Genomic DNA, 72,089 nt, shown 5'->3' with positions numbered 1-72,089 from the left:
GAGAGAGACATAAAGAGAGGCTTGTAATACAGACATCCCTGAGCTGGCTCTAGTTTATACTGACACAACCTCATGTGGGCATATGGGTTATGATGTTAAATTAACCAGTAGAATACACACTGGGGAGGGTTTCTTTGTAGCTAAATTATTACAATCGTACTGCATTTCAAATGTTACTCTATTCCCTACATAGTGCACTACTTTTGACCTGGGCTCATAGGACTCTGGTCAAATGTAATGAAGTATGTGGGCCCTGGTCAAACGTAATGCACTATGTAGGGAATCGTGTGCTGCTAAACAGTCATGAGAATGTGAACTGAAGCACTTTGCTGTTCTACGAATAGGGTTGTTGAGGGAAATAACATGCTACTTTAGTTTACGAAGGCTTCAGGAAATTCACTTTAATCAGGTGTTGCAGAAAGTCCTGGAGGTTTTGTGTTTTGTCTTCTGTGGTATAGCTGTTCTTAGTAATAAGAGGGGAATCCAGTGTGAGATAATGATCATCACAGGTTTATTATTCACACAGGTATTATGATCACAAGTGTACTATATTCACACAGGTATTAGAGACGAACACACCTTGTTAATTAGATGTGACTGTTCTGGGAACAGACTGAAAAGGTGACTCACCTAAGACATGTCTGTTGACTGGCAGGTGCATACATGCACATACCTGTTCCTCTTCATGGCAGTTATTATTGGGGTCAGAGAGAGAGGAAACATCTCTGTCAAATATAGAGTTGGAGGGAGTTTTATTGATGATCAGGGTCGAGGTAAGGTTTATGAAGACCGCTAATGAGTTATTCAAGGGTGCTGCTGTAGGTGTGGTGTGTGTGGTCAGTGGTGTGTTTAGGAGTTGGGAATAAAACAAAAAATATATATATTTGACTAAGTTCAGTTGAAAGTTTTGTGGGTTGAGTCCCAAATAGCACCATAATCGTTATATCAGTTACAGTAGTTTGGTTATTTCCCACTAGAGGGAGACCAGCCTGGTCTCATAGACTAGATGTAACTTGGGAGACAGAGTGAATATATAACTCCACAGTCCACTCCTCTCATTGAGACAGCAACAGTATCGTTCTGGGTATCATTATGCACCCCCCTCAGGCAGGCGTTGTCATGACTGAGACACTCCTACTAGGCCATGACAGGGCGTGGCAAGGCCGTCACCAGGTAGGCATGACCAGCTGGGGCATGGCAGGGTGTCCTGCCAGGTAGACACACCCAAAAGCAGGATCTACCTGTGCTGCCTAGCACCCTGTCTAACACTAGTTATTGTGAGGTAACAACCAGTGGAGGCTCCTCAGAGGAGGAAGGGGAGGACCATCCTCCTCAGTGAAATGTAATAAAAATAAAAATAGTGATACACTAAAAAGTTTTCCTTTTTAGATAAAACTATACTAAATATATTCATATGTCGCCAAATAATTGATTAAAACTTTTGCAAGGAAGATCAATTGTAATTTCAACAGCACTCTCTGGGTCAGCACCATGATGTAGTCAGAGGACAGCTAGCTTCTGTCCTCCTCTGGATCCATTGACTTCAATACAAAACCTAGGTGGCTCGTAGGCCTCACCCCTTCCATAGACCTACATGGTAATTATGACCACTTCTGGAGGACGTCCTCCAACCAATCAAAGCTTTTTCAGTATGAACTGATATGTTGGCCATCCAATCATACGATTAGGATCAGAAAACAAACCTAGTGCGTTGTATTGGGGTTGTGCCACAGAGGATTATAAGGAGTTCTATGCGTTGAGAAGCTTGAGTTGGTGGCATTATTGGATAGAGATTGAAAGGTGATAGTTGAGTATTTTTTTTATATTATTCAATTCAAATTAGTTTCTTCAAGTTACAGGAGACGGAGGAGGTAGATTATACATTGTTTTCTTGGTTTTATAACTTTATTTTTGTGTCCAGTTAGTGCAATTTATTTCAATTTGCCCTGCTAACTTCAGTAGCAAGTACTGTTAGCAATAGCTAACTAGCTAGTTACCAGCTCGAGTGTTCACTTTTCACCACCAATGCTACCACAAATTGTGTTTAGTTTTTGTTGAACCCCTTTCATTCTCTGGGGTACACAGAAAAGGTGCGAATTAAAACCGAGGGTCGACCTCAACCTGAGATCTGTTTCATGAAGAAAGATGAAAAGGTGAGGGCGTTTAATACCAATTGGTATCAAAAGTATAGCTGGTTAACGGGGAGCTTTTCATGAATCCGCTTGTAGAGGTATCTCCAGATTGTCTAGGGAGGGAGGCCTACATCTGATGTGGGTAGTACCACCCACTCCCATTCATTTGCTGCGGACCCATAAACGGTCAGAAGAAGCCTGGGTTCCCACTGGGCATGGATCACTGATTGTCAACTTGATGAAATTCAAAGGACCGTAACCACCTGTCACGGTCGCACGCAAATCCCCCAAGCATCATTTGGTGTATGCTAATGGTGCGACGCTACCGTCTGTGGGATTATTACTGAACGGCTCTACGTCAGAATCCCCCCTAAACGTAACGATACCGTAGTGTAACAGTATAGACTTTACGTCCGTCCCCTCGCTCCGACCTGGGCGCGAACCAGGGACGCTCTGCACACGTCAACAGTCACCCTCGAAGCATCGTTACCCATTGCTCCACAAAACCGCGGCCCTTGCAGAACAAGGGGAACCACTACTTCAAGGTCTCAGAGCAAGTGACGTCACCGATTGAAACGCCACTAGCGCGCACCACCGCTAACTAGCTAGCAATTTCACATCGGCTACAGTAGCACCATGGATATTCGGTTGGCCCGGGATAGTCTGCCTCTTTTGGCAGGTGAGTAGAGCCATTCGTGACGGGGTTGGGGTGCGGCCGGATGAGTTTCCACCCCTCTCCTGATGCGCACCGCATTTAGTGGGGAACCTGGTGCTAAATCACTCGAAGATGACCTGATTCTGGGTCAGGGTTTCATTCGTAGCAGAGCAGCTCACTCACTCTGATCTATTGAAAGTCAGCCATCAGTCCAAGCTTTTGTCGGGACAGAAGGCGTCTTTCCTCCACCATCCTCCTTCTTTTATTACAGTTTACCATGTTCACACAGAAGGGCCAGGGACCAGAGGCCAGACACAGTGTGAGAGAGCCCAGGCAGGCAGGTAGGAGACGTAAGACATTGACATGGGGCTCTGGACAGGTAGTGGGCTAGGTGGTGGTCGCCCATCCACCAGGGGTCGTCCTCTGGTTGGAATGTAAGTCAGGTTGGGACACGCTGTGGAAGTCAAAGGGTCACCGGGTGCACAAGTGCACTCTGAGTCCGAGCAGGGGCGGCCGGACTCGGGGGCCATGGAGGTTGGAGAGGGGACTTAGTCTCTGAGTGGAAAAAAGCAGGTGTGTCACCAGGTGCACAGAGCCTGTTTTGGGTTACCAGGCACACAGAGCCTGTTTCGGGTTACCAGGCACACAGAGCCTGTTTCGGGTTACCAGGTGAGCGTGGTTCCTGACAGTGGAAATATAGACGTCTTAGTGTCCAGGGAGGGGTGCTTAAGTGTGGGTGCCCTGTTTTGCCTGGTGGGCAAGGTTATGGAGATGGCTGAGCCCCGGCCGAGACACGATGATGGGTGATGCCCAGTGAGAGGGGTGTTGACAGGGTAGGGAGAGTGGGTGTGGAGGCCTGGAGGTCTGTAGTTCCAGGAAGTAAGCTATACACTCTCAGGCCCAGGGAGAGGGCAAGCAGGCAGGCAGGGAGTGTAGGCCTAGAGGCCTGGAGTCAGAGGTCACCAGGGCAATGGGGACCTGCCTGGAGGCTAGGAAGGCCCCAGGGAGAAGGCCCAAGTGATTAGGTGTGTGAGTGACACTGTCCTTCAGGGGAGCAGAACAGTCAGGTAAAATCGTGTGAGAGGAAAATAGACAAACAAAAGGGTGGGCCATGTATAAGGCTAGTCAGTGGATGTTCTGAAAGTAGTTTGAGGGATGTAGGTCACATGACCAGGGAACTGTTGGAATAAAACCATGTGAGATGAAAATGGACAAAAAAAAGGTTGTGTATCATAGGAGGGTAGTCAGTGGACAATCTGAACCTTGTTTGAGGTCAGTAGGTCACATGTTCAAGGAGCTATTGAAATTCTAAATTTGACAAAATTCATCTAAAAACGTGTGAGATGAAAATGGACAAACTAAAGGGTGTGCAATGTGTAGGCCCACTGAGTGTACATTCTGAACCTTGTTTGAGGCAAGTAGTTCACATAACCAATGAGCTATTGAAAAGTTTAATTGTGAAAAAATGCATGTCAAATCGAGTTAGGTGAAAATGGCCAAACTAAAGGGAGTGCAATGTCTAGGCCCACCTACTGTACATTCTGCACTTTGTTTGAGGTCAGTAGGTCACATGACCAAGGAACTATGGAATTTTACAATATTGAGAACTGCATGTAAAATCGAGTGAGATGAAAATGGACAAACAAAAAGCTGTGCAATATCGAAGGGTAGTTAATGGCCTTTAAGAACCTTGGTTGAGGTCAGTTGGTCACACGGCCAAGGAGCTTTTGAATGGAACATGTTGAAAATTAATGTAAAATTGAGTAAGATGAAAAGGGACAAACAAAAGGGTGTGCAATATAGAAGGGTAGTTAGTGGACATTCTGAACCTTGGTTAAGGTCAGCAGGTCACATGACCAAGGAGCTATTGAAATTTGAAATTTGAAAAATGTATGTAAAATCACCTGAGATGAAAAGGGACATAGAAAAGGGTGTGAAATATAGCAGGGTAGTTAGTGGACATTCTGAACCTTGGTTGAGGTCAGCAGGTCACATGACCAAGGAGCTATTGAAATGGCCAAATTTGAAAAATGCATGTATAATCGAGTGAGATGAAAATGGACAAAATAAAGGGTGTGCAATATAGAAGGGTAGTTAGTGGCCATTCTGAACCTTGGTTGAGGTCAGTCAACATGACCAAGGAGCTATTGAATGAAAAATGTTTAAAATGCATGTAAAATAGCTTAAGATGAAAAGGGACAAACAAAAAGGTGTGCCATATAGAAGGGTAGTTCGTGGACATTCTGAACCTTGGTTAAGGTCAGCAGGTCACATGACCAAGGAGCTATTGAAATGTTAAATTTGAAAAATGTATGTAAAATCACCTGAGATGAAAAGGGACATAGAAAAGGGTGTGCAATATAGCAGGGTAGTTAGTGGACATTCTGAACCTTGGTTGTGGTCAGCAGGTCACATGACCAAGGAGCTATTGAAATGTACAATTTAAAAAATGTATGTAAAATCACCTGAGATGGAGATGGACAAACTAAAGGGTGTGCAATATAAAAGGGTAGTTAGTGGTGTCGTGTCTTTGGCATCATTAAAACTGAAGACTTATTCATCAAATAACACTCTGTAATTATTATTACGCGATTAAACTGATTAATCATGTAACTGTAATTAACTAGAAGGTCGGGGCACCAAAGAAAATATTCAGATTACAAAATTAGAATTTTCCTAATATAACTTTCAGATATTTTAATATCTGATCAATTAGTCTTCTAATGAATTAATTATTATTTACCTCACGTTAGTCTCATTCCAAACGTCGTAAATTATTGGTTATCTGCACGAACCCAGTCTTCACTATGAGTCATCCATACATCGATTGTCTTAAAATAATTTATTTACTAACTAAGTAATTCACCAGAAATGCATAACAAACAGTAGATATGGTTACAAGGAAATGATAGGAGAATGTGTCCTAGTGGGCTAAACCGGCATGGCAGCTTGTTAGACAAAAAGGGGAGTGGGGTGTCAGCTGAGGAGACACTACAGAGTTGAATATTATAACAATTTAAATGCTAATCCTTTGCACATGAACGCTCACTCATTCGGGAACATTTGCAATCAATATATATATTTACGCTCAGTGTGTCATTGAGATCTCTGTTGAAAAGTTTGTTTCTGTTGGAGAGTCTGTCCGCCCTCTCTCTCTCTCTCTGTCATCGTTAGAATGGATAGTTTAGAGTGACATTCATTCATGTCGTTATAGAATAGATGTTTCGGCGGTTGTCGGTCTTCGCGTTCAGTGATACCGAATTCCTAGCTGCAGACTAGTAATTAATATCAAAGACTTGTTCTTATTCTATCGGTATCGATAGTCTAAGAGTTTAACCACATGGTATGGTTAAAAGATTCAGCCATCTACTCAAACCATTGCTTATACTCAGGTTTATGGTCTCTACTCAAACCTTGGCCCTCTCGTGGTAAGCTGGTCTGCAACCTTTAGCCATCTCGTAATTGAGGTAAGCTCGGTCTCCTCTCAAACTTTGGCCCTCTCGTTATCGAGGTAAGCTGGTCTGGTGATAGAATACCTGGGTGGGGGTTTTATTCGGAAGAGCAGAAAAGGGCCTGTCCCATGACGCCAGACTATAACTGTGCTCATGGGTCATCCTCTGATTTAGTTAAACTCCAAAGGGAATTGGAGTTTCCTTCATTAAACAGTCCAAAATCACATTACACAATTTCACAAACAGTATCATCCTCACTCATTCATCTTATACAACAATTAGATGTTATCCTCATAACTGGGGCTATTGTATAAACAGCATTATGGTAATGTGGCCGTATTGTCTCCCATGAGTTTCACAAAATTGTACCGAACGGACCAGTTCGTAGCTGGATTCTTCACCGATCTTTTATACCTTCTCCAGAACATAAATGTCGTTCGGTTCTCCAGTTCTGTGATGTGGAAGAAATTCCTTTGTTCTCTCTATGAAACTCACTCTCTCTCTATACTGTGGCCATGAGGATTTAATCTCCTCCAGGTGCTGACAACAGCAGCCTGGTTGTAGGAGACAGAGAGAGATGGTGCCAAGGTAGGGGGATGGTGCTCGCGGTGTCCAAAGAGGGCAACGTCATGACAGTGGCCATTCTGAACCTTGGTTGAGGTCAGCAGGTCACATGACCAAGGAGCTATTGAAATGTAAAATTTAGAAAAATTTATGTAAAATTGAGTGAGATGAAAATGGACAAACTAAAGGGTGTGCAATGTGTAGGCCCACTGAGTGTACATTCTGAACCTTGTTTGAGGTCAGTAGGTCACATGACCAAGGAGCTATTGATATGTACAATTTTGACAAATTCATGTAAAATCACCTGACATGAAAATGGACAAACAAAAGGGTGTGCAATATAGAAGGGTCATTAGTGGCCATTCTGGACCTTGGTTGAAGTCAGTAGGTTACATGACCAAGGAGCTATTGAAATGTAACATTTTGAAAAATGAATGTAAAATCGTGTGAGATGAGAATGGACAAACTCAAGGTTGTGCAATATGGAAGGGTAGTCATTGGACATTCTAAAACTTGTTTGAGTCCAGCTATATATAAGGCTTGTCAGTGGATATTCTGACAGAAGTTTGACGGTTGTAGGTCACATGACCAAGGAGCTATTGAAATTTGAATGTTTGAAAACTGTAAAATCGTTTGAGATGAAAATGGACAAAGAGCCTATATATTTAGGCTATATACTTCTCATCATGAAGAACAAGTTCAAATATCATGACTAAAGAGGTCTTGTAGTCTAGCCATACATACATAAAGTGGAAATCTAGCATTTATGACCAGAGAGATATTGAAATTCGAAACAATAAAAACAGAAAAATTTATGTAAAATCACCTGAGTTGAAAATGGACAATTCAAGGGTGTGCAATTTAGTGACTGGATGTTCTGAAAGTAGTTTGAGGCTTGTAGGTCACATGGCCAAGGAGATATTGAAATGAGCAACATTGAAAAACATTGAAAATTAAAGTAAAATTGTGTGAGATGAAAATGGACCAAAAAAAGGATGTACTACATCATTTCAAGGGTGTGCAATTTAGTGACTGGATATTTTGAAAGTTGTTTGAGGGTTATAGGTCATAATACTAAGGAGCTGTTGATAAAAATTATCATAAAATCTCATGAGATGCAAATGGAAAAACAAAAGGGTGTGCAATGTGTAGGCCCACTGAGTGTACATTCAGAACCTTGTTTGAGGTCAGTAGGTCACATGACCAAGGAGCTATTGAATATAAACATGTTGAATATTCATGTATAATCGAGTGAGATTCAAAACGACAATCTTAAGGGTGTGCAATGTGTAGGCCCACTGTGTACATTCTGATCCTTGTTTTAGGCAAGTAGGTCACATGACAACGGAGCTATTGAAATTGAAATGTATAAATTATTTTAAAATCGAATGAGATGAAAATGGACAATCTAAATGTTGTTTAATGTGTAGGCCCTCTGAGTGTACATTCTGAACCTTGTTTGAGTCAAGTAGGTCACATGACCAAGGAGGTATTGAAATGAGAAAGTTTACATAATTAATGTAAAAATGTGTGAGATGTAATGAGACAAACCAAAGGGTGTGCAAAATAGAAGGGTAGTCAGTGGACATTCTGAACCTTGTTGTGTCATGTAGGTCACATGACCAAGGAGCTATTGAGGAGCTATTGACATTTTAAATGTAAAAAATGTATGTATAATCGAGTGAGATGATAATGGACAAACTAAAGGGTGTGCAGTTTGTATGCCCACTGGGTGTACATTCTGAACCTTGTTTGAGGCAAGTAGGTCACATGACCAAGGAGCTATTGAAATGTAAAAAGTGAAAAAATCATGTATAATTGAGTGAGATTAAAATGGACAAACTAAAGGGTGTGCAGTTTGTAGGCCCACTGGGTGTACATTCTGAACCTTGTTTGAGGCAAGTAGGTCACATGACCAAGGAGCTATTGAAATTTAAATATAAAAATGCATGTAAAATCGAGTGAGATGAAAATGGACAAACTAAAGGGTGTGCAATGTGCAGGCCCACTGTGTACATTCTGATCCTTGTTTTAGGCAAGTAGGTCACATGACAACGGAGCTATTGAAATTGAAATGTATAAATTATTTTAAAATCGAATGAGATGAAAATGGACAATCTAAATGTTGTTTAATGTGTAGGCCCTCTGAGTGTACATTCTGAACCTTGTTTGAGTCAAGTAGGTCACATGACCAAGGAGGTATTGAAATGAGAAAGTTTACATAATTAATGTAAAAATGTGTGAGATGTAATGAGACAAACCAAAGGGTGTGCAAAATAGAAGGGTAGTCAGTGGACATTCTGAACCTTGTTGTGTCATGTAGGTCACATGACCAAGGAGCTATTGAGGAGCTATTGACATTTTAAATGTAAAAAATGTATGTATAATCGAGTGAGATGATAATGGACAAACTAAAGGGTGTGCAGTTTGTATGCCCACTGGGTGTACATTCTGAACCTTGTTTGAGGCAAGTAGGTCACATGACCAAGGAGCTATTGAAATGTAAAAAGTGAAAAAATCATGTATAATTGAGTGAGATTAAAATGGACAAACTAAAGGGTGTGCAGTTTGTAGGCCCACTGGGTGTACATTCTGAACCTTGTTTGAGGCAAGTAGGTCACATGACCAAGGAGCTATTGAAATTTAAATATAAAAATGCATGTAAAATCGAGTGAGATGAAAATGGACAAACTAAAGGGTGTGCAATGTGCAGGCCCACTGTGTACATTCTGATCCTTGTTTTAGGCAAGTAGGTCACATGACAAGGGAGCTATTGAAATGGAAATGTATAAATTATTTTAAAATCGAATGAGATGAAAATGGACAATCTAAATGTTGTTTAATGTGTAGGCCCTCTGAGTGTAGATTCTGAACCTTGTCTGAGTCAAGTAGGTCACATGACCAAGGAGGTATTGAAATGAGAAAGTTTACATAATTAATGTAAAAATGTGTGAGATATAATGAGACAAACCAAAGGGTGTGCAAAATAGAAGGGTAGTCAGTGGACATTCTGAACCTTGTTGTGTCATGTAGGTCACATGACCAAGGAGCTATTGAGGAGCTATTGACATTTTAAATGTAAAAAATGTATGTATAATCGAGTGAGATGATAATGGACAAACTAAAGGGTGTGCAGTTTGTAGGCCCACTGGGTGTACATTCTGAACCTTGTTTGAGGCAAGTAGGTCACATGACCAAGGAGCTATTGAAATTTAAATATAAAAATGCATGTAAAATCAAGTGAGATGAAAATGGACAAACTAAAGGGTGTGCAATGTGTAGGCCCACTGAGTGTACATTCTGAACCTTGTTTGACTTCAGTAGGTCACATGACCAAGGAGCTATTGAAATGTAACATTTTGAAAAATTAATGTAAAATCGTGTGAGATGAGAATGGACAAACTCAAGGTTGTGCAATATGGAAGGGTAGTCATTGGACATTCTGAAACTTGTTTGAGTCCAGCTATATATAAGGCTTGTCAGTGGATATTCTGACAGAAGTTTGACGGTTGTAGGTCACATGACCAAGGAGCTATTGAAATTTGAATGTTTGAAAACTGTAAAATCGTTTGAGATGAAAATGGACAAAGAGCCTATATATTTAGGCTATATACTTCTCATCATGAAGAACAAGTTCAAATATCATGACTAAAGAGGTCTTGTAGTCTAGCCATACATACATAAAGTGGAAATCTAGCATTTATGACCAGAGAGTTATTGAAATTCGAAACAATAAAAACATAGAACAATGTATGTAAAATCACCTGAGTTGAAAATGGACAATTCAAGGGTGTGCAATTTAGTGACTGGATGTTCTGAAAGTAGTTTGAGGGTTGTAGGTCACATGGCCAAGGAGATATTGAAATGAGCAACATTGAAAAACATTGAAAATTAAAGTAAAATTGTGTGAGATGAAAATGGACCAAAAAAAGGATGTATTACATCATTTCAAGGGTGTGCAATTTAGTGACTGGATATTTTGAAAGTTGTTTGAGGGTTATAGGTCATAATACTAAGGAGCTGTTGATAAAAATCATCTTAAAATCTCATGAGATGCAAATGGACAAACAAAAGGGTGTGCAATGTGTAGGCCCACTGAGTGTACATTCTGTACCTTGTTTGATGCTAGTAGGTCACGTGACAAAGGAGCTTTTGAAATGTTTTATTTTGAATAATGTATGTAAAATCACCTGAGATGAAAGGGACATACAAAAGGGTGTGCAATATAGAAGGGTAGTTAGTGGACATTCTGAACCTTGTTTGAGGTCAGTAGATCATATGACCAAGGAGCTATTGAATATAACATGTTGAATATTCATGTATAATCGAGTGATATTCAAAACGACAATCTTAAGGGTGTGCAATGTGCAGGCCCACTGTGTACATTCTGATCCTTGTTTTAGGCAAGTAGGTCACATGACAAGGGAGCTATTGAAATGGAAATGTATAAATTATTTTAAAATCGAATGAGATGAAAATGGACAATCTAAATGTTGTTTAATGTGTAGGCCCTCTGAGTGTACATTCTGAACCTTGTCTGAGTCAAGTAGGTCACATGACCAAGGAGGTATTGAAATGAGAAAGTTTACATAATTAATGTAAAAATGTGTGAGATATAATGAGACAAACCAAAGGGTGTGCAAAATAGAAGGGTAGTCAGTGGACATTCTGAACCTTGTTGTGTCATGTAGGTCACATGACCAAGGAGCTATTGAGGAGCTATTGACATTTTAAATGTAAAAAATGTATGTATAATCGAGTGAGATGATAATGGACAAACTAAAGGGTGTGCAGTTTGTAGGCCCACTGGGTGTACATTCTGAACCTTGTTTGAGGCAAGTAGGTCACATGACCAAGGAGCTATTGAAATTTAAATATAAAAATGCATGTAAAATCAAGTGAGATGAAAATGGACAAACTAAAGGGTGTGCAATGTGTAGGCCCACTGAGTGTACATTCTGAACCTTGTTTGACTTCAGTAGGTCACATGACCAAGGAGCTATTGAAATGTAACATTTTGAAAAATTAATGTAAAATCGTGTGAGATGAGAATGGACAAACTCAAGGTTGTGCAATATGGAAGGGTAGTCATTGGACATTCTGAAACTTGTTTGAGTCCAGCTATATATAAGGCTTGTCAGTGGATATTCTGACAGAAGTTTGAGGGTTGTAGGTCACATGACCAAAGAGCTATTGAAATTTGAATGTTTGAAAACTGTAAAATCTCATGAGATGCAAATGGACAAACAAAAGGGTTTGCAATGTGTAGGCCCACTGAGTGTACATTCAGAACCTTGTTTGAGGCAAGTAGGTCACATGACCAGAGAGCTATTGAAATTTAAAAAGTGAAAAAATCATGTATAATTGAGTGAGATTAAAATGGACAAACTAAAGGGTGTGCAGTTTGTAGGCCCACTGGGTGTACATTCTGAACCTTGTTTGAGGCAAGTAGGTCACATGACCAAGGAGCTTTTGAAATGTTTTATTTTGAATAATGTATGTAAAATCACCTGAGATGAAAGGGACATACAAAAGGGTGTGCAATATAGACGGGTAGTTAGTGGACATTCTGAAACTTGTTTGAGTCCAGCTATATATAAGGCTTGTCAGTGGATATTCTGACAGAAGTTTGACGGTTGTAGGTCACATGACCAAGGAGCTATTGAAATTTGAATGTTTGAAAACTGTAAAATCGTTTGAGATGAAAATGGACAAAGAGCCTATATATTTAGGCTATATACTTCTCATCATGAAGAACAAGTTCAAATATCATGACTAAAGAGGTCTTGTAGTCTAGCCATACATACATAAAGTGGAAATCTAGCATTTATGACCAGAGAGTTATTGAAATTCGAAACAATAAAAACATAGAACAATGTATGTAAAATCACCTGAGTTGAAAATGGACAATTCAAGGGTGTGCAATTTAGTGACTGGATGTTCTGAAAGTAGTTTGAGGGTTGTAGGTCACATGGCCAAGGAGATATTGAAATGAGCAACATTGAAAAACATTGAAAATTAAAGTAAAATTGTGTGAGATGAAAATGGACCAAAAAAGGATGTATTACATCATTTCAAGGGTGTGCAATTTAGTGACTGGATATTTTGAAAGTTGTTTGAGGGTTATAGGTCATAATACTAAGGAGCTGTTGATAAAAATCATCTTAAAATCTCATGAGATGCAAATGGACAAACAAAAGGGTGTGCAATGTGTAGGCCCACTGAGTGTACATTCTGTACCTTGTTTGATGCTAGTAGGTCACGTGACAAAGGAGCTTTTGAAATGTTTTGTTTTGAATAATGTATGTAAAATCACCTGAGATGAAAGGGACATACAAAAGGGTGTGCAATATAGAAGGGTAGTTAGTGGACATTCTGAACCTTGTTTGAGGTCAGTAGATCATATGACCAAGGAGCTATTGAATATAACATGTTGAATATTCATGTATAATCGAGTGATATTCAAAACGACAATCTTAAGGGTGTGCAATGTGCAGGCCCACTGTGTACATTCTGATCCTTGTTTTAGGCAAGTAGGTCACATGACAAGGGAGCTATTGAAATGGAAATGTATAAATTATTTTAAAATCGAATGAGATGAAAATGGACAATCTAAATGTTGTTTAATGTGTAGGCCCTCTGAGTGTACATTCTGAACCTTGTCTGAGTCAAGTAGGTCACATGACCAAGGAGGTATTGAAATGAGAAAGTTTACATAATTAATGTAAAAATGTGTGAGATATAATGAGACAAACCAAAGGGTGTGCAAAATAGAAGGGTAGTCAGTGGACATTCTGAACCTTGTTGTGTCATGTAGGTCACATGACCAAGGAGCTATTGAGGAGCTATTGACATTTTAAATGTAAAAATGTATGTATAATCGAGTGAGATGATAATGGACAAACTAAAGGGTGTGCAGTTTGTAGGCCCACTGGGTGTACATTCTGAACCTTGTTTGAGGCAAGTAGGTCACATGACCAAGGAGCTATTGAAATTTAAATATAAAAATGCATGTAAAATCAAGTGAGATGAAAATGGACAAACTAAAGGGTGTGCAATGTGTAGGCCCACTGAGTGTACATTCTGAACCTTGTTTGACTTCAGTAGGTCACATGACCAAGGAGCTATTGAAATGTAACATTTTGAAAAATTAATGTAAAATCGTGTGAGATGAGAATGGACAAACTCAAGGTTGTGCAATATGGAAGGGTAGTCATTGGACATTCTGAAACTTGTTTGAGTCCAGCTATATATAAGGCTTGTCAGTGGATATTCTGACAGAAGTTTGAGGGTTGTAGGTCACATGACCAAAGAGCTATTGAAATTTGAATGTTTGAAAACTGTAAAATCTCATGAGATGCAAATGGACAAACAAAAGGGTTTGCAATGTGTAGGCCCACTGAGTGTACATTCAGAACCTTGTTTGAGGCAAGTAGGTCACATGACCAGAGAGCTATTGAAATTTAAAAAGTGAAAAAATCATGTATAATTGAATGAGATTAAAATGGACAAACTAAAGGGTGTGCAGTTTGTAGGCCCACTGGGTGTACATTCTGAACCTTGTTTGAGGCAAGTAGGTCACATGACCAAGGAGCTATTGAAATTTAAAAAGTGAAAAAATCATGTATAATTGAATGAGATTAAAATGGACAAACTAAAGGGTGTGCAGTTTGTAGGCCCACTGGGTGTACATTCTGAACCTTGTTTGAGGCAAGTAGGTCACATGACCAAGGAGCTATTGAAATTTAAATATAAAAATGCATGTAAAATCGAGTGAGATGAAAATGGATCAAAAAAAGGATGTACTACATCATTTCAAGGGTGTGCAATTTAGTGACTGGATATTTTGAAAGTTGTTTGAGGGTTATAGGTCATAATACTAAGGAGCTGTTGATAAAAATTATCATAAAATCTCATGAGATGCAAATGGAAAAACAAAAGGGTGTGCAATGTGTAGGCCCACTGAGTGTACATTCAGAACCTTGTTTGAGGTCAGTAGGTCACATGACCAAGGAGCTATTGAAATTTAAATATAAAAATGCATGTAAAATCAAGTGAGATGAAAATGGACAAACTAAAGGGTGTGCAATGTGTAGGCCCACTGAGTGTACATTCTGTACCTTGTTTGATGCTAGTAGGTCACGTGACAAATGAGCTTTTGAAATGTTTTATTTTGAATAATGTATGTAAAATCACCTGAGATGAAAGGGACATACAAAAGGGTGTGCAATATAGAAGGGTAGTTAGTGGACATTCTGAACCTTGTTTGAGGTCAGTAGATCATATGACCAAGGAGCTATTGAATATAACATGTTGAATATTCATGTATAATCGAGTGAGATTCAAAACGACAATCTTAAGGGTGTGCAATGTGCAGGCCCACTGTGTACATTCTGATCCTTGTTTTAGGCAAGTAGATCACATGACAAGGGAGCTATTGAAATGGAAATTTATAAATTATTTTAAAATCGAATGAGATGAAAATGGACAATCTAAATGTTGTTTAATGTGTAGGCCCTCTGAGTGTACATTCTGAACCTTGTTTGAGTCAAGTAGGTCACATGACCAAGGAGGTATTGAAATGAGAAAGTTTACATAATTAATGTAAAAATGTGTGAGATGTAATGAGACAAACCAAAGGGTGTGCAAAATAGAAGGGTAGTCAGTGGACATTCTGAACCTTGTTGTGTCATGTAGGTCACATGACCAAGGAGCTATTGAGGAGCTATTTGTTATGCAGATGAGTGAGGACCCAACAGCGATTCAACAGAAACAGTCTTTTAATGTCCAAACAGGGAAAACATAAATCCTCAATCGTTACAGGAGATGTCCAAACAGGGAAAACATAAATCCTCTATCTTTGCAGGAGAGTCCTCCTTCTAGTAGTAGAGGAGAATTGCAGGTCTAGCGGCAACAGACTGCAGGTCCCTCAGGGTAGGCGCGGGCCGTAGAGGACAAAGACACCTGCTCACACGTAGCATCTAATAAAGAGGCAGATTACGACAGGACGGGACAAGGGCAAAGCAAACAAGAATCCGACAAGGACAGAAGCAGAAACAGAGAGAGAAATAGAGACTTAATCAGAGGGCAAAAGAGGAGACAGGTGTGAGAGAGTAAACGAGGTCGTTAGGAGAATGGGGAACAGCTGGGAGCAGGAACGGAACGAAAGAGAGAGAGAAAGATAGTAACCTAATACGACCAGCAGGGGGAAACGAAGAGAAGAGAAAGCACAGGGACAAGATATAACATGACACTATTGACATTTTAAATGTAAAAAATGTATGTATAATCGAGTGAGATGATAATGGACAAACTAAAGGGTGTGCAGTTTGTATGCCCACTGGGTGTACATTCTGAACCTTGTTTGAGGCAAGTAGGTCACATGACCAAGGAGCTATTGAAATGTAAAAAGTGAAAAAATAATGTATAATTGAGTGAGATTAAAATGGACAAACTAAAGGGTGTGCAGTTTGTAGGCCCACTGGGTGTACATTCTGAACCTTGTTTGAGGCAAGTAGGTCACATGACCAAGGAGCTTTTGAAATGTTTTATTTTGAATAATGTATGTAAAATCACCTGAGATGAAAGGGACATACAAAAGGGTGTGCAAAATAGAAGGGTTCTTTAGACTATTTGAGTATCTGGAGCATCAGCATTTGTGGGTTCGATTACATGCTCAAAATGTCCAGAAACAAACTTTCATCTGAAACTCGTCAGTCTATTCTTGTTCTGAGAAATGAAGGCTACCCCATGCGAGAAATTGCCAAGAAACGGAAGATCTCGTACAACACTGTGTGCTACTCCCTTCACAGAACAGCTCAAACTGTATCTAACCAGAATAGAAAGAGGAGTGGGAGGCCCCGGTGCACAACTGAGCAACAGGATAAGTACATTAGATTGTCTAGTTAGTTGTGTTGTGTAGTGGCTTTGCTGGCATGCATCCCACATAGTTTGTTTATTTCCCCACAAAGATGTACGTGCTAAAATCACCACTGGTCATACGGGGATGATAGCTGGTCTGTTGTTCCCTAGCCTAGTTTCGTGGTCCCAAATAGAATCCTATTCCCTACATAGTGCACTACTTTTGACCACAGCCCTATAGGAAATAGGCTGTAATTTGGGACGCAGACAAAGTTTCTCTGATCTGCTGGATAAAGTGGACAGATCAGCAGTTGCGTTTCAAATGGAACCCTTTTCCCTACACTATAAATGGAACGTAGTGCCATTTCGGACAGACCAGTAGTTGAGGTTTTCTTTCAGTTTCCTCCTTCTTCCTGCTAATGTAATTGGACACCATTGTGGGAGGTTGTCCTCTCGTCACCCCTAGTTACAAGCTACAAGTCAGAAGGGTGGAGGCCCCGGGGTGGGAAGCTAAGGGTGGAGTTGGACCTGAGGGAAGGAAGGGAGAGAGGGAGGAGGGAGACACTCCCCAAATATCAGAGTAGTGCTACATTCCAGGATCTGCTGGGGCCGCACCCTGTGAATCCTGCGGCTCTGCCCTGGCAAATCTGTGTGTGTGTGTTTACCGTCGCATTTATTGTGTGTGTGTTCTCTTCAGCGGTGTGATGATATATGCTTCAGAATGACTGGAATAAAATGTTGTTGGGAAACAAATTGGATTTGCAGGCGCAGTGCCAGGATTCACACACCATCTCCTCGACCTCAACTGAAAACTCGTCAATCTCTCAGTTATAATTTTCGCAAACAACCATCTGGTTAGATAATATGTTCCAGACAGTTATTTGGACCAGGCTGCTGTGATGATTGTCATGCAGATTGCTGTAATTGTGTTAATACTTTTTCATAATGAAAGGACAACTTTTTTGCCGGACAACAACGATAGAATGTTAAAGAGCGTCTGCCCCAAAAAGCAACAAATCCCTTTGAAAATGGCTTATGTGGCATCTATATGAGTCAGAAACATTTTGACTGCAAAGTGTAAATAGGATAATTTTGGTCATAAGTTCAGCCTCGTCTGAAACAAAGTTTGGAACCTTAGTTCATCACAAGAGTAAATGAAGGTTGGGTTTGGATTAAAATTATGTCAAAAAATCATGCCCCCTTTTGCTAAGCTCCACGCTCAAATCGCCCATCCATCCACTTTGCTTCCCATCATTTAATGGGGCTCCGTTGTTTCATGGCCCCCAACGCATTCAAAGGACGGCAGATTGAAAAGCCCTAAACAGATTGACCATGCCTCCACAGCCAAAGTTCTATTTTTTGCATGCCATGCCGAAGGACCCTAGTACGCAGAATAGGTGGTTGGAGTTGGTCAGCCCCCAAGTCTGCACCAGTAACGGTAGCTTTGTGTGCAATGACCGGTGGTGGTGAGTATAATCAGAGATACTGGAATATAATGACCTCTCTGGCATAACTTAGGTAACGACGTTATCTACCTACATAACAAGCAATAACATTATCTATCTGTTGATAAAGCAGGCAGGCTTGCTAACGTTAGCTAGCGAGGCAGGCTAGCTAATGTTTTAGTTAACGTTAGCTACCTAGCTACCTCATTACAACTTAGTTAGGTCGTAGCTCATACAAGTTTATTGTGTATTGTCTAGATACTGCTGGTTATGTAACGTTATCATTTGATAATGCTAGCGAGGTAGTTCGTTGCTCATAAAGTGTATTCTGTATTGTCTAGGGCAAAACAAAATAATAGATGCAGCTATGGCGGCAGCCAACTCATGTCTGAGTCTGACTAACACTAGCCAAAAGCCCCAAACGAGGCCAAATCAGCGGGTGCAGTTCCCCTTTAATAATTGCGTGCTAACGACGGTAATATGAAAGTTTACATTTATACATTACCGCAATCATGACTAGGTCAGATGGTGGAAATAGAAGTACAGGCTCTGTGGTGGGCAATACCTTTCAGATATAAAGAAAAGTTGGTGAAATGTTAAAGTTGGCAGGTTCTCGTCTCTGTTTGAAAGGAATATTAGTTTGCTCTCTCTCTCTCTCTGCTCCCGCCAGTGTCATGCACCCTGATCAGCTCTTCATAAAGAGGTGGGAGTGAGGTCACCATTCTGCTTTCTCACTCCCTCTCAACTCCCCTGTCTGTGCCCCTCACTTAGCCTACCACACACATTGACACACAAACACACACACACACATATGAATTTAGATGCGCACACATATTCCTCACACACACTCCTCAAGGGCCTGGAGTGGTGGATGTGCATTCCTGGAGTCTGGGCTATGAGGTCTAAGTGGGCTAGGTGGTTAATTTTCAAGGATAACAACTACTTCAAGGTCTCAGAGCGAGTGACGTCACCGATTGAAACGCTATTAGCCCGCTAACTAGCTAGCCATTTCACATCGGTTACACTGTAATGACACATAATAATGAATTATAATAATTGATTGGAATAACTTTTCCACCTAGGTGCTCAAAGCACTTTACATAGTAAGGGGGAAACTCTCGTCATCCACCACCAATGTGTGGCACCCACTTGGGTGATTCATGGCAACCATTTGTGCCAGGACTCTCAGCACACATCACCACACATCATATTTGTACTCTCCCTCAGCAGGCTTCTGTTTGTCTGTATGTCAAGGTGTAGACTAGACTGTAACTCATGTATTATTGTTCTGTCTGATACACCTGTATGAATGAATTAAGTAAAGGTCAACCTGTTTATGTCTGTAGATAAAGGTTTTATTATGACTTCACTCTCTCTTTCTCACACATGCATACCGTACGAACGCATACACACAGACGTTATGTTATTTTATCCTCGTGGGGACCTAAAATTCTTTCAAATCCTAGTTTCCCTAACCCCTAACCTATACCATAACCTAACCTTAACCCTCCCGAGTGCTGCAGCAGTCTAAGGCACTGCATCGCAGCACAAGAGGTGTCACTACAGTCCCTGGTTCAAATCCAGGCTGTATCACATCTGGCCGTGATTGGGAGTCCCATAGGGTGGTGCCCAGTGTTGTCCGGGTTTTGCTGGGGTCGGCTGTCATTGTAAATACGAATTTGTTCTTAACTGACTTGCCTAAAGGTTAAACAAATTAACCTAACCCCTTAAGGTGTCTGCATGCCAGCTGGAACATTTTGGTAGAGTTCATATTATGACTTTTTGTTTGTTTTGGACTTAGGTGAGGTTTATTTCGGTTGTTCGGGCACACACATTTTTATCTGGAGTCAAGCCGAAGTTCGGAGCGGAAGTCTATGCCCTTTGTCTGTGATTGGTCAACAGTACGAATTCTTCAATAAAGTCTTTGTTGTCATTCAATGAGAGACAACTCATTTTCTTGCACATTTCTTCATAGAAAAAACACAACATTTTAGTTAGACGTAAAATTGCACGAATACGATCTCTTTGGCAAAAACATCAAAATGAATGCCTGATTTCTTTAGTTATCTTAGATTAATTGGGACCTTTGAGGAACTGTATACTGGCTACGGCATCTCAAAATGGTGTGGGAAATGTCCCCACGAGGGAGAATTTTCCTTGTTTTCCTATCTTTGTGGGGACTTTTGGGGATTTTAGGTCCCCACAAGGATAGAATAACCAACACACACACCTAACAAGGGAGCAATACTATACATGGCTGTCAGACTTCTTACCTGCAAAGAGATAAAATCACACCTCTGGTCTACACTTAAGCTTCTGTTTCCTTTCTGGTTGGTTTGGTCAATGACTCACTCTGAATCCATTAAAAACATAGGCCTAATATACAGGGTGACACTTTTATTACAATAGCACATTTTGAAATGTTGGATAATAACTTAGATAAACACTTATAGTCAACATAGACAGTAAAACACACATCGTTGGGAAGGTTTGGCGTGGGTGGAGTCCAGACCCGAGATAAGACAGGACAGGAGGCGGGACAGTCCCTCCGGGTAAACCTGTAGGTGGTGATCGTTACCGCCAGACCCAGAGTGGACTCCGTACCCCCTCACAGCCTGTCTCTCTCTCTCTGTCTCAATTCTTACCGACACACCCTTGGAATTCATGTGTGAGCTAAAATAATTACCAAGGCTCTAGAGCCAAAACCTCCACCCATCCCTCGCGCCGCGCTGCACCCGGGACTTCACCGAACGACTTCAGTCATTTTAGGTAGGGCGCGATTCTCCAGACTTCTGTTTATTCATCCCGCTGCGCAATGGCCCCGGGCGTATTTTGCGTCAGCCTACTCACTGTGGTAAGTGACGGAAACCGCAAACAATAATTTTGTCTTGAAAGTTACAATAGCTGTCTTGGAGAATAGCGCTGATGTAGGCGAGACTATTTAACACACAATGCACACACTGGTTGAATCAATTTAGTTTCCACGTCATTTCAATGGAATAGACGTTGAATGGACGTCTGTGCCCAGTGGAACGGTATTCTTCACTGGGATCCGTTGTTTTCGGTATTTCCCTGAATAAAAGTGTTGAGGGACTAAAGTTCAGGTTTAAAAGTAGGTGGGCAGTCCAGTCCTCAATGTCTGACCACTACGCGTATCTCATGCATACGTTTCGTGAGCAAATCGGGGTGGAATGTAAGCACATAGATGACAGACGTATGTTGTTGAGCTGAAACTTTGTGTAAAATGAGCATGATCCGTGTTCTCTAGTCTCCTGTCCTAGTCTCTTTCTCTGACGTGTGTTTAGGCTATAGGCTACTTATTTGTCAAGCTGAGTAGGCCTGTCTAGATCTTTTGCAAATGCATTCATTAGTTATACATTTCACTGATACAACACTCTCGCTGCGAATGGAGTTAATGATTATCGAAGGCACTACGGGTTATAAAAGAAACAAAGGTCTGGGGAATGCGAATCCAGATAAGACTTTTTTGATAAACTCCCGTAAAGCTAAAATATTTTCAAATAGCCTAGTGTGTGGCGGCCCATGTTGACATATTTTTTTGAGCCATTATGACCAGGCTACTCCATATAGGAAAATAATAAGGTCATTTGGGGGCCTCATACAAACAGCATAAGGCCTACTTACTCATTGCTCAACACTGCCCCACCAAAACATCCTATACTGTTTCAGGGACAAATATTATAAATATTGCTTAAAATAACCCATAGCCCAATCTGGGATTAAAAAACAAAGCAGTCACATCACCACTTGTTTTGATAAACAGTTTCAATGTTTGTAAACAACAGAAATGTGAACAAACACCGTACAGCCTCAACTAAAGATGGGGAAAGAAATTGATAAAGTTACATATCAAAATATTATTTGGGATGATATTATATCGATACTTTGACTCCAAGTATAGATTTGTAGATTATTATGTTTTGGCTTGGTAGCGTTAGCAAGCACTAGTCGGCTGTATCTATGCCAAAACGGAAGTATTTTTCATCCTATAGCTTTTTAAATAGTGAGCCAACAAGTTTTCACCTTATATTTCCATGACTGATCAATACTAATTTTTGTTATGGGTCTCACTTGTCTCTCTGCAGTAGACATGCACTGAGTGTACAAAACATTACAAACACCTAATATTGATTTGCACCCCCTTTTGCTCTTGGAACAGCCTCAATTCATCAGGGCATGGACTCTACAAGGTGTCAAAAGCATCCCACAGGGATGCTGGCCCATGTTGGTGCCAATGCTTCCCACAGGTGTGCCAAGTTGGCTGGATGTCTTTTGGGTGGTGGACCATTGTTAATAAACATGGAAACTGTTCAGCGTGAAACTCGGCAGCACTGCAGTTCTTTACACACTTAAATCTTTTGTCTTGCCCATTCAACCTCTGAGTGGCACACATACACAATCAATATATCAAGGCTTAAAAATCCTTCTTTAACCTGTCTTTTCCCTTTCATCTGCCATGAGTCACATCATCAATAAGGGATCATAGCTTTCACCTGGATTCATCTGGTCAGTCTATGTCATGGAAAGAGCAGGTGTTCCTACTGTTTTGTACACTGTGTACAATGAGTAATACATATCGTATCGGCACCTGCGTATTGTGATAATATCGTGAGTTCCCTGGAAATTCTATGGTCAGTCCATGCATCCATAGATCTGTCTGAATTTGAGTGGTTACATTTCTCCAGACCAATCCCTAATCTTTTTAGGAAAACAGAGGCAGTATGCCTGCTTTGTTATTGTTTTGATTAAGGATTATAGCTTTAAGGTTAGGGTTCGAAGACATGCATCTGTAGCCAGTCTGTCTGCTCTCTTGACAAGGAGTTGGCAGATAGCAGAAATGGATTTGGGAGTTAATGCATCACTGCCAATAATGAATTGAAAATATGGACTGTAGGAGAAGGAGAGTGACAAAGACAGGATGAAAGACACACGTGTAAACCCTGTTCTCTCTGTTTTCTCTCAGATCATAGCTCAGTCTGAGTGCTGTGTTCCTCATTCCATCCAAGCCCAGGTCCCAGTGGAGGTCAGGCCTGGCTATGTCATCTCTCAAGGTAGGCCTATAACACCTGCCTATCTGTGTGTAGCCTAGTCAATGTAAACTTCAAAAAAAAATGTCCTTTCACTGTCAACTGTGTTTATTTCCAGCAAACTTAACATGTGTACATATTTGTATGAACATAACAAGATTCAGCAACTGAGACATAAACTGAACAAGTTCCACAGACATGTAACTAACAGAAGTGGAATAATGTCTCTGAATAAAGGGGGGGGTCAAAATCAAAAGTAACAGTCAGTATCTGGTGTGGCCACCAGCTGCATTAAGTACTGCAGAGAATCTCCTCCTCATGGACTGCACCAGATTTGCCCGTTCTTGCTCTGAGATGTTACCCCACTCTTCCACCAAGGCACCTGCAAGTTCCCTGACATTTCTGGAGGGAATGTCCCTAGTCCTCACCCTCCGATCCAACAGGACCCAGACATAGTCAATGGGATTGAGATCCGGGCTCTTCGCTGGCCACGGCAGAACACTGACATTCCTGTCTTGCAGGAAATCACGCACAGAACGAGCAGTATAGCTGGTGACATTGTCATGCTGGAGGGTCATGTCAGGATGAGCCTGCAGGAAGGGTACCACATGAGGGAGGAGGATGTCTTCCCTGTAACGCACAGCGTTGAGATTGCCTTCAATGACAACAAGCTCAGTCCGATGATGCTGTGACACACCGCCCCAGACCATGACGGACACTCCACCTCCATCACCCCTGGTGAGACAAAAACACGACTCGTAAGTGAAGAGCACATTTTGCCAGTACTGTCTGGACCAGCGACGATGGGTTTGTGCCCATAGGGGGAATTGCTGCCAGGTGGTTTTATTATTTTACCTTTATTTAACTAGGCAAGTCAGTTAAGAACAAATTTGTATTTTCAATGACAGCCTAGGAACAGTGGGTTAACTGCCTTGTTCAGGGGCAGAATGACAGATTTTTACCTTGTCAGCTCGGGGATTCGAGCTTACAACCTTTTTAGTTACTAGTCCAACCCTCTAACCACTAGGCTACCTGCCACCCCTCACTCAGCCTATTGCGGACAGTCTGAGCACTGATGGAGGGATTGTGCCTTCCTTTGTGTATCTCAGGCAGTTGTTGTTGCCATCCTGTACCGCAAGTGTGATGTTCGGATGTACCGATCCAGTGCAGGTGTTGTTACACGTGGTCTGCCACTGCGAGGACGATCAGCTGTCCGTCCTGTCTCCCTGTAGCACTGTCTTAGGCGTCTCACAGTACGGACATTGCCATTTATTGCCCTGGCCACATGTGCAGTCCTCATGCCTCCTTGCATCATGCCTAAGGCACGTTCACGCAGATGAGCAGGGAACCTGGGCATCTTTCTTTTGGTGTTTTTCAGAGTCGGTAGAAAGGCCTCTTTAGTGTCCAAAGTTTTCATAACTGTGACCTTAATTGCCTACCGTCTGTAAGCTGTTAGTGTCTTAACGACCGTTCCACAGGTGCATGTTCATTAATTGTTTATGGTTCATTGAACAAGCATGGGAAACATTGTTTAAACCCTTTACAATGAAGATCTGTGAAGTTATTTGGATTTTTACTAATTATCTTTGAAAGACAGGGTCCTGAAAAAGGGGTATGTTTTTTTTTGTTGTTGCTGAGTTTAGTTAGTGACAGTGTTTTATGTGTGTGTGAGTTATGTCTGACTCACTGCCTGTAGTTACCATTGCCTGTATTCACAAAGAGTGTCAGAGTAGGATATAGGATCAGATTTCCCCTTTTAGATCATACTGAATAAGTTTATATGGATAGAGAAGACCTGATCCTAGATCAGCACTTCTACTCTGAAACTATTTGTGAATACGAGCTTGAGTGTTCTGTCCAAAGTTCTATGTTTTGTTCTGAGTGTGTGTGTGTGTGTGTGTGTTGCCCAGTGTAGTAACTGTCATGATGTGCACTGTGGGAGCCCTCCCCCTCTCTCAATTCAATTCAAGGGGCTTTATTTGCATGGGAATCATATGTTAACATTGCCAAAGCAAGTGAAGTAGATCATATCCAAAAGGGAAAGAAATAATAAAAATGAACAATAAACATTACACTCACAGAAGTTCCAAAAGAATAAAGACATTACAAATGTCATATTATGTTTATATACAGTGGGGCAAAAAAGTATTTAGTCAGCCACCAATTGTGCAAGTTGTAATTTATCATAGGTACACTTCAACTATGACAGACAAAATGAGATTTTTTTTCTCCAGAAAATCACATTGTAGGATTTTTTTGTAGGAATTTATTTGCAAATTATGGTGGAAAATAAGTATTTGGTCAATAACAAAAGTTTCCCAATACTTTCTTATATACCCTTTGTTGGCAATGACAGAGGTCAAATGTTTTCTGTAAGTCTTCACAAGGTTTTCACACACTGTTGCTGGTATTTTGGCCCATTCCTCCATGCAGATCTCCTCTAGAGCAGTGATGTTTTGGGGCTGTTGCTGGGCAACACAGACTTTCAACTCCCTCCAAAGATTTTCTATGGGGTTGAGATCTGGAGACTGGCTAGGCCACTCCAGGACCTTGAAATGCTTCTTACGAAGCCACTCATTCGTTGCCCGGGCGGTGTGTTTAGGATCATTGTCATGCTGAAAGACCCATGTTTCATCTTCAATGCCCTTGCTGATGGAAGGAGGTTTTCACTCAAAATCTCACGATACATGGCCCCATTCATTCTTTCCTTTACACGGATCAGTCGTCCTGGTCCCTTTGCAGAAAAACAGCCCCAAAGCATGATGTTTCCACCCCCATGATTCACAGTAGGTATGGTGTTCTTTGGATGCAACTCAGCATTCTTTGTCCTCCAAACACGACGAGTTGAGTTTTTACCAAAAAGTTATATTTTGGTCCATCTGACCATCTGACATTCTCCCAATCTTCTTCTGGATCATCCAAATGCTCTCTAGCAAACTTCAGACGGGCCTGGACATGTACTGGCTTAAGCAGGGGGACACGTCTGGCACTGCAGGATTTGAGTCCCTGGCGGCGTAGTGTGTTACTGATGGTAGGCTTTGTTACTTTGGTCCCAGCTCTCTGCAGGTCATTCACTAGGTCCCCCCGTGTGGTTCTGGGATTTTTGCTCACCGTTCACCCCAGATCGAGGAAGATTATCAGTGGTCTTGTATGTCTTCCATTATGTCTTCCATTTCCTAATAATTGCTCCCACAGTTGATTTCTTCAAACCAAGCTGCTTACCTATTGCAGATTCAGTCTTCCCAGCCTGGTGCAGGTCTACAATTTTGTTTCTGGTGTCCTTTGACAGCTCTTTGGTCTTGGCCATAGTGGAGTTTGGAGTGTGACTGTTTGAGGTTGTGGACAGGTGTCTTTTATACTGATAACAAGTTCAAACAGGTGCCATTAATACAGGTAACGAGTGGAGGACAGAGGAGCCTCTTAAAGAAGAAGTTACAGGTCTGTGAGAGCCAGAAATCTTGCTTGTTTGTAGGTGACCAAATACTTATTTTCCACCATAATTTGCAAATAAATTCATAAAAAATCCTACAATGTAATTTTCTGGATTTTTATTTCTCATTTTGTCTGTCATAGTTGAAGTGTACCTATGATGAAAATTACAGGCCTCTCATCTTTTTAAGTGGGAGAACTTGCACAATTGGTGGCTGACTAAATACTTTTCCCCCACTGTACAGTGTTGTAACGATATACAAATGGTTAAAGTACAAAAGGGGAAATATGTTTATTTATATGGCTTTTATTTACAATGGTCTTCATTGGTTGCCCTTTTCTTGTGGCAACAGGTCACAAATATTGCTGCTGTGATTGCACACTGTGGTATTTCACCCAGTAGATAAAGGAATCAAAATTGGGGTTGTTTTCAAATTCTTTGTGGATCTGTGTAATCTGAGGGAAATATGTGTCTCTAATATTGTCATTCATTTGGCAGGAGGTTAGGAAGTGCAGCTCAGTTTCCACCTCATTTTATGGGCAGTGTGCACATAGCCTGTCTTCTCTTGAGAGCCAGGTCTGCCCACGGCTGCCTTTCTCAATGGCAAGGCTATGCTCACTGAGTCTGTACATAGTCAAAGCTTTCCTTAAGTTTGGGGCAGTTACAGTGGTCAGGTATTCTGCCACTGTGTACTCTCTGTTTAGGGCCAAATAGCATCATAGTTTGCTCTGTTTTTTTGTTAATTACTTGACACATTGGAAATAATTATCTTTTTGTTTTCTCATAATTTGGTTGGGTCTAATTTTGTTGCTGTCCTGGGGCTCTGTGGGGTGTGTTTGTGTTTGTGAACAGAGCCCCAGGAACAGCTTGCTTAGGGGACTCTTCTCCAGGTTCATCTCTCTGTAGGTGATGGCTTTGTTATGGAAGGTTTGGGAATTGCTTCCTTTTTAGGTGGTTGTAGAATTGAACGGCTCTTTTCTGGATTTTGATCATTAGCGGGTATCAGCCTAATCCTGCTCTGCATGCATTATTTGGTGTTTTACATTGTACACTGAGGATATTTTTGCAGAATTCTGCATTCAGAGTCTCAATTTGGTGTTTATCCCATTTTGTGAATTCTTGGTTGGTGAGCGGACCCCAGACCTCACAACCATAAAGGGCAATGGGTTCTATATCTGAATCAATTATTTTTTAGCCAGATCGTAATTGGTATGTTGAATTTTATGTTCCTTTTGATGGCATAGAATGCCCGTCTTGCATTGTCTCTGAGATCGTTCACAGCTTTGTGGAAGTTACCTGTGGCGCTGATGTTTAGGCCAAGGTATGTATTGTTTTTTGTGTGCTCTAGGGCAACGGTGTCTAGATGGAATTTGTATTTGTGGTCCTGGCGACTGGACCTTTTTTGGAACACCATTGTTTTGGTCTTACTGAGATTTACTGTCAGGGCCCAGGTCTGACAGAATCTGTGCATAAGATCTAGGTGCTGCTTTAGGCCCTCCTTGGTTGGTGACAGAAGCACCAAATCATCAGCAAACAGTAGACATTTGACTTCAGATTCTTTTAAGGTAAGGCTGCAGGTTGTTCAAGTGCCCTTGCCAATTCTTTGATATATATGTTGAAGAGGGTGGGGCTTAAGCTGCATCCCTGTCTCACCCCACGGCCCCGTGGGAAGAATTGTGTGTGTGTTTTTTGTCAATTTTAACCGCACACTTGTTTGTGTGCATGGATTTTATAATGTTGTATGTTTTTTCCCCCAACACCACTTTCCATCAATTTGTATAGTAGACCCTCATGCCAAATTGAGTCGAAGGCTTTTTTGAAATCAACAAAGCATGAGAAGACTTTGCCTTTGTTTTGGTTTGTTTGTTTGTCAATTAGGATGTGCAGGGTGAATGTGTGTCTGTAGTACGATAATTTGGTAAAAAATACAATTTGACATTTTTTCAGTACATTTTTTTCACTGAGGAAATGTATGAGTCTGCTGTTAATGATAATGCAGAGGATTTTCCCAAGTTTGCATATCCCACGGTAGATATTGGGGTTAAATTTGTCTACACTTTTGTGGATTGGGATGATCAGTCTGATTCCAAATATTGGGGAAGATGCCAGAGCTAAGGATGATGTTAAAGAGTTTTAGTATAGCCAATTGGAATTTGATGTCTGTATATTTTATAATTTAATTGAGGATACCATCAACAACACAGGTGTTTTTGGGTTGGAAGTTTGATTTTTTTTTTGTCCTGTGGTTGATTCACGGTAATTACCAGAACCCACTGGATTCTCCAGTCTTTTTTTAGTTGATTCACGGTAATTACCAGAACCCACTGGATTCTCCAGTCTTTTTTTAGTTGATTCTAAGATTAGTATTTGATTGTGTATGTTTTTGCGGTTTGTTCTTTGTTATCGAGCCAAAAAGATTAGATAAGTGTTTTACCCATACATCTCCATTTTGGATAGATAATTCTTCATGTTTGTTTAGTGTTTTCCAATTTTCCCAGAAGTGGTTAGAGATTATGGATTCTTCAATTAATTTGAGCTGATTTCTGACGTGCTGTTCCTTCTTTTTCTGTGGTGTATTTCTGTATTGTTTTAGCGATTCACCATATGTTTTTGGTTGGACAGATTTCTCAATTTCTTTCTTAGATTTTTTTCATTTTTCCTCAAACCATTTGTCATTGTTGTTAATTTTCTTTGATTTTCTATTTGAGATTTTTAGATTTGATTGGGAAGCTGAGATGTTAAAAATTTCTACTGGGATTTTCATTTTTTGTTGCTTAATTGATTTTTGGTAGGTTTCCAAACTACATTCCTTCCATCCATAGCAATTCTTAATATTACTCGGTTCCTTTGGCTTTGATGCCTCATGATTGAGTATTGCTCTGTTCAGGTAGACTGTGATTTTGCTGTGGTCTGATAGGGGTGTCAGTGGCCTGACTGTGTACGCTCTGAGAGACTCTGGGTTGAGGTCAGTGATAAAGTAGTCTACAGTATTACTGCCAAGAGATGAGCTGTAGGTGTACCTTCCATAGGAGTCCCCTAGAAGCCTACCATTGACTATGTACATACCCAGCGTGCGACAGAGCTGCAGGAGTTGTGACCCATTTTTCTTGGTTATATTGTCATAGTTGTGCCTAGGGGGATATAGGGGAGGGAATGCGGTCACCTCCAGGCAGGTGTTTGTCCCCCTGTGTGCTGAGGGTGTCAGGTTCTTGTCCGGTTCTGGCATTTAGGTCGCCACAGACTGGTACATGTCCCTGGGCCTGGAAATGATTGATTTCCCCCTCCAGGATGGAGAAGCTGTCTTCATTAAAGTATGGGGATTCTAGTGGGGGGATATACAGTGAGGGGGAAAAAGTATTTGATCCCCTGCTGATTTTGTACGTTTGCCCACTGACAAAGAAATTATCAGTCTTTAATTTTAATGGTAGGTTTATTTGAACAGTGCGAGACAGAACAACAACAAAAAATCCAGAAAAACACATGTCAAAAATGTTATAATGTTATAAATATATGCTCACGTAGTTACGCCTACGTGAGCATAGACATTACGTCAGTGTCATGGACCGCCCTTTGTAGTGTATAAAACCCACTCGTGACAGTGTCATGGACCGCCCTTTGTAGTGTATAAAACCCACTCGTGACGCAATTCACCACAGACCACACAAACCACAGTGTAAGCTGAGGTTGCAAATGGTTGAACTACAATACTACCTAAAGAAATTGACATGAGACTAGAAAACATGCAGCTGACGCGACATGTTGAAATAGTTGCCACTACAACTCTACCAAAGGACAAGACCATACCACGTGGAGCATTGGCTACACGGCTGGAAATGGTTCAACTCTGAGACCATTGATCACTACAGAATAAGAGCAAATCTTAGACGAATATTGTCTAGTCTGCAGCTAGAAATTAAGTCTAGAACGAGAATACCGACAACCACCGAAACATCTATTCTAAAAGCATTTCTGAATGATACTCTGAAGTATCCATTCTAACAACCTTGGACTTTGATCTCTGGTGGACAAACCAGAGGCTTTCTGTCGACTCTCTCCAGCCGATGGACCGGCGACCATAGAGAGAGACGACATAAATTCGTAAATATGTAAATTGCAATTTCCTTTCAAATTAAAGGTAGTTCATGTAAGGTATTATCAATTTCTATGAGTGTAGTTATCAGCTATCGGTTTTGTCCGCCAGGGACATTTTTTTGTATCATGTAATACATGAACTAATTGTCTATTTTCATGTATTTCTGTGACTTGATTAGTTATTTAGTAAATAAATAATTAAACCAATTTGTATATCGCTGATTCATAATTTATGCTAGGGTTCGTACAGATAACCACAAATTTTACGACGTTTGGAATGAGACTAACGGAAGGTAAAGATTTAATAATCATTAATAGAACACTGTACTCAATAACATATGAAAACATCTGAAGAGTCGATTCGGGAAATAGAGACTCTATTAAAATAATTCCGTGGTGCCCCGACTTCATAGTTCATTAAAGTTTACATGATTAGTTAAATCACGTAATAATAATTACACCTAGAAAATTGTTTTGATAAAATGTATTCACTTTTAATGATAGTTCAATCGACTTAACAGTGTGTGGTGTCTGTGTTCTCTGTTGTCCAGTACCAGTGACAGGGTGTCACATACAGGGACAGTGGCTGACCTCCAGTGACCCCCACTTCGCCATGCGGAGCGACGGCACCATTGTCACGGTGGACGTCACAACGGTTACAGCGGAGGGCAGGTCCTTCTGGGTGAGGGGGAGGGACGGGGGAGGACGGCGCTGGAGGATGGAGGTCCATCTGTCCCCAGATCTTGAACAGGTGAGGAATGCCTGGGAGGGAGGGAGGGAGAGCGAGAGGGAGGGAGGGAGGGAGAGGGAGGGATACTTCTGAATGACTTTACTGTAACATTACTGAATCATGCAATGAATCATATATGTAACATACAGTATTGAATCACAAACAGAAGACACACCCAGTACTCCCCACCAACCCTTCTACTCAAACTGCCCTCTACAACAGAAAAGCAATAACAGAGTTACAGTAGTATTATAGTAGATATGTGAGTCTTCCTGTAAGGTTTAGAAAGTAGACTGCTTGTGTCTTTACTTATCACTGTGACACTGTCCTTGTAGGAGCATATTCAAGTACCCATGAGTGTGCCCTTCAATGTGCCTGCACATAAAGGGGTTCAGAGGGGTCCGTCTGAGGTCCTGAGGCGCTCTAAAAGGAGATGGAGTCCTCTCCCTTTCAGCATCATAGAGCAGGACATCCCTCCTTTCCCCAAAGATGTAGAACTGGTGAGGACATGCATTCATCATTATCACCGTCCTCACATCCTCCCTTCTGTTTCCTCATGTATCCCATCAGTCTTACCCTCCTATCCCTCTTCTGTAACCCCCCTCATCTCAATCACCTTCCTCCAATCTTGAACTCCCCCTTTTGGAATCATCATTCACTTCTCTCCTTGGCTCTTGATTTATGTGTCAGTGTGTTATAACTGTACTGGTGTTATTTTAGGCTATTTCAGTAAGTTTGTCTGTCCCCCCCTCTGTAGGTGGGGTCAGATTCATCTGTGAATTTCACAGTGTACTATATAATCAGTGGTTCAGGGGTGAACATGCCCCCGGAGAAGCTTTTCTCTGTGGATCGTGACACAGGCATGGTGCGTGTGCACTACCCTGTTGACCGGGAACAGTACCCCAAGTTTGTGGTAAGTGTGACAGACCTTCAATACAGGCCATAAAGTTTGTCTAAATGAACGCACAATGATTATAGGCAAGATAATAGCAGTGGAGTCATCTTGTCTGTCTGTACCTCAGACCAAAAGTGTTCAGTATGTGTGTTCTTAATGAGTGGTGTGTAGTTCACAGCCCAGGTGTTTGACAGGCGGTCGGGGAAGGAGACAGATCGGCCTCTGGACATTACTGTTCTGGTGGAAGATATCAATGACAACGCACCAACCTTCTCTGGACCACTCACCTTCTCTGTGTTAGAGCAGTGCAAACCTGGTGAGTGAGTGTGTGTGTGTGTGTGTGCCTGATAGATCAATATTGTATTTGAACTTTCTTTCTCTCTCCCCCTCCCTGCCTCTCTCCAGGTACTGAGGTAGGAGAAGTGAAATCCACTGATAAGGATGAAGCAGACACCCCCCACACTAAGATCAGATACACCCTTCTGACTGGTGGTCAGTTCTTCACCATCGGGTCTCACAGTGGGCTGATCACAGCCAAGACCAGCACTCTTGACAGAGAGGTACCATAGGCCTTATTCAACACCCACCTGTTTCCCTCTAAATACACCAGCATCACTGTAATATAGAGTTTGCCTATTGTATTGTTGGGCTATGTTAATATTGTGTAACAAGTGATTGTTAGTCTCTGACATTCTAGCTAATTGAACGGTGTACTGAATTTGAGGTATAAACCAGAGCAGACTTGAGTACTCTTGAATGATGATACTTCACTGAGGTTTTCTGTGGTGGAAATGTTGTAGGTCCCATGTGGCTCAATTGATAGAGCATTGAGCTTGCAATGCCAGGGTTGTGGGAGACCAGTACGAAACAATGTATGCACTCTCGATAAGAGCGTCTGCTAAATGACTAAAATGTATATGTAGTAGAAATGTTTCTCTGTGTGTTTGGGTCTTTCCAGACGCAGGTTGTCAATGCTGTTACCGTGGAGATCCGGGACATGGACGGAGCTAAGAACGGCCTGTTTAACACTGCTACGGCCACCATTACGCTACTGGACATCAACGACAACCCTCCCACCTTCAGGGAGACCACCGTACGTCACTCCTCCCACTTGTGTTTAAGATGACGACAATGGTTGCATCCTAAATGGCACCCTATTCCCTATATGGTGCACTACTTTTGACCGTAGTCCGTCTGGATATAGGGAATAGGGTGCCATTTGGAATGCAGTCAATAAATCACTCATCTTTGACGCAAACTCAACGATATTGCACACAAAGAATAGCAAATAGAGTGAATATGTGGAAAACGTTACATTTTGACAACACTTGAGCAATAATTTTTATTTTATTTTTTGTCCTTTATCCCAACCCCCCACAACAATGCATTAGCCTACAGCATTTGAAAATGGTAAATAGATTTTCACTTTTCTCAAACATGCTGAAATATTCAGGTAACATCAAAGCTGTAGAGAGTGATTGCCTGGACAGATTACCAGTTCTTTAACCTGAGGTCCTATTCTAACCTCTCAACCCTTCTGCCATGAGACAGCACTGTGTCTGTGTTCCAAATAGCACCCTATTCCCTGCATAGTGCCCTATGGGCCCTGGTCAAAAGTCATGCACTATAAAGGAAATTATTTACATTTTATTGGCTGTCGGAAAATAACACTGCTGGCTAATCTCTGCGTGACAGGCCATTTAGAGTGTATTAGTTAACACATTATTTTGATTGGAAGCAGACCTGCAAAATGTGTTTCAATGTAAAGAGAATAACACATAGTAAGGTTGTAAAATTCTGGAAATTTTTACTAAATTCCAGATTTCCTAGAAATCCTGGATGAAAGATTCCCGGAATCAAAAGGGAGTAAGCAATAAACCTAGGTATTTGGGGAAAGTTAACAAGTTGTGCAATCCTTCACAGAAGTGGTATTGTCTGATATCTTGGTTTAAAAAGACTACTGCCCTCTTTGACCCTTTTGACCTTTCGTACCTGTCCATATGTGTCTGATCAAAACAGGTGTGCGGTGTTAATAATGCAGTCAACAAATCACCTCGGTATTTTCAGTAGGTGCTAAGTGGTCATTATTGAAACGCTACTTAAATAGTCAAATATATTCAGGCGATGCTATTTATTTAATGTATTTATTTGCACTTAAAAGGAAACATTATACATAAAAAATTAGGTGAAATATAACCGGGCAAAAAACAACGACAACAAAAAACGAGGGCTCCACTTATTTTACAAAATGATTTAGTTTGTTTCTGCCTGACAGTACAAGGCCACTGTAAAGGAGAACCAAGCAGACATGCTGGTCCTGAGGATTCCTGTGGATGACAAGGATGAGGAGAAGTCTCCAAACTGGAACGCCAGGTTTGTCATCACCCAGGGCAACGAGAATGGGAATTTCCGGATCGACACGGACCCTGAAACCAACGAGGGCCTGCTCTATGTCATCAAGGTGACAGAGATAACAACAACCACAGACGAAAGCACTGACACAAACAAAGATAGTCACATACTTGAAATATGTTCCAAATACTTTTATGGGTATACTACTATGATTTCATAACTTTACTATTCCATTAGTCAGCACATGTCCATCTCGTTTGGGTGTGTCAACGCTTGCTTTTTACTTGACTGACACAAATAAAAAGACTGCTACAGAGAAAGACTGACAGAATGACAGACAGAGCGACACTGACTAAAAGATGAATGATGATATTAATCTGCTCACATTGTTATAATTCAGAAGCAGCTCTCTGGAGAGTTGAGTGTGGAATTTGTCTTGGCAGACTTGTCTCTCTCTGTGTGTGTCACACAGTGTCACACAGAGAGACACTCACAAAGCAGTTCTTAGTAAAGGGACAGTGCAGTCAAAAACATGATTTCCCTGTGTTTAATATATATTTCTGCAATATGAGGTTGGATGGACTTTTGGCCTGCCTGGTGAGTGTGGATTAGTCTTGTCAGACTTGTGTGTGTGTGTGTGGGGGGGTGTATGTGTGTCTAAGTTGTAGCAGTGATAAGAAGTGAGCGTGGTTGTTATTATTAGCAGGTCACAGTGCGTCTCTGCTCTCTGGTAGGTGGGTGTTAAATGTGTCAGAGGATGGAGACTTCAGCTTGACCTGAGTTGTAACAGGAACATTTTGCATAGGTTATGTCACAAATGGAACCCTATTCCCTATATGGTGTGCTACTTTTGACCAGGGGCCATTGGGCTCATTGGGCTCTGGTCAAAAGTTGTGCACTTGGTAGGGAATAGGGAGCCATTGGGGATGCAACCACAGAGCTCAGGCTAATGCTGACAGAATGACAGCCAGGCCAGTCTGAGTTAGTCATGAGCCTAACCTGTTTTTTTCCCCTCTTCCCTACTCTCCCACCCCTCCTCCAGCCTCTTGATTATGAGAAGGGGAAGACAGTGAAGCTGATGATCTCTGCCCAGAATGAGGCTCCCCTGGTGGGCATGGCAGGGACCTGGCTGTCCATCCCTGTGGATGTCAGTGTGGGTGATGAGGACGAGGGACCAGAGTTTACCCCTCCTAACATGGTGATCAGGGTTAAAGAGAACACTCCCAACGGGACCCTCCTCTCCACCTACACCGCACTGGACCCAGAGACCAAGAGTAGCAAGGGGATCAAGTACGGACCACTGTCCCTAGTGCACACTAGTGACCCACTGTCCCTACACATCCAGTAACAGTAGAGTAAAGGAAGAATATAGACCAATGACTACCCTAAAGCTGGTTATAGTAGAGTAGATTGGGAGTAAATTATATTTTCCTTTATATTAAGTTGTTTTCTCGTGTCTTTCATACATATTCTATTCATGTTTCTACATGCATATCATGTTGCACTTGTCACCTATAGTTTGGAATGCATCAATAGCTCTATGCTGTCTGTTAAACCTGTTCTCTCTCTGTGTGTGTGTAAGATCGTGCTGACAGACATGGCAGGTCTGCTTCTAGCTCCTAAGCAACTTTGTAGTATTTAATTTTTTTACGCAACATCCGCAATAACATTGCATGTTACCAATACAAATGTTGATTTGTGTGTTGTAGGTACTACACCAAATTTGACCCTGGCTCATGGATAGCTGTGGGAGAGACCACGGGAGAGCTGAGGGTAGCTAACACCATCGACCTTGAGTCTCCTCTAGTTACCAACGGAGCCTACACGATCACTATCAAAGCTGTGGATGAGAGTGAGTGTGGTTTTCACCCAAACTGTTATTACACATGGGCAACCGCACTGGAGAGTGTATGAAGGATATTTCATACATGTATTAGTATGAAATGACACATCTGCCTTTTGGGGTTTAATAACATTTCCCTGTTAGGTTTACAGCGTTACTCTGTGTAGGTGAACATGCAGTGACACAGTAAAACATGACTTTATTGGTGTTCATAAAGGACCACGTCCTCACAGTATAACATACTTGCTATGCTGTTGTGAGTCGTTGGTGAGAACACCTGGAGTAGCTGAACTGGGGTGTGGCTGATCAGTGTTGTTGGGTTGTCAATCAGGTTGTGGTAGGCGGAAACTCTCCTTTGTGCTCAGTGTACTTTAACTGTTTGTGTCACTGTCGTCATAGAGAGGAGACCAAGGTGCAGCGAGGTAAGCCAACATAACTCTTTAATAAAAGAGAGAACACTGAACAGAACTAAACAAAACAACAAAATGAACCGTGAAGCAATATGGCTAGTGCAGAACAGGCAACTAAACATAGAATAACAACCCACAAAATAACCAAGGAATATGGCTACCTAAATATGGTTCCTAATCAGAGACGACGATAAACAGCTGCCTCTGAGAACCAATCATAGACATATAAACACCAAGACTAGAAAACCCCTAGACATACAAAAACCCCTAGACAATACAAAAACTAAACAAACCACCCTTGTCACACCCTGACCTAACCAAATAAGGAAAACAAAGATAACTAAGGTCAGGGCGTGACAGTACCCCCCCCCCCAAAGGTGCGGACTCCCGGCCGCAAACCTAAACCTATATGGGAGGGTCTGGGTGGGCATCTAACCTTGGTGGCGGCGTTGGTTCTGGATGCTGCCCCCTTCTTTACACTGAGTCCGCTCTTGTAGCACTGACCCGTGGATCCTCACCGTAGGCCCCGGGCTGGGGACCGTCGCTAGAGACCCCGGGCTGGGGACTGTCGTTGGAGACCTGGGCTGCGGACCGTCGCTGGAGACTGGGCACTGTCGCCGGACGCTCTGGACTGAGCACTGTTGCCGGATACTCTGTACTGCCGAGGCACACTGTAGGCCTGGTGCGTGGTGCCGGAACTGGTGGTACCGGGCTAAGGACACACACCTCAGGGTGAGTGCGGGGAGCAGGAACAGGACGTACTGGACTGTGGAGCCGTACTGGAGATCTGGAGTGTAGAGCTGACACAATCCGTCCTGGCTGGATGTGGATTTTCGCCCTGCAAATGCAGTGCGCTGGCACAGGATGTACTGGGCTGTGTAGACTCACCGGAGACACAGTACGCAAAGCTGGCGCAGGATATCCTGGTCCAAGGAGGTACACTGGAGACCAGGAGTGCTGAGCCGGCACCCTCCTTCCTGGCTGGATGCCCATTCTAGCCCGGCTAATGCGAGGAGCTGGAATAGAGTGCACCGGGCTAGAATAGCGCACTGGAGACACCGTGCGCTCCACCGCATAACACGGTGCCTGACCAGTAACACGCTCTCCACAGTAAGCACAAGGAGTTGCCTCAAGTCTCCGACCTGACTCATGCAATCTCCTCGTGTGCCCCGCCTCTCGGGCTTCCGTGCCAGCCGTGTACCCTCATATCGACACCGTTCCTCCTGCGCTGTCTCCACCTGCTTCCATGGCAGGGTCTTGTCCCCTGCCATTACCTCCTCCCAGGTCTAGGATGTCCTCCACTCCTCTTTCTCCCAGGTCCAAGATGTCCACTCCTTTTTAGTACGATGCTTAGTCCTATTTTGGTGGGTTGTTCTGTCACTGTCGTCATAGAGAGGAGACCAAGGCGCAGCGTGGTAAGCCAACATAACTCTTTAATAAAAGAGAGCACACTGAACAGAACTAAACAAAACTAACCGTGAAGCAATATGGCTACTGCAGAACAGGCAAATAAACAGAATAACAACCCACAAAATATCCAAGGAATATGGCTACCTAAATATGGTTCCCAATCAGAGACAACGATAAACAGCTGCCTCTGATTGAGAACCAATCTAGGCAACCATAGATATATAAACACCTAGACTAGAAAACCCCATGACATACAAAAACTCCTAGACAATCCAAAAATGGAACAAACTACCCTTGTCACACCCTGACCTAACCAAATAATAAAGAAAACAAAGATAACTAAGTTCAGGGTGTGACAATTTGCACATTGTTACAACACTGTATATATAACATAATATAACATTTGAAATACCTCTGTTTGGAACTTTTGTGAGTAATGTTTACTCTTAATTTTGCATTGTTTAGTTCAATTTGGGTTATTCTCTATTTCACTTGCTTTGGCAATGTAAACATGCTTTATGTATATATTATATATATGTATGGACACCCCTTAAAATTTGGCTATTTCAGCCACACTCGTTTCTGAAAGGTGTATAAAATTGAGCACACAGCCATGCAATCTCAATAGACCTCATTGGCAATAGAATGGACTTACTAAAGAGCTCAGTGACTTTCAACGTGGCACCGTCATAGGATGCCATCTTTCCAACAAGTCAGTTCTTCAAATTTCTGCCCCGATCAACTGTAAGTGCTGTTATTGTGAAGTGGAAACATTTAGGAGGAGCAACGGCTCAGCCGCGAAGTAGTAGGCCACACAAGCTCACAGAACGGGACCGCCTAGTGCTGAAGCGCGTAAAATTCGCATGTCCTCGGTTGCAACACTCAACACAATAACAATGACTGTTTCTTGGGAGCTTCATGAAATGGGTTTAAATGGCCGTGCACCCGCACACAAGCCTAAGAACACTATGCACAATGCCAAGCGTTGGCTGGAGTGTTGTTTAAGCTCGCCGCCATTGGAAACTGGAGCAGTGGAAACGCGTTCTCCACTATCTGCCAGTCCGACGGACAGACGCCAGGAGTACGCTACCTGCCCCAATGCATAGTGCCAACTGTAAAGTTTGGTGGAGAAATAATGGTCTGGGGCTGTTTTACATGGTTTAGGCTAGGCCCCTTAGTTCCAGTGAAGGGAAATCATAACTCTACAGCATACAATGACATTCTAGACGATTCTGTGCTTCCAGCTTTGTGGCAACAATTTGGGGAAGACCCTTTCCTGTTTCAGCATGACATTGCCCCCGTGCACAAAGTGAGGTCTATAGAGAAATAGTTTGTTGAGATCGGTGTGGAAGAACTTGACTGGCTTGCACAGAGCCCTGACCTCAACCCCATCGAACACCTTTGGAATGAATTGGAATGCTGACTGCGAGCCAGGGCTAAGTGCTCGACATCAATAATGCCCATGTGGCTGAATGGAAGCAAGTTCCCACAGAAATTTTCCAACATCTTGTGGAAAGCCTTCCCAGAAGAGTGGATGCTGTTATAGCAGCAAATGGGGGACCAACTCCATATTAATGCCCATGATTTTGGAAGGAGATGTTTGACGAGTAAGTGTCCAAATACTTTTGGTCATGTAGTGTGTGTTTCCCATGCCAAAAAAGCCCATTGAATTGAAAGGGTTAAGCTAATCTTTATTATCTGAATGTCTACCATTCCTGAGAGTGAAATGTGTGAAAGGGTCACGCAACACCATAGTGTAAATTGGATCAAAGCCGTTGGCTGCTATCTGTCTCTATCTAGTCTTGCTTTAAGTACAGAGTCACATAGAATGTGGCAGGAGGACATTCATGCAAGACACTTGAACTGTTTTATCTTCATTAGGGCTGAACTGTTCTAAACCCCCAAAGGAAATCTACACAACAGAACACTCACAAGCTGTTTTTCTTATTAAAGGAGCAGTGCAGTCAAAAACATGATTTATCTTTTTTTTTTAAAAGAAATATATATATATATATTTCACAATGAGGTTGGAATAATACTGTGAAATTTAGAAAATTATGATAATACCTTTTTATTATAAGAGCTGTTTGAAAAGACAGCCTGCAATTTCAACTAACAGTTTCAAACCTCTCTGCCCATAACTGCTAGTTTTCAGGTTACATATCCCTCCCATTAGGCCCCTCACTCAGGCCACTCCCAGGCAGTCCTAGCTACATTCTTGCTTGAGAAATAGAAATATTTCTGATTGACCATTTTAATTTAAATCAATCACAGTAAGGTACTTTATTGTTAACCATAAATGATTTCATATTTAGATAATAATGGCTTCATTTGACCATAACATAACTGTGGATGTGTGTGTACAGCACTTCAACTGTTATTACATATTCCACTCAAAGTATTGTACTTTTGTTATGTGGCACTATTGTACAATACAATGGATTTTAGATGTAACAAAATAGTTGAATGAATAGACAAATTAATTCAGGTTACAGATGACATCATGTTTGAATGAATGGATGAGAGATTCCAGGTTTGAATGAACGAATGGATTAATAATTTCAGTTTTGAATGAGTGAAACCTGAAAAGTTACCCAATCGGGACTGCCGCTCAGAGCTTGACCTTGTTCACCTGACCCCTCCACCTTCTTTCTGTCTCTTAGGTAAGAAGTCTGGCAATGGCAATATAACGCTGCTGATCGAGGACGTTAATGACAATGTCCCGATGATCGTCTCGGGGACATACCTGACGTTGTGTGAGGGGGAGGACGGGCAGATGGGCTCTGTAACCATAGAAGCAGAGGATGCTGACCTATCACCTTATGCCAGACCCTTCAACTTCATGCTGCCAGAGGGGAATGATGGGAAATGGAGGCTGAGAGACATTCAAAGTGAGTAGAGTGGGTTGGGGTTGAAATGTGGTTGAATTGTGGGTATAGTATGTCTACATCCAGAGCAGTGGCGGTCGGTGACGTTTAAGATGAGGGAGGAAGATATATTTTTCAATGAGCTTGGCCTTATTTCTATTACAGCATATTGGATGACTGTCATTCATATTCTATTCACCCAGCTCAATGTAACATCGATAGGTTTAGGCTATGTTCCCTATACCCATCATGAGGTTGCTACAATCTAACCTATGAATTAAGTTTTACAATGTAGGTGCACAGGTCAAGATCATTTTTAGTTATCAGTGACAGAGAGTAAATAGTGACAGTACACACTATTTACCAAGAGAGTTTACATCTACATTTTTTGTAGCAGTCTATTTAAGGTGAGAAAAAATAAAGCTGTATTTACCACCACAAACCGATGCTGGCACTAAGCCCGCACTCAATGAGCTGCATAAGTCCATAAGCAAACAACAAAATGCTCATCCAGAGGTGGCGCTCCTAGTGGCCGGGAACTTTAATGCAGGAAAACTTAAATCCATTTGGCCAAATTTTTACCAGGATGTCACATTTGCAACCAGAGGGGAAAAAAAACTCTAGGCTACCTTTACTCCACACACAGAGACGCATACAAAGCTCTCCCTAACCCTCCATTTGGCAAATCTTACCATAATTCTATCCTCATGATTCCTGCTTACAAGTAAAACCTAAAGCAGGAAGTGGAAGTGATTCCATCAATGCGGAAGTGGTCAGATGACGCAGATGCTAAGCTACAGGACTGTTTTGCTAGCACAGACTGGCATGTGTTCTGGGATTCATCCGATGGCATTGAGGAGTACACCACGTCAGTCACCGGCTTCATCAATAAGTGCATCGATGACGTCGTCCCCACAGTGAACATACGTACATACCCCAACCAGAAGCAATGGATTACAAACAACATCTGTACTGAGCTAAAGGGTAGAGCTGCCCCTTTCAAGGAGCAGGACTCTAACCCGGTAGCTTATAAGAAATGCCCTCCGTCAAACCATCAAACAGGCAAAGCTTCAATACAGAACTAAGATTAAATCCTACTACACCGGCTCTGAGGCTCTTCGGATGTGTCAGGGCTTGCAAAATATTATGGAGCGAGCTGCCCAGTAACACGAGCCTACCAGACTAGCTAAATTACTTCTATGTGCGCTTTGAGGCAAGCAACACTGAGGCATGCATGAGAGCACCAGTTGTTTCGGATGACTGTGATCACGCTCTCCGTAGCCGATGTGAGTAAGACCTTTTAAACTGGTCAACATTCACAAGGCCGCAGGGCCAGACGGATTACCAGGACTTGTACTCAAAGCATGCACTGACCAACTGGAAAGTGTCTTCACTGACATTTTCAACCTGACTGATTCTGTAATACCTACGTTTCAAGCAGACCACCATAGTCCCTGTGCCCAAGAACACCTAGGTAACCTGCATAAATGACTACCGACCCGTAGCACTCACATTTGTAGCCATGAAGTGCTTTGAAAGGCTGGTCATGGCTCACATCAACACCATTATCCCAGAAACCCTAGACCCAGTCCTATTTGCATACTGCCCCAACAGATCCACAGATGATGCAATCTCTATTGCACTCCACACTGCCCTTTCTCACTTGGACAAAAGGAACACCTATGTGAGAATGCTGTTCATTGACTACAGCTCAGTGTTCAACACCATAGTGCCCTCAAACTCATCACTAAGCTATGGACAGTGGGACTAAACACCTCCCTCTGCCACTGGATCCTGAATTTCCTGATGGGCCTCCCCCAGGTGGTAAGGGTAGGCAACAACACATCTGCCAGGCTGATCCTCAACATGGGGGCCCCTCAGGGGTGTGCGTGTGTAGTCCCCTCCTGTACTCCCTGTTCACCCACGAATGCGTGGCCAAGCATGACTCCAACACCATCATTAACTTCTCTAGGGTAGGGGGCAGCATTTTGAATTTTGGATGAAAAGCGTGCCCAAATTAAACTACCTTCTACTTAGGCCCAGAGGATAGGATATGCATATAATTAGTAGCTTCGAATGGAAAACACTCGAAAGTTTCCAAAACTGTTAAAATGTCGTCTGTGAGTGTAACAGAACTGATTTGGCAGGTGAAAACCTGATACAAATCCATTCAGGAAGTAGGATTTTTTGTTGTTGTGTAGTTTTTAATTCAATGCCATTGAATTGCTATCCCTTCCACTAGATGTCAACAGTCTTTAGAAATTGTTTCAGGCTTATATTCTGAAAAATGAGGGAGTAAGAGCAGTCTGAATGAGTGGACCCTGCCGTGTCACAGAGCTTTTTCATGCACGTGACCAAGAGTGCCTTTCTTGTTTACCTTTTATATTGACAACGTTATTGTCCGGTTGAAATATTATCGATTATTTAGGCTAAAAACAACCTGAGGATTGAATATGAACATTGTTTGACATGTTTCTATGAACTTTACGGATACAATTTGGATTTTTTTGTCTGCCTGTTGTGACTGCGTTTGAGCCTGTGAATTACTGAAGAAAACGCGCAAGCAAAACAGAGGTTTTCGCATATAAAGAGAGACTTTATCGAACAAAAGGAACATTTATTGAATAAATGAATGTCTTCTGAGTGCAACCATATGAAGATCATCAAAGGTAGTGATTTAATTTTATCTCTATTTCTGACTTGTGTAACTCTTCTACTTGGCTGGATACTGTTTGTAATGATTTGTCTGCTGGGCTATGGTCTCAAATAATTGTAAGGTATGCTTTCGCCGTAAAGCATTTTTAAAAATCTGACACCATGGTTCGATTCGCAAGAAGTTAATCTTTAAACCTATCTTTTCTGAATTTTTATGAGTATTTCTCTATTTGAATTTGGCGCTCTGCAATCTCATTGGATGTTGGCCAGGTGGGACGCTAGCGTCCCATATACCCTAGAGAGGTTAAGTTTGCCGACGACACAAGGTTGATAGGCCTGATCAATGACAATGATGAGACAGCCTATAGGGAAGCTGTCAGAAACCTGGCAGTGTGGTGCCAGGACAACAACCTCTACCTCAATGTAAGCAAGACAAAGGAGATTATCATGGACTATGACAGGGCTGTAGTGGAACAGGTTGAGAGCTTCAAGTTCTTTGGTGTCCACATCGCCAACAAACTATCATGGTCCAAACACATCAAGACAGTCGTGAAGAGGGCAAGACAACGCCTGTTCTACCTCAGGTGGCTGAAAAGATTTGGCATGGGTCTTTAAATCCTCTAGAAGTTCTACAGCTGCACCATTAAGAGCATCCTGACTGGTTGCATCACCGTCTGGTACGGCAACTGTTCGGCCTCTGACCGCAAGGCGCTACAGAGGGTAATGTACGGCCCAGTATGTACATCACTGGGGCCAAGCTTCCTGCCATCCAGGACCTCTATACCAGGCAGTGTCAGAGGAAGACCCAAAAAATTGTCAAAGACTCCAGCCACCCTGGTCATAGACTGTTCTCTCTGCTACCCCATGGAAACCATACCGGAGTGCCGAGTCTAGATCCAAAAGGTTTCTTAACAGCTTCTACCCCAATCCATAAAAATGCAGAGCAGCTAATCAAATAGCTATCTGGACTATTTGCATTGACCCTTTTTTATGCTGCCAACTCTTATTTTTCTTAACTGCATTGTTGGTTATGGGTTTGTAAGTAAGTATTTCATTAAGGTCACAGCGGTTTTTAAGGTTTTACAAGTTACATTTGATTTGAAGACTATATCTACAATTTTAAATGACCTTAAAACAGATTACTAGATCCCAGATTGCCACATTAAGTCCAGTGGAACAAACAGAAGGCAGTGATTGTTCAGAGGCCTGTGTGTTCTGCGTCCTAAATGGCACCCTATTCCCTTTTATAGGGCACTACCATGTGTGACCTGGTCAAAAGTAGTTCGCTATATAGGAAATAGGGTACAATTTGAGATGCAACCTTCGTGTATATTAGACAGAGCCAGACCTGTGTGTGTGTGTGTGTGTGTGTGTGTGGTGGGGGTATTGTGTGTGTATCAGCCCTAGCCAGACATCTGCAGCCTCACAGGGGAGAAATGTCCAACTAAATGCTAGGCAGCACAGAGGAAATGTCACCCTCCATTTAGTGTGTGTATGTGTGTGTGTCTGTCACCCTCTATTTAGTGGCATGGTAAATACATCTGAGGATAAGTTCCAAAACAACCATCACAGGCTGCCATAGGCCCAGCACCCAGTGGGCACATAGACACACGTGCATGGAGGCACGCACACACCACACACAAACGCACGCACAGTGACCATAGAGTGAGATGCTGGAGGGGATAGGGATTGAGATAAATACACACGTCACACTCTAGGGGACCGTCGCGCTGCAGGACCCTCACGCTGCAGGACACTCGCATGACCCCAGGGTGCACAGCCACACGCTGCAAAGCACATACAGTGCATTCGGAAGTATTCAGACCTCTTGAATTTTTTCCACATTTTGTTACAGCCTTATTCCAAAATGTATTAAATAAATAAAAGTCTTAATCAATCTACGCACAATACCCCATAATGACAAAACAAAAACTGATTAAGAATATTTTGCAGAATTATTACAAATTAAAAAAGGAAATACCTATTCAGACCCTTTGCTATGAGACACGAAATTGAGCTTAGGTGCATCCTGTTTCCATTGATCATCCTTGATGTTTCTAAAACTTGATTGGAATCCACCTGTGGAAAAATAAATTGATTGGATATTATTTGGAAAGGCACACACCTGTCTATGTAAGGTCCCACAGTTAACCATGCATATCAGAGCAAAAACCAAGCCATGAGGTCGAAGGAATTGTCAGTAGAGCTCTGAGACAGGATTGTGTTGAGGCACAGATCTGGGGAAGGGTACCAAAACATTTCTGCAGCATTGAAGGTCCCCAAGAACAAAGTGGCCTCCATCATTCTTAAATGGAAGAAGTTTGGAACCCCCATGACTTTTCCTAGAGTTGGTTGCCCGGCCAAACTGAGCAATCAGGAGAGAAGGGCCTTGGTCAGGGAGATGACCAAGAAATCGATGGTCACCCTGACAGAGCTCCAGGGTTCCTCTGTGGAGATGGGAGAACCTTCCAGAAGGACAACCATCTCTGCAGCACTCCACAAATAAGGCCTTTACGGTAGAGTGGCCTGACGGTAGCCACTTCGCAGTAAAAGGCACATGACAGCCCGCTTGGAGTTTGCCAAAAGGCACCTAAAGGACTCAGAACAGGAGAAACAAGATTCTTGGTCTGATGAGACCAAGATTGAACTCTTTGGCCTGAATGTCAAGCGTCACGTCTGGAGGAAACCTGGCGCCATCCCTACGGTGAAGCATGGTGGTGGCAGCATCATGCTGTGGGGATGTTTTTCAGCAGCAGGGACTGGGAGACTAGTCAGGATCGAGGGAAAGATTAACAGAGCAAAGTACAGAGAGATCCTTGATGAAAACCTCCCTCAGAGCGCTCAGCACCTCAGACTGGGATGAAGGTTCACCTTCCAACAAGACAACGACCCTAAGCACACAGCCAAGACAACACAGGAGTGGCGTAGGGATAAGTCTCTGAATGTTCTTGAGCGGCCCAGCCAGATTCCGGACTTGATCCCAATCTAACATCTATGGAGAGTCCTGAAAATAGCTGCGCATTGATGCTCTTGATCCAACCTGAAAGAGCTTGAGAGGATCTGCAGAGAAGAATGGGAGAAACTCCCCAAATACAGGTGTGCCAAGCTTGTAGCATCATACCCAAGAAGTATTGAGGCTTTAATCCCTGCCAGTGGTGCTTCAACAAAGTACAGAGTAAAGGGTCTGAATACTTATGTAAATTGAATTTTAATTTTCTTTCTCGTAATGGGGTATTGTGTGTAGATTGAGGGTAAAAAACTATTAAATCAATTTTAGAATAAGGCTGTAACAAAATGTGGAAAAAGTCAAGGGGTCTGAATACTTTCCGAATGCACAAACACACACACACACACTGTGAGGGGCACACAGCCACCACAGGAGACTACCAAATATGGAGGGAAACTCTCTGAACACTGAACATTCCAAAGGTTATCTCCTCACGAGGCATTTATACCCTGGTTACCAAAGTAATCTATCTCTAGCTTGCTCTGTCTCATTTTTTTCTCCTCCCTTTCCCTTTTTCTCTCTCTCTACCTAACTCTCTAAATCCCCTTCCTCTATTCTTCTATCCCTCATATTGTCAATCACCTCCTAACTCCCGTCCTTCTTACACCCCGCCCCCTCTGTAGATGGGTCAGCTGTGCTGGAGCAGGTGGTGGAGATGGCCCGGGGTGTGTATACGGTCCCTGTGCATGTGACTGACCTCCAGAATAAGGGCGGGGTCCAGGTGTTGTCTTTAAGGGTGTGTCAGTGCCTGGGGGGAGAGTGTGTGGCCAAGAGGAGTTCTGTCTCTGTGGGGATCTGGGGCGTCCTAGCCATGCTGCTGGCATTCCTGCTGCTCCTACTGCTCTGTGAGTAGGAATGATGGATACACACTAGCACATGCCCACACTTGTACATTCATCAAATATCTTATCACTTAGTCACATCGAATACTTTGTCAGTTTATTCCTGTATTAAATCAAATACCACTCAGAGTACTTATACCATGTTCTCAGGCATGAATATGACATATCCTACATTATACTTCACATCTATCATTTTAGTAAATTCTCCATTTATATGGATTTATGTAACTAACATATTTGTTCTCTCATATGCAGGTCTATTATTTGTGTTTTACTGCACCACTAAGGGAGAGAAGATCTACATGGAAGACTGTAGTGGTGGCATGCTGCTGAAGTCTAACACAGAGGCTCCTGGAGATGAAGTGGTGAGATCAGCTTTCCTCTGGACTAGCTCCTCCATCATTGATGAGTGTGTGTGTGTGTGTACTGTTTGCCTCTGTGTTTTGTGTGTGTATGCGTGTGTGTGAATGGGACTTTCATTGTCATTGTCTCTTATCTCTGGTCAGAAATCTGCGGCCCTGCTGATTGTACCTTCCACCGGTGTTGCCGTGGACACAGTGGATGGCTCCGTGAAGGGGGCAGGGCTGGTGGGGCTTCTGGATCAGAATGGGGCGGGGTGTCCGGCTCCAGGTCCTCCTCTGATTGGTCAGAAGACGATCAATCTGAATCGGGAGAGCAGTAGGCGGGACTTCCTGACAGCTCAGGGACAGAGTAGCTTTTACTCCACTGGACAGTACGGGGGCGGTAACTTCTACACAGACACTACCTTCCTCAAACAGTCCCAGGCTTCCTCCACTCTCTCCGCCTTGCACACCTGGAAGACCAACGGACTCTACCTGGGCAAGGTAAGCCATAGCCAAAGCAACATGTGTTTTTTGTTATTGTGGTTTTTGTGATGGTATTCAGATTGCAATACATTATTCGTAGATTTAGTCAATATGGGCTGTTTCAAAAGAATGCAATTTCAGCACTCAATTTGTCATTCCTGTCAAGTGTTTATGCAATAAATATCTGGGTTGGTGTGACAACAGTCGGGACCTGGACACCTCTTTTCTCTATTCTGCAGAAGCTGGTCTATTTTGCAGATGAGTCAGAGGAGCGTTATGCGGACGACGTGGCCCGAGCGTACGGGTACGAGGGTGAAGGGTCACCGGCCGGGTCGGTGGGTTGCTGCAGTGACTTTGGTGACCAGGATAACCTGGACTTCCTGGACTCACTGGGGTCAAAGTTCAAAACACTGGCCAACATCTGCATGTACAAGGAGGAGGAGATCTGAGATGAGAACACGATTAAAGAACACAAGTAACGGGAACACAAAGCAACTAATAAGATCAGAACCTTTGAGAACCTTTTGCCAAGAGCGTGTCGTCAGTATGTGAGACTGTCGGTGAGTGAGACTGATGATAGATCTGTTATTTTGGATGGGAGACAAAGATATGGCAGGTATTCTTTCTCTCCTCAGCCTTCTACATTGCCTGTAGAAGATTGAAGAAGCGAGACATCACCCAGACTATTCTCACCCTGAGGTACACATGCTACTGACTGTTAGTGCTCTGATCTGGTTTCTGTTATGCTCTGCTTTGACACCAGGGGGTGTATGTCCCTGTTTTTACTGTAATACAACACTGGCCAGGATCAGTGTGTTTGTGTGATAGAGATCAGATAGAGATCATATTTCTGGAGTTGTCATTGCTGAATGTGTAACATAATCTCTGAGTCAATTGGTTTCTGTAGGAGACGAGATAATGCTTCATAATTGCTGCCGTTTGTCAAGGGCTCACACTATCTTGTCTTTTTCTAATGAGAAAATAAATAGAAAATTTAAGCAGAAAGAGAAGAGCTTTGTTTTGTACATTTGTGCTTGAAGATGTTAATGCAGAGTATTTTTCTATTGTACTGTATACATTAAAACGGTCTGCTTCTTGAATGTTTGTTTCTCTTAAATTAAACCCAAAGGTATTTTGAAAGAGGTAATAGAGGGGGAGAAGTGTGTCCTGCCAGCTGAAGAAATAGAGAAAATAAAACGGTAAAGAACGGTGATTGCTCTTTCTAACACAGCGGGTTGAGAGCTTCAAGTTCCTCCGTGTCCACATCATTAAGAAATTATCATGGCCCACACACACCAACACAGTTGTGAAGAAGGCACGACAACACCTCTTCCTCCTTAGGAGGCTGAAAAGATTCGGTATGGACTGAGATCCTGAAAAAGTTTACCGCTGTACGATTGAGAGCATCTTGACTGTCTGCATCACCGCTTAGTATGGCTTCTGCTTGGCATCTGACCGCAAGACGCTACAGAGGGTAGTGCGTATGGTCCAGTACATCACGGGCCGAGTTCCCTGCCATCCAGGTGTCGGAGGACGGCCCTAAAAATAGTAAAAGACACAAGACATAGACTGGAACCAACAGGCGGGGTTGTGGGCATGTAAAACCCTCCTGTTGGGTGCAGAGAAAACATTTAGCTGTTTTAAAGCTAATTTCTTGCAATTCTACACATTTTGCCATGGTTTATGCCGTCCTTTTCTGCTATCTGTGTGACTCAAACATTTTTAAAATAATGGGGGGGCCATGACATCTTTGGAATTTGAGATGTTTCCTGAATGTCTAGTTTTTATTTTGGTGATTTTTAGTTCTCAAAGATCTTATTTAAAAGTAAAGTACCAGTCAAACGTTTGGACACACCTATTCATTCAAGGGTTTTTCTTTATTTTGACTATGTTTTATATTGTCGAATAATAGTGAAGACATTACTATGAAATAACACATGGAGTCATGTGTTAACCAAAAAAGTGTTATACAAATTGTACTTTTAATATTTGAAATTATTTTGGGTCATTGTCCTGTTGAAAAACAAATGATAGTCCCTCTATGCGCAAACCAAATGGGATAGCGTATTGCTGCAGAATGCTGTGGTAGCCATGCTGGTTAAGTGTGCCTTGAATTCTAAATAACTCACTGACAATGTGACCAGCGGGCCTCCCAGGTGGCACAGTGGTCTAGGGCACTGCATCACAGCGCTAGCGGTGCCACCAGAGACTCTGGGTTTGCGCCCAGGCCGCGGGGCGACGCATAAATGGCCTAGCGTCGTCCGGGTTAGGGAGGGTTTGGCCGGTAGGGATATCCTTGTCTCATCACGCACCAGCGACTCCTGTGGCAGGCCGGGCGCAGTGCGCGCTAACCAAGGTCGCCAGGTGCACGGTGTTTCCTCCGACACATTGGTGCGGCTGGCTTCCGGGTTGGATGTGTTAAGAAGTAGTGCGGCTTGGTTGGGTTTCGGAGGACGCATGACTTTCGACCTTTGTCTCTCCTGAGCCCGTACGGGGGTTGTAGCGATGAGACAAGATAGTAACTAATAATTGGATACTATGAAATTGGGGAGAAAAAGGGGGTAAAATAAAAAGAGACTGTGTCACCAGCAAAGCACCCCCACACCATCACACCTCCCCGTCCATGCTTCACGGTGGGAACCACACATGCGGAGATCAACTGTTCACCTACACTGCGTCTCACAAAGACACGGCGGTTGGAACCAATAATCTCAAATTTGGCCTCATCAGACCAAAGGACAGATTTCCACCGGTATAATGTCCATTGCTCGTGTTTCTTGGCCAAAGCAAGTCACTTCTTATTGGTGTCCTTTAGTTGTGGTTTCTTTGCAGCAATTCGACCATGAAGGCCTGATTCACGCTGTTTCCTCTGAACAGTCTGTTACTTGAACTCTGTTAAACATTTATTTGGGCTGCAATTTCTGAGGCTGGTAACTCTGAACTTATCCTCTGCAGCAAAGGTAAATCTGGGTCTTCCTTCCCTGTGGCGGTCCTCATGAGAGCCAGTTTCAGCATAGCGCTTCATGGTTTTTGCGACTGAACTTGAAGAAACTTTCAAAGTTCTTGAAATGTTCCGCATTGACTGACCTTCATGTCTTAAAGTAAAGACGGACTGTCATTTCTTTTTGATTATTTGATCTGTTCTTGACATTGCCCTATTTGGTAAAATACCAAGTCCATCCCATCTTCTGTATACCACCCCTACCTTGTCACAACACAACTGATTGGCTCAAACGGATTAAAAAAGGAAAGAAATTCCACAAATGAACTTTTAACAAGGCACATCTGTTAATTGAGATGCATTCCAGGTGACTACCTCATGAAACTGGTTGAGAGAATGCCAATAGTGTGCAAAGCTGTCATCAAGGCAAAGGGTGGCTACCTTGAAGAATCAAAATGTTTAAATATACGTTACAGGTTACTACTACTACTACTATTACTTTCACTGTCTTCACTATTATTCTACAATGTAGAACATAGTAAAAAATAAAGAAAAACCCTTGAATGAGTAGGTGTGTCCAAACTTTTGACTGGTACTGTTTATAGCTCCATTATCTTTTCTACATACTTCATATCTAGTTTTAGTTAAGATTACACTGAAAATATTTTACCAACTGGGTTTTTTTGTTGAAAAATCTTTCAATTATATTTTTGGGAGTGGCGGAAACAAATTATTAGAAGCGAAACACTTGTGTGTGTCTTAGTTCCTCTGGGATGGAGAATTTGGGATATTGTGGAGATGGGAGTGATAACCTGTTAATACAGGAGGTGCTATCTGACATTCATGGATAATGTTGAACATTTTAAGATTAGATTTTTCCATAAAAAATATTGTGTTGATTAATTCAGCTACCAGTAATTGGAAGCAAGCCAATTTTGACAACATATAAAATATATTGTTTTAAAATAAATATTTTTTATATATATACTTTTTTATATATATACTTTTTTGTAAGTTGTGCTTTTTGTGGCTGATTATTTAGTTTAGCAGTAAACAATGTGGTAATGGTGTCATGAGTTGTTGAAATGTTAATTTGTGTTCTAAGTGTTTCACTTACCAGATAAACATGAATTACTATTAGATAGCAGAGTAGATGGAGGCAGACCGGCAACGAGCAAATCTCAGAGCAAATGTGACTGTTCCTATCAGGCTGAAACTCAGTACTGTCATGTTGGACTGTCACAGTAAGACATGCTTACATGTTAATGACCCAACCCACTGGGTACACACTGGTTGAATCAACATGGTTGTCTATGTCATTTCAATGAAATGATGTTGAACCAACTTGGAATAGATGTCTGTGCCCAGTGGGACAGATCACTACCGTTATGCAAATGCTGCCTTTGAAAATATGTTAATGACAGTAGAGGGGGTAGATATTTCTTACCGCAAACAAACCAAATGCACACTTAAAATATGCTTAATAAACCACCCAAAAGCATGATAGCTTTCATAGGCATGTTGATGTTATTCTGCTCATGCTCTCTCTCATTTTGAACTTGTGTGTGTGCGAGAGAGATAGCACGCTGCAAAATCATGAAAGAAGAAAGCCTTCAAGGATTATTTCAGGTCATTCCCAGTGGGTGCAATTAGGACGTTTTTAAGAGCTCAAACACCTCTCTAAATTAACCAGAGCTTCTTGGCTAACACTGGCCCTGAGCACTCATTTTGGGTCCGAGTAGGCAGTGGCCAGGGGCAGGATACAGGCAGTAGACTTCTCCTCTATAGTGTAGAGGGGGGAATGTGTGTGTGTGTGTGTGTGTGTGTGTGTGAGTGAGTGAGAGAGAGAGATGCAGAGATCGAGAGAAATAGATGTTGACTCAAGAGGGAGATAGCAGGCTGAACAGTTAGTCAGAGGGAGAGTTGTTCATCAGGTACCAGCTGATGTGAGTCAGCAGCATTAGGGATTAGGGAGTCATTCCTTCATAGCCACCCGTTATTCATTCAGCTGCTCTGCCACTGGGGAACCGAGTGGAGGAAGAAAGCTATTACAAAACTCGTGATATGTATACAAACACAAGGCACAATAAGGAACACAGACATAGTGTAGCCATACAGAAATTCTTTAATGTTAAAAATATGCATTTAAAGACACTTCCACATAACCACCATTATGTATTATGTAGGAAAATTAACATAAACTGCTCACAAAACTGTTCTTCACTCGCTGCAAAGTCATGAAACCAAAAAGCCTTCAAGGATTATTTCAGATCATTCCCAGTGGGTGCAATTAGGAAATTTTGAAGAGCTCAAACGCCTCTCTAAATTCACTGGAGCATCTTGCCTGAGACTGTAACACTGGCCCTGAGCACTCATTTTGGGTTTCAAGTAGGCAGTGGCCAGGGGCGAGATACAGGCCCTGATACAGGCAGTCTCCTCTATAGTGCAGAGGGGGAATGTGTGTATGTGCGTGCTTGCTTGCGTGCATGCGTTACATGTATTTTTGTTGAGTAAAACTTTTTGTGGAAGGTATGAGAGCATTCAGACAGGTTTAAACGAGTTTCCTCACGGAGCTGCCAGCCAGCCGTTGTACCAAAGCCTATCACACACACGCAAATGAGTCGGCGAAAAAGGAGTTTGCTTGTGCGGCAGCCTTTGCTGTAAAATATAACACGTTGTGGATATTCTTCTGTGTGTGTGTGTGTGTGTGTGTGGTTGGCAAGGCCAGGGCTGGGTCTACATCAGTACAGAGGAGAAAGGATGGTTGACAAGGCCAGGGCTGGGTCTACATCAGTACAGAGGAGAAAGGATGGTTGACAAGGCCAGGGCTGGGTCTACATCAGTACAGAGGAGAAAGGATGGTTGACAAGGCCAGGGCTGGGTCTACATCAGTACAGAGGAGAAAGGATGGTTGACAAGGCCAGGGCTGGGTCTACATCAGTACAGAGGAGAAAGGATGGTTGACAAGGCCAGGGCTGGGTCTACATCAGTACAGAGGAGAAAGGATGGTTGACAAGGCCAGGGCTGGGTCTACATCAGTACAGAGGAGAAAGGATGGTTGGCAAGGCCAGGGCTGGGTCTACATCAGTACAGAGGAGAAAGGATGGTTGGCAAGGCCAGGGCTGGGTCTACATCAGTACAGAGGAGAAAGGATGGTTGACAAGGCCAGGGCTGGGTCTACATCAGTACAGAGGAGAAAGGATGGTTGGCAAGGCCAGGGCTGGGTCTACATCAGTACAGAGGAGAAAGGATGGTTGGCAAGGCCAGGGCTGGGTCTACATCAGTACAGAGGAGAAAGGATGGTTGACAAGGCCAGGGCTGGGTCTACATCAGTACAGAGGAGAAAGGATGGTTGACAAGGGCAGGGCTGGGTCTACATCAGTACAGAGGAGAAAGGATGGTTGACAAGGCCAGGGCTGGGTCTACATCAGTACAGAGGAGAAAGGATGGTTGACAAGGCCAGGGCTGGGTCTACATCAGTACAGAGGAGAAAGGATGGTTGACAAGGCCAGGGCTGGGTCTACATCAGTACAGAGGAGAAAGGATGGTTGACAAGGCCAGGGCTGGGTCTACATCAGTACAGAGGAGAAAGGATGGTTGACAAGGCCAGGGCTGGGTCTACATCAGTACAGAGGAGAAAGGATGGTTGACAAGGCCAGGGCTGGGTCTACATCAGTACAGAGGAGAAAGGATGGTTGACAAGGCCAGGGCTGGGTCTACATCAGTACAGAGGAGAAAGGATGGTTGACAAGGCCAGGGCTGGGTCTACATCAGTACAGAGGAGAAAGGATGGTTGACAAGGCCAGGGCTGGGTCTACATCAGTACAGAGGAGAAAGGATGGTTGACAAGGCCAGGGCTGGGTCTACATCAGTACAGAGGAGAAAGGATGGTTGGCAAGGCCAGGGCTGGGTCTACATCAGTACAGAGGAGAAAGGATGGTTGGCAAGGCCAGGGCTGGGTCTACATCAGTACAGAGGAGAAAGGATGGTTGACAAGGCCAGGGCTGGGTCTACATCAGTACAGAGGAGAAAGGATGGTTGGCAAGGCCAGGGCTGGGTCTACATCAGTACAGAGGAGAAAGGATGGTTGGCAAGGCCAGGGCTGGGTCTACATCAGTACAGAGGAGAAAGGATGGTTGACAAGGCCAGGGCTGGGTCTACATCAGTACAGAGGAGAAAGGATGGTTGACAAGGGCAGGGCTGGGTCTACATCAGTACAGAGGAGAAAGGATGGTTGACAAGGCCAGGGCTGGGTCTACATCAGTACAGAGGAGAAAGGATGGTTGACAAGGCCAGGGCTGGGTCTACATCAGTACAGAGGAGAAAGGATGGTTGACAAGGCCAGGGCTGGGTCTACATCAGTACAGAGGAGAAAGGATGGTTGACAAGGCCAGGGCTGGGTCTACATCAGTACAGAGGAGAAAGGATGGTTGACAAGGCCAGGGCTGGGTCTACATCAGTACAGAGGAGAAAGGATGGTTGACAAGGCCAGGGCTGGGTCTACATCAGTACAGAGGAGAAAGGATGGTTGACAAGGGCAGGGCTGGGTCTACATCAGTACAGAGGAGAAAGGATGGTTGACAAGGGCAGGGCTGGGTCTACATCAGTACAGAGGAGAAAGGATGGTTGACAAGGCCAGGGCTGGGTCTACATCAGTACAGAGGAGAAAGGATGGTTGACAAGGCCAGGGCTGGGTCTACATCAGTACAGAGGAGAAAGGATGGTTGGCAAGGCCAGGGCTGGGTCTACACCAGTACAGAGGAGAAAGGATGGTTGATAAGGCCAGGGCTGGGTCTACATCAGCACAGAGGAGAAAGGATGGTTGGCAAGGCCAGGGCTGGGTCTACATCAGCACAGAGGAGAAAGGATGGTTGACAAGGCCAGGGCTGGGTCTACATCAGTACAGAGGAGAAAGGATGGTTGACAAGGCCAGGGCTGGGTCTACATCAGTACAGAGGAGAAAGGATGGTTGACAAGGCCAGGGCTGGGTCTACATCAGTACAGAGGAGAAAGGATGGTTGACAAGGCCAGGGCTGGGTCTACATCAGTACAGAGGAGAAAGGATGGTTGACAAGGGCAGGGCTGGGTCTACATCAGTACAGAGGAGAAAGGATGGTTGACAAGGCCAGGGCTGGGTCTACATCAGTACAGAGGAGAAAGGATGGTTGACAAGGCCAGGGCTGGGTCTACATCAGTACAGAGGAGAAAGGATGGTTGGCAAGGCCAGGGCTGGGTCTACACCAGTACAGAGGAGAAAGGATGGTTGACAAGGCCAGGGCTGGGTCTACATCAGTACAGAGGAGAAAGGATGGTTGACAAGGCCAGGGCTGGGTCTACATCAGTACAGAGAAGAAAGGATGGTTGACAAGGCCAGGGCTGGGTCTACATCAGTACAGAGGAGAAAGGATGGTTGACAAGGCCAGGGCTGGGTCTACATCAGTACAGAGGAGAAAGGATGGTTGGCAAGGGCAGGGCTGGGTCTACATCAGTACAGAGGAGAAAGGATGGTTGGCAAGGCCAGGGCTGGGTCTACATCAGTACAGAGGAGAAAGGATGGTTGGCAAGGGCAGGGCTGGGTCTACATCAGTACAGAGGAGAAAGGATGGTTGACAAGGCCAGGGCTGGGTCTACATCAGTACAGAGGAGAAAGGATGGTTGACAAGGCCAGGGCTGGGTCTACATCAGTACAGAGGAGAAAGGATGGTTGACAAGGCCAGGGCTGGGTCTACATCAGTACAGAGGAGAAAGGATGGTTGACAAGGCCAGGGCTGGGTCTACATCAGTACAGAGGAGAAAGGATGGTTGACAAGGCCAGGGCTGGGTCTACATCAGTACAGAGGAGAAAGGATGGTTGACAAGGGCAGGGCTGGGTCTACATCAGTACAGAGGAGAAAGGATGGTTGACAAGGCCAGGGCTGGGTCTACATCAGTACAGAGGAGAAAGGATGGTTGACAAGGCCAGGGCTGGGTCTACATCAGTAGAGAGGAGAAAGGATGGTTGACAAGGCCAGGGCTGGGTCTACATCAGTACAGAGGAGAAAGGATGGTTGACAAGGCCAGGGCTGGGTCTACATCAGTACAGAGGAGAAAGGATGGTTGACAAGGCCAGGGCTGGGTCTACATCAGTACAGAGGAGAAAGGATGGTTGACAAGGGCAGGGCTGGGTCTACATCAGTACAGAGGAGAAAGGATGGTTGACAAGGCCAGGGCTGGGTCTACATCAGTAGAGAGGAGAAAGGATGGTTGACAAGGCCAGGGCTGGGTCTACATCAGTACAGAGGAGAAAGGATGGTTGACAAGGCCAGGGCTGGGTCTACATCAGTACAGAGGAGAAAGGATGGTTGACAAGGGCAGGGCTGGATCTACATCACTACAGAGGAGAAAGGATGGTTGACAAGGCCAGGGCTGGGTCTACATCAGTACAGAGGAGAAAGGATGGTTGACAAGGCCAGGGCTGGGTCTACATCAGTAGAGAGGAGAAAGGATGGTTGACAAGGCCAGGGCTGGGTCTACATCAGTACAGAGGAGAAAGGATGGTTGACAAGGCCAGGGCTGGGTCTACATCAGTACAGAGGAGAAAGGATGGTTGACAAGGCCAGGGCTGGGTCTACATCAGTACAGAGGAGAAAGGATGGTTGACAAGGCCAGGACTGGGTCTACATCAGTACAGAGGAGAAAGGATGGTTGACAAGGGTATTTTTTATTTCACCTTTATTTACCAGGTAGGCAAGTTGAGAACAAGTTGTCATTTAAAGCAAAGCAGTTCGACACATACAACAACACAGAGTTACACATGGAGTAAAACAAACATGTAGTCAATAATACAGTAGAAAAATAAGTCTATATACAATGTGAGCAAATGAGGTGAGATAAGGGGGGTAAAGGCAAAAAGGCCATGGTGGCGAAGTAAATACAATATAGCAAGTAAAACACTGGAATGGTTGATTTGCAGTGGAAGAATGTGCAAAGTAGAGATAGAAATAATGGGGTGCAAAGGAGCAAAATAAATAAATACAGTAGGGAAAGAGGTAGTTGTTTGGTCTAAATTATAGATGGGCTATGTACAGGTGCAGTAATCTGTGAGCTGCTCTGACAACTGGTGCTTAAAGCTAGTGAGGGAGATAAATGTTTCCAGTTTCAGACATTTTTGTAGTTCGTTCCAGTCATTGGCAGCAGAGAACTGGAAGGAGAGGCAGCCAAAGGGAGAATTGGTTTTGGGGTTGACCAGAGAGATATATATACCTGCTGGAGCACGTGCTACAGGTGGGTGCTGCTATGGTGACCAGCGAGCTGAGATAAGGGGGGACTTTACCTAGCAGGTTCCTGTAGATGACCTGGAGCCAGTGGGTTTGGCGACGAGTATGAAGCGAGGGCCAGCCAACGAGAGCGTACAAGTCGCAGTGGTGGGTAATATATGGGGCTTTGGTGATAAAACGGATGGCACTGTGATAGACTGCATCCAATTTATTGAGTAGGGTATTGGAGGCTATTTTGTAAATGACATCACCTAAGTCTAGGATTGGTAGGATGGTCAGTTTTACAAGGGTATGTTTGGCAGCATGAGTGAAGGATGCTTTGTTGCGAAATAAGGAAGCCAATTCTAGATTTATCTTCGGATTGGAGATGTTTGATGTGAGTCTGGAAGGAGAGTTTACAGTCTAACCAGACACCTAGGTATTTGTAGTTGTCCACATATTCTAAGTCAGAGCCGTCCAGAGTAGTGATGTTGGGCAGGTGCAGGTAGAGATCGGTTGAAGAGCATGCATTTAGTTTTACTTGTATTCAAGAGCAATTGGAGGCCACAGAAGGAGAGTTGTATGGCATTGAAGCTCGCCTGGAGGGTTGTTAACACAGTGTCCAAAGAGGGCCAGAAGTATACAGAATGGTGTCGTCTGCGTAGAGGTGGATCAGAGAATCACCAGCAGCAAGAGCGACATCATTGATGTATACAGAGAAGAGAGTCGGTCCAAGAATTGAACCCTGCGGCATCCCCATAGAGACTGCTAGAGGCCCAGACAACACACCCTCTGATTTGACACACTGAACTCTATCAGAGGAGTAGTTGGTGAACCAGGCAGGGCAATCATTTGAGAAACCAAAGCTGTCGAGTTTGCCGATGAGGATGTTGTGATTGATAGAGTCGAAAGCCTTGGCCAGGTCAATGAATACGGCTGCACAGTATTGTTTCTTATCGATGGTGGTTAAGATATCGTTTAGGACCTTTAGCATGGCTGAGGTGCACTCATGACCAGCTCTGAAACCAGATTGCATAGCGGAGAAGGTATGGTGGGATTCGAAATGGTCTGTAATCTGTTTGTTGACTTGGCTTTCGAAGACCTTAGAAAGGCAAGGTAGGATAGATATAGGTCTGTAGCAGTTTGGGTCAAGAGTGTCCACCCCTTTGAAAAGGGGGATGACTGCAGCTGCTTTCCAATCTTTGGGAATCTCAGACAACATGAAAGAGAGGTTGAACAGGCTAGTAATATGGGTGGCAACAATTTCGGCAGATCATTTTAGAAAGAAAGGGTCCAGATTGTCCCGACTGATTTGTAGGGGTCCAGATTTTGCAGCTCTTTCAGAACATCAGCTGACTGGATGAGAAAGAGGAAGGAGAAATGGGGAAGGCTTGGGCGAGTTGCTGTGGGGGGTGCAGTGCTGTTGACTGGGGTAGGGGGAGTCAGGTGCAAAGCATGGCCAGCCGTAGAAAAATGCTTATTGAAATTCTCAATTATAGTGGATTTATCGGTGGTGACAGTGTTTCCTATCTTCCGTGCAGTGGGCAGTTAGGAGGAGGTGTTCTTATTCTCCATGGACTTTAGTGTCACAGAACTTTTTTGAGTTTGTGTTGCAGGAAGCAAATATAAAATAACTGCCTGTGTATATCGGTTTCTAGCTTCCCTGAAAAGTTGCATATCACGGGGGCTGTTCGATGCTAATGCAGAACGCCATAGGATGTTTTTGTGTTGTTTAAGGGCAGTCAGGTCTGGAGAGAACAAAGGGCTATATCTGTTCCTGGTTCTACATTTTTTGAATGGGGCATGCTTATTTAAGATGATGAGGAAGGCATAAAAATAAAAAAAACTGACGGAATGAGATCAATATCCTTCCAGGATACCCCGGCCAGGTCGATTAGAAAGGCCTGCTCGCTGAAGTGTTTCAGGGAGCGTTTGACAGTGATGAGTGGATGTCGTTTGACCGCTGACCCATTACAGATGCAGGCAATGAGGCAGTGATCCCTGAGATCTTGGTTGAAAACAGCAGAGGTGTATTTAGAGGGGCTGGGCAGGGGCTTCTGTCCAGTGGTTATTGTTGCATCAATAATCAGATAGTGTTGCTCTCTTCCGGCACCACTGATCTATAAAAAGCCTCGGAGTGTCAGCCTTCTGGGCTGGATTAAGTTTGGTTGGGCTGGACTGGACTGGTTTGGGCTGGGTTAGGCTGGACTGGACTGAGCCTATCTGGGCTGCCAAACAACAGGATTCAGATCTAGTGGAATTCAGGTCTAGTGGGAAAGATCTAGTGGAATTCAGGTCTAGCGGAACAGGGCAGTTGGGCTGAGTTGAGGGTGTTGGATTTGATATAGGGGTGACTTGGCCTGGTGTTGCTCCCCTTACTGTCAGTGTTACTGGGGTTGTTATTGATTGTTGGCTCGTTTATAACCCAGTCATAGAATAGGCATCACCTGCCTCCTCCATGCTACTCCCTCCTGCTGTTGTAGAATGTCACACACAGGCTGTATGAATTATCTCAGGGACTAGAGAAGACGGGTATGTCCCAAATGGCACTATATTCCATATATGGCACACTACTTCTGACCAGAGCCCTGTGGTCAAAAGTAGTGCACTATAAATGGAATAGGCAGACATTTGAGACACCGCTGAAGACTTGGGGGGCAGGGAGATTCTGCTTCCATGTGCAATTATTCCATATGCTGATGAGGTGTCAGAGGAGGGCTATGTTGGGGGTTAGGGAGGGGTGGGTTGGGAGGGTTCAGGGCGGTGTGTGTGATTTTGTGTGTGCGTGCATGCGGCTGTGTTTGCGTGTGCATGTGTGTGTGTGTGTGTCTGTGGAATGGGTTGACTGACTCAGTATGACAGGATAAAAGAGTGACATGATTCAGTTTGTATATTATTACATCCATACCATCACTGGAGAGTTATAGTCCACCTGTATACTGTATGTTAGATCCATACCATCACTATAGAGTTATAGCACACTTGTATACTTTATATCAGATCTATACATCACTGTTGAGTTATAGTCCACCTGTATACTGTATGTTAAAGCCATACATTACTGTAGAGTTATAGTCCACCTGTAAACTGTATTTGAGCTCCATACCATCATTGTAGAGTTATAGTCCACCTGTATACTGTATATTAGATACATACATAAATGTAGATTTAAAGTCCACCTGTATACTGTATGATGGATCCATACCATCACTGTAGAGTTATAGTCCACCTGTATACTGTATGATGGATCCATACCATCACTGTAGAGTTATAGTCCACCTGTATACTGTATGATGGATCCATACCATCACTGTAGAGTTATAGTCCACCTGTATACTGTATGATGGATCCATACCATCACTGTAGAGTTATATTCCACCTGCGTACTGAATATTAGATCCATACATTACTGTAGAGTTATAGTCTACCTATATACTGTATGCTAGATCCACAGATTTAAAGTCCACCTGTATACTGTATACTAGATCCACATCACTGTAGAGTTATAGTCCACCTGTATACTGTATATTAGATCCATAAATCACTGTAGAGTTATAGTCCACTTATATACTATATCCATACCATCCCTGTAGAGTTATAGTCCACTTATATACTATATCCATACCATCACTGTAGAGTTATAGTCCACGTATATACTATATCCATACCATCACTGTAGAGTTATAGTCCACCTGTATACTGTATATTAGATCCATAAATCACTGTAGAGTTATAGTCCACTTATATACTATATCCATACCATCACTGTAGAGTTATAGTCCACCTGTATACTAGATCCATACCATCCCTGTAGAGTTATAGTCCACCTGTATACTATATCCATACCATCACTGTAGAGTTATAGTCCACTTGTATACTAGATCCATACCATCCCTGTAGAGTTATAGTCCACCTGTATACTAGATCCATACCATCCCTGTAGAGTTATAGTCCACTTGTATACTAGATCCATACCATCCCTGTAGAGTTATAGTCCACCTGTATACTATATCCATACCATCCCTGTAGAGTTATAGTCCACTTGTATACTAGATCCATACCATCCCTGTAGAGTTATAGTCCACCTGTATACTATATCCATACCATCACTGTAGAGTTATAGTCCACTTGTATACTATATCCATACCATCACTGTAGAGTTATAGTCCACTTGTATACTATATCCATACCATCCCTGTAGAGTTATAGTCCACTTATATACTAGATCCATACCATCACTGTAGAGTTATAGTCCACTTGTATACTAGATCCATACCATCACTGTAGAGTTATAGTCCACTTGTATACTAGATCCATACCATCTCTGTAGAGTTATAGTCCACTTATATACTATATCCATACCATCCCTGTAGAGTTATAGTCCACCTGTATACTAGATCCATACCATCCCTGTAGAGTTATAGTCCACCTGTATACTATATCCATACCATCACTGTAGAGTTATAGTCCACTTGTATACTATATCCATACCATCCCTGTAGAGTTATAGTCCACCTGTATACTATATCCATACCATCCCTGTAGAGTTATAGTCCACCTGTATACTAGATCCATACCATCCCTGTAGAGTTATAGTCCACCTGTATACTATATCCATACCATCACTGTAGAGTTATAGTCCACTTGTATACTAGATCCATACCATCCCTGTAGAGTTATAGTCCACTTGTATACTATATCCATACCATCCCTGTAGAGTTATAGTCCACCTGTATACTAGATCCATACCATCCCTGTAGAGTTATAGTCCACCTGTATACTATATCCATACCATCACTGTAGAGTTATAGTCCACTTGTATACTATATCCATACCATCACTGTAGAGTTATAGTCCACCTGTATACTAGATACATACATAACTGTAGAGTTATAGTCCACTTGTATACTAGATACATACATAACTGTAGAGTTATAGTCCACTTGTATACTGTATTTTAGATCCATACCATCACTGTAGAGTTATAGTCCACCTGCGTACTGAATATTCGATCCATACATTACTGTAGAGTTATAATCAACCTATATACTGTATACTAGATCCACATCACTATAGAGTTATAGTCCACCTGTAAACTGTATTTTAGATCCACACATCACTGTAGAGCTTGTGGCAGACCAGGGGGTTGGGTCAAAACGTTTACACAGATCAGACAGGGACAGAGTAAGATTAGCTCAGTTTCAAAGGTGTTTATTAAAATTATAGTTCAAAAGAAAAGAATAGGTCTCCCCATGAGACCCTCTCCGGGATGTCGTCTTCTTGGCTCCGGGTCTTGCTGTATCCTGTGGGGATCAAAAACTGAACCCACTCCTGTTACCTCTGCAACCGTCCCCAACTCTGCAACCGTCCCCGTACGCATTAATTGACAGGTCCCAGCTTCTCGTTCACCTCGTACGGCCCGTGCCATGTTGTCAGGAACTTACCACATTAGGTGGGGTAGTAGCTGATCCCAGTTCTTCCCGTCCTGCTTGATGACCGTCCGCAGCATTTGTTTGAGCAACGAGCCCATCCATCTGCGGGTGAAAGACGGAGGTCCGGATCCGTTTGATCTGCAGGAGAGCACACAACTATTTCATTAGGCGGGACATAAACTCAGTACCTTGGTCTGTCAGGATCTCATTCGGGATGCCTAACCGGCTAAAGAGGTGGAACAGCTCCCGGGCGGTTCCCTTGGATAACGCTGGCCATAGGGGAATGTCCTCGGGATACCGGGTGGCATAATCTACTATCGCAAGGATGTACTGGTGTCCTCGTGCTGTTTTTTACCAGGGGTCCAACTATATCCATGGCGATGCGTTCAAAGGGCACCCCGATAATCGGTAGGGGGACCAGTGGGTTTCGGCAGTGTGCTTTTGGGGCAGGGAGTTGACACTCCGGGCAGCTGCGACAGTAGTCATCCACGGCCCTCCTCATCCCGGGCCAGTGGAACCGGGCGGCGATCCGTTCTCGAGTCTTCTCCATTCCCAGGTGCACCCCCAACAGGTTCCGGCGCCCCCTCTGACTCCGACTCCGGACCCGTAGATACAGGTTGGTCAACCGGTTGCTTCCGGGTTGCACAGGCAATGGCTCGTCCCCGCTCTTTTCTTCGGCCGGCTCATATCTTTTTCTTCAGCTCGTGACCCCATGGGGCCTTGAACAGCGGACAATCCCATCCCACTAGGAGAGGTACCGGCAACTCTGGTACTGCACCCAGGTACTGCAGCTCCCTTGTGGTGTCACGATGTTGGTCCGTACGGTTGGATACCGCTTTGTGTCGCCGTGAACACAGGAAATGGACATCTCCCTACCCCGTTCGGTCTCCTGGTTCAGCAGGCTCGTGGTTACGAGCGTAACCATACTTCCGGAGTCTAATAGAGCTTCCGTGTCGTGTCCGTCAACCTTCACCAGGACCATGGGTGCAGTTGATTCGCGGTGCGCCCAACAGGAGGTGACATAGTTCACGGCGTGATCCACCTCGCTTCCGGGGCTTGCTGATGGCATCGACTCCTCTCGAGCCGGGCAATTCCAGGCAATGTGCCCCCGGGCGCCACACTCAAAACACCTCCTTTGGTCGCAATCTAACTGAGGTCGTCGGTGGCGGTTCGGCCCTATCCCAGCCGTCTCTCCATGGGTTTGCGGTCCCTTCACCCTGCCGACTGTCGGTTTGGGGTACACAGCGGTGGGTCTGTCCTTCTGTCTCCTCGAACGGGTCGCCGACACAGCCCGGCTCCCATTCAGCAGGGCCTGAGTGTTCTGATGCGTCTCCACTGCTTCCAGGAGGCGCTCCAAGGTCTGGGGCACACATAGACTCACTGCCCTCTTCATGTCAGGGGTAGCGATCCAGGACCACTTTATCGAGGATGGAGAGGGTGGATACGTTGGTTAGGAGCCATGCCCTGGTGACGCGCAGTAGGTTGCTCATCTGGGCTCGGGGGGATGTGTCGGGTACGAACCTCCAGTCGTTGAACAGTTGAGCCCGATGGGCCAGGCTGTACCCGTAGCGGCTGAGTATCTCCCGTTTGAGTCCGTCGTAGTTAGCTGCCTGTTCGTCATTCAGGTCTCAATACGCCTTTTGGGCATTCCCAGAGAGGAACGGGGCCAGCAGACTTGCCCACTTCGGCCTTGGCCATCCTTCCCGTATCGCTGTCCGTTCAAACGTACAGAGGTATGTTTCGATGTCATCGTCTTCCGTTAGCTTGATTAAAAACTAATTGGGATGTAATTCAGGAGACGCTCCTCCTTGCAGCTTCCTGATGTCCTCAACGAGGCGGATGTTTTGTAGTCGCTGTTCCTCCAGCGTTCGTTCCTGAACCGCCTGATGTCATTGTTGGGCCCGGACGAACTGAGCGATCATCTCGTCCATGCTGATGCTGTGTAAACGTCAACCCTGATCTGACCACGTTATCAGAATGCCCGCATTCTCCACCACTTGTCGCGTACCAGGGGGTTGGGTCAAAACGTTTACACAGATCAGACACGGACAGAGTAGGATGAACTCAGTTTCAAAGGTGTTTACTAAAATAATAGTTCAAACTAAAATAATAGGTCTCCCCCATGAGACCCTCTCTGCGATATCGTCTTCTTGTCTCCGGGTCTGGCTGTATCCTGTGGGGATCAAAAGCTGAACTCACTCCTGTTACCTCTGCAACTCTCCCCAACTATATGGGAGTCCTTTCTTCCCCCACTCTCTCCCCTGTGTGCTGTTCTTCTGGCAGCTTTATGGGACTTGTACAGCTGTTGAGCAATCAGCCCTTGATTACGCACCAACTCCCAATCAGCCCCAATTAGTCTTGGCCGGAGAGCCCGTCGAGACCTGGCACGTCCAGCAGATGGAGCCATTGCCTCATGATGTATACTCCGTCTGTAACCAGGCCTCGACGAGTCTCCCCCTGGTGGCTGACCTGCTGTACGCCACAAGCTACAGTCCACCTGTATACTGTATGTTAGATCCATACCATCACTGTAGAATTTTTGTCCACCTGTATACTGTATATTAGATACATACATAACTGTAGAGTTATAGTCCACCTGTATACTGTATATTAGATCCATACATCACTATAGAGTTGTATGTTGTTAAACGGTTACACACAGGATTTAAATTGACAAGATGAATAGGCTGGGGTAGATGCAGTGTGTGTGTGTGTGTGTGTGTGTGTGTGTGTGTGTGTGTGTTGCTGAGGGTGGAGAGGTGGTTCGTTCAGTATGCAGGCAGTTAGCTAACTGCCATCCTCAGCAGGATGCTATCGTAACCCTAAGTGAACCATGGTGATCATGAATTTAATTTTCGTCCCCCTCCTCCCCCTTAACTCCCTATATTCCGCCATGGCTCCAGTTCTTATCAGAGTGAGTCAGAGCTCTCTCTACAGTCGCTGTCTCTCTTTCTCTCGCTCTCTCTCCCTCTCCCCATCTCTCCCTCTCTGTCCTCTCTCTCTCGAAGAGAAGAGGAGCCTCACAGACGCCACAACACAGCGCCTCCCCTGACTATGTACTGGGAGGAGATAATCACGCCATGCGGCTGTGTGTGTGTGTGACTTTGTGTGCGTGTTTGTGTGTGTGTGTGACTTTGTGTGCGTGTGTGTGTGTGTGTTGTCTGTGTACAGGGAGGAGATAACTATGTAGCTGTCTGTGTTCTGCATAGCAGATAAGATTGACTGAAATGCTGGAATTGTATTTTGTGCTTTCCACTTAATACAATACAGCACAATCTTAATTCAATCACCATTATCCCTCGATGGAGCATCTAGGTAATGAGTTGGATTAAGGGACTCGGTGCACTAGCAAAGCAGACTGTGTGTGTTTGTGTTGTGTGGGCTCATCAAAGAAATGTGTCTTTAAATGCCTAGAAAGGGAAGGAGGGGGGAATAATCATTAATCATAAAGTTATCAAAACTTGTGATGCTCTCCGTTGTCGTGTGGAGCCTGACTTGTTGGGGGACTAGGCTCTACTTCTCATCTTATTTCTCCATTGGCCTCCATTATTTATTCCTTTCACATGTACATGTGGACAATATGCCTGTGGGCTGTTCTAATGTGTGCCGCTTTGTTGAATCAACACTACTGAACATGTGTTTGTACAAAATGTAAGATCACTGATAGCATTACTTCTAACAGAATTACTAGAGATGGTCACAGACACATTTATTAGGTACTCAGGATTCAATTGGGATTTTTAGGTGGTGTGAGCAAAAATCTGTTCCAATTCCCCCAACTAAACTACTTTGAAACAAAAGTATGCACCTCACACACAGCGTTATAGGCTTAAAAAAGATGAAGACATCTACCTGTACCATGTTGAAATGTATTACATTTCAAGTTTGCATTCCAATACAACACTTTATCTACATCACAGAAGACTGAAATACAACTAAAGTTTTCTGCATACATTTTAGTTGTTGTGTTGATTAATTATGAAATTATGAAAAATATTAATAGCATTCCACCCATGAGGCCACGATGTCATTTGACTACAAGAAAGGGTTACATCTCATTGTAACTGCGTGTTTGCAACTGGTGGAAAATGCAGATATCTTCCCCGCTCAGCATCTACCCCCAAGCTATAAGACTGGTAAATAGTTAGTTAAATAGTTAACGAATAGCTACAGAGAATGTCTGCATTGACCCTTTTCACACTAATCAGTGGTGTAAAGTACATAAGTAAAAATACTTTAAAGTACTACTTAAGTCGTTTTTTGGGGGGTATCTGTACTTTACTTTTCTATTTATATTTTTGACAACTTATACTCTTACTTCACTACATTCAAGAGAACATCCCTGGTCATACCTACTGCCTCTGATCTGGCAGACTCACGAAGTGAGTTGAGTTCAGTGAGTTGGAGTGTGGGGGCGGGGGGGTGGGGGGGTGGGGGGGACTTTCACTTTTACTTAAGACATTTCCTATTATGTTTTCTTAACTTTTACTCAAGTATGACAATTGGGTACTTTTTTCCTCCACGGGCACTAATTTCTTTTGACTCATCACATACGCTGCTGCTACTGTTTACCATCTATCCCGTTGCCAGGTCACTTTATCCCTACTTATATGTACATACAGTATCTACCTCAATTACCTTGCACATCGACTTGCACATCGACTTGGTGCTGGTAAACAGTGTATATAGTCAAGTTATCATTACTCATTGTGTTATTATTTTTCTTTTTATTCCTTGTGTTATTATCTTTCAACAGTTTATACTATTTCAAAGTAAGCATTTCACTGTTAGCCTACACCTTTTTTTTACTAAGCATGTGACAAATAAAATGTTTTTTCTTTTTTTTCCTGTCGTGAGTGTAGGACCCAGTATCACCACTAGATGACACTGTGTCCTCTTCTGAGCACTTTCAGGTCAGACAGAATGAAATACCTCCTTATATGGAACTCGTCCAAGAGGACGCAGCTTTAGAAAGATCTGACAGAGGGAATAGATGTGTATGTGGGCATGGGTTGACATGAGGTACGTAGTGCATACACTGCATCAGTACACATATGTACTGTAGTTCCATACAGCATGTGGCACATCAGGGTCCTTATTAGGATTATCGTCTTCTTGAGACATATTGTGCCACCATTTAATTCCTAACTTCCTTAGTGTATAACCCCCCACGTGTTTGACTCATTTGAGGCCATAGATACAGCCATATGGCATAAAGGAACTATACCTTTGCAGTACCAGACGCTTTTCATATCTCTGACTCTGTGTCACTGATAGCTTTGTAGACTGGTACCTTGCAGTGCGCTCTGCACAGCATCTCTGACTCTGTGTCACTGTTGATCAAGTGTGAAAGAGTGCATGAGTGCAAGGGAGAGCAAGAGTGAGAGAAAGAGAGAGACCTCCACAACAGACTCAACAGCGAAACCTTTCACTCTTTTACTTTTCTGTACCTCTCAGTCTGCCCTGCTGTTCTTTCTGACAGTGTTCAATTGGAACAAGCAACACACATGAGCAATCTCTCTATGACTGAGACGAGCTCTATCGGACCAACTTATCTGAAGCCTCTCACTGTGTTGATCCTCCATCAGTCAATAGGAAAGTTTACTGTATGTGTTCCAGGCCTGGTTGTCAGAGGAGAGTTGTGAGGCAAAGTGGGTTTCTCACTAAAGTCAACAACTGGTGGGACTTTACTCCAGGGTACATCAGCTACCATTTGGACCAGTTGTCAAGGGTCCCCTTTCAAAATGGAGACAGGCTTTCCTATCATAGTAAAGGGCATTTGTCTTTTCAAAACCTGGAATGGGCTGTTTGGTTTCACATGAGTTGCAGGGACGGGAGAATAAAGATATATACAGGTTTTAGAATCATTATGAAAGTATTAGAACGTGTTTGGCAGTGTGTGACATTTTCATTCTCAGGAGAGAATGCAAGGTGTATTTTCTGTGTGTGTGTTTGTTTACATTAAAATGCATTAGAAAACCCTGTCATCAAAGACACTTTATAACGCAAATACAGCCTACTTTGTAGGGTTTCTGATCTATTTCCTTACTAACACAAAAATAAAAAGGATAATCAAAGGTATCTTACTGTAAGCAACGTATAAACATGCTGTATATATATAGATATATACAATTAATGAACATGCACCTGTGGAACTGTCGTTAAGACAAGAACAGCTTACAGATGGTAGGTAATTAAGGTCACAGTTATGAAAACTAAGGACACTAAAGAGGCCTTTCTACTGTCTCTAAAAAAATACACAAAAAAAAGATGCCCAGGGTCCCTGCTCATCTGCGTGGACGTGCCTTAGACATGCTGCAAGGAGGCATGGGGACTGCAGATGTGGCCAGGGCAATAAATTGCAATGTCCAAACTGTGAGATGCCTAAGACAGCGCTACAGGGAGACAGGACAGACAACTGATCATCCTCGCAGTGGCAGACCACATGTAACAACATCTGCACAGGATCGGTACATCTGAACATCACACCTGCGGGACAGGTACAGGATTGCAACAACAACTGCACAATCTCTCCATCAGTGCTCAGGCTGTCCGCAATAGGCTGAGAGAGGCAGGACTGAGGGCTTGTAGGCCTGTTGTAAGGCAGGTCCTCACCAGACTTCACCGGCAACAACGTCGCTGGACCAGACAGGACTGGCAAAAAGTGCTCTTCACTGACAAGTCGTGGTTTTGTCTCACCAGAGGTTATGGTCGGATTTGCGTTTATTGTCGAGGGAATGAGCATTACACCGAGGCCTGTACTCTGGAGCGGGATCGATTTGGAGGTGGAGGGTCCGTCATGGTCTGGGGCGGTGTGTCACAGCATCATCGTACTGAGATTATTGTCATTGCAGGTAATCTCAACGCTGTGCATTACAGGGAAGACATCCTTCTCCCTCATGTGGTACCCTTCCTGCAGGCTCATCCTGACATGACCCTCCAGCATGACAATGCCACCAGCCATACTGCTCGTTCTGTTCGTGATTTCCTGCAAGACAGGAAGGCCAGTGTTCTGCCATGGCCAGTGAAGAGCCCAGATCTCAATCCCATTGAGCACGTCTGGGACCTAGGGCCATTCCCCCCAGAAATGTCAGAGAACTTGCAGGTGCCTTGGTGGAAGAGTGGGGTAACATCTCACAACAGGAACTGTAAAATCTAGTGCAGTCCATGAGGAGGAGATGCACTGCACTACTTAATGCAGCTGGTGGCTACACCAGATACTGACTGTTGACCCCCCCTTTGTTCAGGGACACATTATTCCATTTCTGTTAGTCACATGTCTGAGGAACTTCAGTTTGTCTCAGTTGTTGAATCTTGTTATGTTCATACAAATATTTACACATGTTAAGTTTGATGAAAATAAACACAGTTGACAGAACTTTTTTCTTTGGCTGATTTTATGTAGATATATACACAGTTGAAGTCAGAAATGTACATACACCTTAGCCAAAAAATTCCCTGTCTTAGGTCAATTAGGATCTCCACTTTATTTTAAGAATGTGAAATGTCAGAATAATAGTAGAGAGAATGATTTATTTCAGCTTTTATTTCTATCATCACATTCCCAGTGGGTCAGAAGTTTACATACACTCAATTAGTATTTGTTAGCATTGCCTTTAAATTATTTATCTTGGGTCAAACGATTCGGGTAGCCTTCCACAAGCTTCCCACAATAAGTTGGGTGAATTTTGGCCCATTCCTCTTGACAGAGCTGGTTTAACTGAGTCAGGTTTGAATGCCTCCTAGCTCTCACACGCTTTTTCAGTTCTGCCCACACATTTTATATTGGATTGAGGTCAGGGCTTTGTGATGGCCACTCCAATACCTTGACTTTGTTGTCCTTAAGACATTTTGCCACAACTTTGTTAGTATGCTTGGGGTCATTGTCCATTTGGAAGACCCATTTGGATCAAGCTATCACTGATGTCTTGAGATGTTGCTTCAATATATCCACATCATTTTCC

General features: G+C 43.4%; 1 protein-coding gene across 3 annotated transcripts; it reads left to right on the top strand.

The window, feature by feature from the left end:
- Window positions 1-20,665: 20,665 nt before the first annotated feature.
- Window positions 20,666-49,617, top strand: LOC115108594 (desmocollin 2-like protein). 3 transcript variants are annotated; one of them, XM_029633115.2, is made up of 16 exons: window positions 20,666-20,963; window positions 23,094-23,181; window positions 31,231-31,430; window positions 31,745-31,909; window positions 32,167-32,322; window positions 32,476-32,620; window positions 32,710-32,864; window positions 33,263-33,397; window positions 34,580-34,765; window positions 35,699-35,946; window positions 36,366-36,508; window positions 40,983-41,210; window positions 47,472-47,693; window positions 47,946-48,055; window positions 48,197-48,535; window positions 48,757-49,617. In XM_029633115.2, the coding sequence occupies exons 1-16, from the start codon at window positions 20,925-20,927 to the stop codon at window positions 48,964-48,966; spliced, it is 2,769 nt and encodes a 922-aa protein (XP_029488975.2). In that variant the 5' UTR covers window positions 20,666-20,924; the 3' UTR covers window positions 48,967-49,617. The 3 variants fall into 3 exon arrangements, with proteins under 3 accessions (XP_029488975.2, XP_029488976.2, XP_064865235.1); XM_029633116.2 differs by having other exon boundaries at window positions 20,667-20,878; XM_065009163.1 differs by lacking the exons at window positions 20,666-20,963; window positions 23,094-23,181 and adding an exon at window positions 23,893-23,915.
- The last annotated feature ends 22,472 nt before the right edge of the window (window positions 49,618-72,089 follow it).

Source organism: Oncorhynchus nerka, linkage group LG24 (assembly GCF_034236695.1).
Source record: "Oncorhynchus nerka isolate Pitt River linkage group LG24, Oner_Uvic_2.0, whole genome shotgun sequence".
Classification (NCBI taxonomy): domain Eukaryota; kingdom Metazoa; phylum Chordata; class Actinopteri; order Salmoniformes; family Salmonidae; genus Oncorhynchus; species Oncorhynchus nerka.
Note: the sequence above shows the minus strand (reverse complement) of the source record. Positions and strands in the feature narration are given on the sequence as shown.

Excerpts from the sequence above, each read along its gene's own strand:
- LOC115108594 (XM_029633115.2), top strand. The coding sequence starts at position 20,925 with ATGGCCCCGGGCGTATTTTGCGTCAGCCTACTCACTGTG. Across the intron at positions 31,910-32,166 it reads TCCCCAAAGATGTAGAACTG|GTGGGGTCAGATTCATCTGT; the intron begins GTGAGGACATGC and ends CCCCCTCTGTAG. Across the intron at positions 34,766-35,698 it reads GCCTGCTCTATGTCATCAAG|CCTCTTGATTATGAGAAGGG; the intron begins GTGACAGAGATA and ends CCCCTCCTCCAG.